The following is a 72,089-nucleotide window of genomic DNA, read 5'->3' as shown; positions in this document are numbered from 1 at the left end:
GCTGCACTACAGGCGCTCTGCACAACACACACATATCACAATTCCTCTCAAAAAAACATACATTGATGCCCTAAGAGGTATGTGCTTCCCTTCCTTGGCTGGCTGTTTCATGTGTTTCACTGCTTAATATCCATCATTCTTATCTGTTCTTCGTTCTGTAGACGCCTACCCGAATAGATCGTACTATGGTGGCCCCGAGCACACCTGCCGATACTGTGGCGCGGTTTTTTGGTTCCAGGAGCGTGTAAAAAGCGATTCATCTATAGCGCAACGAAGACTTGCATACAATCTCTATTGCAAGGGGGGAGATCAATTTGGAGCCTTACAAAAGGCCACCATCTGTGCTTGCTGACCTCTTGTCGTTTGATGGCGATGCGCGCTCGAAAAGATTTTTGAGGCTTATTCGCGCGTACAATTCACTCTTTGCCTTCACCACCTTTGGAGCCGCTATAGACAAAGCGATAAACAATGGTACTGCGCCTTATGTTTTCAAGATAAATGGAATAGTACATCATCGTATCGGCACCTTGCTTCCACGCCGTGGAGCGATGCCTAAATTTGCCCAATTGTATATTCATGATACAAACCATGAGACATAGAACATGCTAAACATGTTCGAGGTCGATGATGGTGTCGCTGAACAACCAGAACGTGAAATAACTATGGCTTTGTTGGCCATGTTAAATGACAATAACAAACTTGTCAAAGCGTTTCGATATGCAAGGGAGCGATTGGAACAAGCGGGTAACCAGAGGATAACACTCAGGCTATTAGGCTGTGATGCTAGACAAGATGTCCAATACAATCTTCCCTCCAGCGGCGAAGTAGCTGCCATCGTTGTCGGCGACTACACCGCCGATGAATACACATATGATGTCCTTGTGCATGATAGAAATTACGGGCTATGACGTGTCTCATGTTTGCATCCGTCCTACATGGCTTTGCAGTACCCTCTATTGTTTCCGTATGGTGAAAATGGTTACCATCTTGGCATTCGGTACTGCGATGATGAAGACAGTGTTGGGACCAAACGAAAATACGTAACAATGCTTGAATTTGTAAGAAGACATTTACATTACAGATTACACGAGTCAAACCCGTACACGTGTTATGGTAGGTTAAGTGCTCAGGTCATTGTCGACGCATATTCAACTATCGAGGGCTCCAGGCTACAATTAATAGCCGACCATCAAAAAGACCTGCGGTCTGAATCAGTACATGGGATAGCTCATCCATGCCGTTGACAGAGGGCTAATTAGTGCGGACGCTGTTGGCGGTAAAGTGATCGTGCCTGCGAGTTTCACTGGCAGTAGGCGATACCATGTTATGAATTACCAAGATGCGATGGCTATTGCAGAGTGTATGGCCCACCAGATCTTTTTTGACTTTCACATGCAACCCCAAATGGAGGGAAATTGCGGACGCGTTGCGCTTCGAACTGGGTCAGCAACCATGCGATCGTTCATACTTAGTTGTACGAGTCTTCCATATGAAAGTCGATGAGTTCATAGCTGATATAAGGCAGGGCGTGACATTCGGACCAGTTCTCGCGGTCTTGTATACTATTGAGTTCCAAAAACGAGGCTTGCCACATATACATTTTCTTGTGTGGTTGGCTGCTGGTGCAAAGGAGTTCGATGTTTCTGTTGTCGACAAATTTATATGCGCTGAGATTTCTGGATGTGAACACTGACCAGCTTGGTTATGCTTTAGTCGACGAATTCATGATACACGGGCCATGTGGTGAAAGCAACAGGAATTGCCCATGTATGAAAAACAACAAATGCTCAAAAAAATTTCTGAAAGATTTTCAAGATGAGACCACCATAGACGACTTTGGTTTTGCGCTCTACATGCGTAGAGACGATGACAGACATGTCGTCAAATGTGGCGTTCGACTAGACAATAGAAGTGTTGTACCGTACAACATGCATCTTCTAAAAAAATACAATGCACACAAACGTTGAATGGTGCAACAAGTCTAACATGATCAAGTATCTATTCAAATATGTTACAAAAGGAATTGATAGAGCAAAAGTATATTTTGAGTCCACTGCACAAACACAAAACCATTCGCCCGGTTCTCATCTTGCCCCGCCAAATGAGATCCAAGAATACATTAATGCAAGATACCTATCTACGTGCGAGGCTCTGGGGCGTGCATTTGAGTACGACATTCACTTTAGAGTGTCTTCTGTTGAACGATTGGTTGTACACCTTCCTAGCCTAAACCATGTGCGCTATGATCCTGGAACAAATTTAGAGGACCTAATATCCAGCCCTTTAGCGAAAAGTACGATGTTAACTGAATGGTTCGAGGCTAATTCGAGACATGAAGAGGCCAGACACCTCACATACCGCGATTTCCCCCAAAGAGTGGACATGGGATGCCTCAAACCAATTATGGAGGAAAAGGTCACGTTGCGCTAAGATTGGCCGTATGTGAAAGTTGCCTAGAGGGGGGGGTGAATAGGGCGAATCTGAAATTTACAAACTTCATCACAACTACAAGACGGGTTAGCGTTAGAAATAGAAACGAGTCCGAGAGAGAGGGCGTAAAACAAATCGCAAGCGAATAAAGAGTGTGACACGCGGATTTATTTTACCGAGGTTCGGTTCTTGCAAACCTACTCCCCGTTGAGGTGGTCACAAAGACCGGGTCTCTTTCAACCCTTTCTCTCTCAAACGGTCCCTCGGACCGAGTGAGCTTTTCTTCTCAATCACTTGGAACACAAAGTTCCTACAAGGATCACCACACGATTGGTGTCTCTTGTCTCAATTACAAGTGAGTTTGATCTCAAGAAAGAATGAGAAAGAAAGCAATCCAAGCGCAAGAGCTCAAAAGAACACAACAAATCTCTCTCACTTAACACTAAAGCTTTTGTGGAATTGGAAGAGGATTTGATCACTTGGGTGTGTCTAGAATTGAATGCTAGAGCTCTTGTAAGTGGTTGGAAGTTGGAAAACTTGGATGACTTGAATGTGGGGTGGTTGGGGGTATTTATAACCCCAACCACCAAACTAGCCGTTTGGTGGAGGCTGCTGTAGCATGGCGCATCGGACAGTCCGGTGCGCCACCGAACACTGTCCGGTGCGCCAGCCACGTCACCAGGCCGTTGGGTTCCGACCGTTGGAGCTCTGACGTGTGGACCCGCCTGGCTGTCCGGTGGTGCACCGGACAAGTCCTGTAGACTGTCCGGTGTGCCGCCCGCGCGTGCCCTGCTCCTCTGCGCGCGCTGGCGCGCATTCAATGCGTTGCAGACGACCGTTGGCGCGAAGTAGTCGTTGCTCCGCTGGCTCACCGGACAGTCCGGTATGCACCGGACATGTCTGGTGAATTATAGCGGAGCGAAAGTCCGAAGCTGGCGAGTTCAAAGTCGCTCTCCTCTGGGGCACCGGACACTGTCCGGTGTGCACCGAACATGTCCGGTGAATTATAGCGAAGCGCCTCTGAAAAATCCCGAAGGTGCGAAGTTGGGCGTCGAGTTCCCTGGTGCACCGGACACTGTCCGGTGGTGCACCAGACACTGTCCGGTGGCACACCGGACAGTCCGGTGCGCCAGACCAGGGCTGCCTTCGGTTATCCCTTGCTCTCTTTGTTGAACCCATTTCTCTGTCTTTTTATTGGCTAAGTGTGAACCTTTGGCACCTGTATAACTTATACACTAGAGCAAACTAGTTAGTCCAATTGTTTATGTTGGGCAATTCAACCACCAAAATCAATTAGGAAATAGGTGTAAGCCTAATTCCCATTCAATCTCCCCCTTTTTGGTGATTGATGCCAACACAAGCCAAAGCAAGTATAGAAGTGCATAATTGAACTAGCTTGCATAAAGTAAGTGCAAAGGTTACTTAGAATTGAGCCAATATAAATACTCATAAAATATGCATGGAATGTTTCTTTGATTTTTGTCATTTTGGACCACGCTTGCACCACTTGTTTTGTTTTTGCAAATTCTTTTGTAAATCCTTTTTAAAGTCCTTTTGCAAATAGTCAAAGGTAAATGAATAAGATTTTGCGAAGCATTTTCAAGATTTGAAATTTTCTCCCCCTGTTTCAAATGCTTTTTCCTTTGACTAAACAAAACTCCCCCTCAATAAATTCTCCTCTTAGTGTTCAAGAGGGTTTTAAGATATCACTTTTGAAAATACTAACTTCTTCCCTTTTTGAACACAATAAGATACCAATTTGAAATTGCCAATTGAAAATCATTAGTTTTAAAAATTCGGGTGGTGGTGCGGTCCTTTTGCTTTGGGCTCATGCTCTCTCCCCCTTTGGCATAAATCGCCAAAAACGGAGTCATTAGAGCCCTCTCCTAACTATTTTCTCCCCTTTGGAAAATTAAAACATGAGTGAAAATTATACCAAATCCGGAGAGTTGCTCGGAGTGACGGCGAAGGATGAGTGACGTAGTGGAAGCCTTTGTCTTCGCCGAAGACTCCAATTCCCTTTCAATATACCTATGACTTGGTTTGAAATTTACTTGAAAACACATTAGTCATAGCACATGAAAGAGACATGATCAAAGGTATATGAATGAGCTATGTGTGCAAATCAACAAAAGAAGTTCCTAGAATCAAGAATATTTAGCTCATGCCTAAGTTTGTTGAAAGTTTGTTCATCAAGTGGCTTGGTAAAGATATCGGCTAATTGATCCTTAGTGTTGATATATGCAATCTCGATATCTCCCTTTTGTTGGTGATCCCTTAAGAAGTGATACCGAATGGCTATGTGTTTAGTGCGGCTATGTTCAATGGGATTATCCGCCATGCGGATTGCACTCTCATTATCACATAGAAGAGGAACTTTGGTTAATTTGTAATCGTAGTCCCTAAGGGTTTGCCTCATCCAAAGTAGTTGCGCGCAACAATGGTCTGCGGCAATGTACTCAGCTTCGGCGGTAGAAAGAGCTACGGAATTTTGCTTCTTTGAAGCCCAAGACACCAAGGATCTTCCCAAGAACTGGCAAGTCCCCGATGTGCTCTTTCTATTAATTTTACACCCTGCCCAATCAGCATCCGAATAACCAATTAAGTCAAATGTGGATCCCCTAGGATACCAAAGCCCAAACTTAGAAGTATAAACTAAATATCTCAAGATTCGTTTTACGGCCGTAAGGTGAGCTTCCTTAGGGTCGGCTTGGAATCTTGCACACATGCATACGGAAAGCATAATGTCCGGTCGAGATGCACATAAATAGAGTAGTGAACCTATCATCGACCGGTATACCTTTTGATCCACGGACTTACCTTCCGTGTCGAGGTCGAGATGCCCATTGGTTCCCATGGGTGTCTTGATGGGCTTGGCATCCTTCATTCCAAACTTGCTTAGAATATCTTGAGTATATTTCGTTTGGCTGATGAAGGTTCCCTCTTGGAGTTGCTTCACTTGAAATCCCAAGAAGTACTTCAACTCCCCCATCATAGACATCTCGAATTTTTGTGTTATGATCCTACTAAATTCTTCACATGTAGACTCGTTAGTAGACCCAAATATAATATCATCAACATAAATTTGGCATACAAACAAGTCATTTTCAAGAGTTTTAGTGAATAAAGTAGGATCGGCCTTTCCAACTTTGAATCCATTAGTGATAAGGAAATATCTAAGGCATTCATACCATGCTCTTGGGGCTTGCTTGAGCCCATAAAGCGCCTTAGAGAGTTTATACACATGATTAGGATACTCACTATCTTCAAAGCCGGGAGGTTGCTCAACATAGACCTCTTCCTTGATCGATCCGTTGAGGAAGGCACTCTTCACGTCCATTTGATAAAGCTTGAAGCCATGGTAAGTAGCATAGGCCAATAATACGAATTGACTCAAACCTAGCTACGGGTGCATAGGTTTCACCAAAATCCAAACCTTCTACTTGGGAGTATCCCTTGGCCACAAGTCGGGCTTTGTTCCTTGTCACCACACCATGCTCGTCTTGCTTGTTGCGGAACACCCATTTGGTTCCTACAACATTTTGATTAGGACGTGGAACTAAATGTCATACCTCATTCCTAGTGAAGTTGTTGAGCTCCTCTTGTATCGCTACCACCCAATCCGAATCTTGAAGTGCTTCCTCTACCCTGTGTGGCTCAATAGAGGAAACAAACGAGTAATGCTCACAAAAATGTGCAACACGAGATCTAGTGGTTACCCCCTTATGGATGTCGCCGAGGATGGTGTCGACGGGGTGATCTCGTTGGATTGCTTGGTGGACTCTTGGGTGTGGCGGCCTTGGTTCTTCATCCTCCTTGTCTTGATCATTTGCATCTCCCCCTTGATCATTGTTGTCATCTTGAGGTGGCTCATTTGCTTGATCTTCTCCTTCATTAACTTGAGCCTCATCCTCATTTTGAGTTGGTGGAGATGCTTGCGTGGAGGAGGATGGTTGATCTTGTGCATTTGGAGGCTCTTCGGATTCCTTAGGACACACATCCCCAATGGACATGTTCCTTAGCGCGATGCACAGAGCCTCTTCACCACCTATTTCATCAAGATCAACTTGCTCTACTTGAGAGCCATTAGTCTCATCAAACACAACGTAACAAGAAACTTCAACTTGTCCAGTGGACTTGTTAAAGACTCTATATGCCCTTGTGTTTAAATCATATCCTAGTAAAAAGCCTTCTACAGTCTTAGAAGCAAATTTAGATTTTCTACCTCTTTTAATAAGAATAAAGCATTTGCTACCAAATACTCTAAAATATGAAATATTGGGCTTTTTACCGGTTAGGAGTTCATAAGATGTCTTCTTGAGGATTCGATGTAGATATAACCGGTTGATGGCGTAGCAGGCGGTGTTGACCGCCTCGGTCCAAAATCGATCCGAAGTCTTGTACTCATCAAGCATGGTTCTTGCCATGTCCAATAGAGTTCTATTCTTCCTCTCCACTACAACATTTTGTTGTGGGGTGTAGGGAGAAGAGAACTCATGCTTGATGCCCTCCTCCTCAAGGAAGCCTTCGATTTGTGAGTTCTTGAACTCCGTCCCGTTGTCGCTTCTAATTTTCTTGATCCTTAAGCCGAACTCATTTTGAGCCCTTCTCAAGAATCCCTTTAATGTCTCTTGGGTATGGGATTTTTCCTGTAAAAAGAATACCCAAGTGAAGCGAAAATAATCATCCACAATAACTAGACAGTACTTACTCCCGCCGATGCTTATGTAAGCAATCGGGCCGAATAGATCCATGTGTAGGAGCTCCAGTGGCCTGTCGGTCGTCATGATGTTCTTGTGTGGATGGTGAGCACCAACTTGCTTCCCTGCTTGGCATGCGCTACAAATCCTGTCTTTCTCAAAATGAACATTTGTTAATCCTAAAATGTGCTCTCCCTTTAGAAGCTTATGAAGATTCTTCATCCCAACATGGGCTAGTCGGCGGTGCCAGAGCCAACCCATGTTAGTCTTAGCAATTAAGCAAGTGTCGAGTTCAGCTCTATCAAAATCTACCAAGTATAGCTGACCCTCTAACACTCCCTTAAATGCTATTGAATCATCACTTCTTCTAAAGACAGTGACATCTATATCAGTAAAAAGACAGTTGTAGCCCATTTGACATAATTGAGAAACGGAAAGCAAATTGTAATCTAGGGAATCTACAAGAAAAACATTGGAAATTGAATGGTCAGGAGATATAGCAATTTTACCCAATCCTTTGACCAAACCTTGGTTTCCATCCCCGAATGTGATAGCTCGTTGGGGATCTTGGTTTTTCTCATAGGAGGAGAACATTTTCTTCTCCCTTGTCATGTGGTTTGTGCACCTGCTGTCGATGATCCAACTTGAGCCCCCGGATGCATAAACCTACAAAACAATTTTAGTTCTTGACTTTAGGTACTCAAATGGTTTTGGGTCCTTTGGCATTAGACACAAGAACTTTGGGTACCCAAACACAAGTCTTTGACCCCTTGTGCTTGCCCCCAACATACTTGGCAACTACCTTGCCAGATTTGTTAGTTAAAACATATGATGCATCAAAAGTTTTAAATGAAATGTCATGATCATTTGATGCACTAGGAGTTTTCTTCTTAGGCAACTTAGCACGGGTTGGTTGCCTAGAACTAGATGTCTCACCCTTATACATAAAAGCATGGTTAGGGCCAGAGTGAGACTTCCTAGAATGAATTCTCCTAATTTTGCTCTCAGGATAGCAGGCAGGGTACAAAATGTAACCCTCGTTATCCTGAGGCATGGGAGCCTTGCCCTTAACAAAGTTAGATAATTTCTTAGAAGGGGCATTAAGTTTGACATTGTCCCCATTTTGGAAGCCAATGCCATCCTTGATGCCAGAGCGTCTCCCACTATAAAGCATACTATGAGCAAATTTAAATTTTTCATTTTCAAGTTCATGCTCGGCAATTTTAGCATCTAATTTTGCTATATGACCATTTTGTTGTTTAATTAAAGCCATGTGATCATGAATAGCATTAATATCAACATCTCTACATCTAGTACAAATAGAAGTGTGCTCAACGGTAGATGTAGATGGTTTGCAAGATTTTAATTCTACAACCTTAGCATGCAATATATCATTTTTACTTCTAAGGTCGGAAATGGTAGCATTGCAAACATCAAAATCTTTAGCCTTAGCAAGCAATTTTTCATTTTCATCTCTAAGGCTAGCAAGAGAAATGTTCAATTCTTCAATCTTAGCAAGCAAATCATCATTATCATCTCTAGGATTGGGAATTGAAACATTACAAACATTTGAATCAACCTTAGCTAACAAATTAGCATTTTCATTTCTAAGGTTGTCAATAGTCTCATGGCAAGTGCTTAGCTCACTAGATAATTTTTTGCACTTTTCTACTTATAGAGCATAAGCATTTTTAACCTTAACATGCTTCTTGTTTTCTTTAATAAGGAAGTCCTCTTGGGAGTCCAAGAGATCATCCTTTTCATGGATAGCACTAATCAATTCATTTAATTTTTCCTTTTGTTGCATGTTTAGGTTGGCAAAAAGAGTACGCAAATTATCTTCCTCGTCACTAGCATTATCATCGCTAGGAGACTCATATCTAGTGGAGGATTTGGATTTAACCTTCTTCTTTTTGCCGTCCTTTGCCATGAGGCACTTGTGGCCGACGTTGGGGAAGAGAAGACCCTTGTTGATGGCGATGTTGGCAGCGTCCTCGTCGGAGGAGGAGTCGGAGGAGCTCTCGTCCGAGTCCCACTCGCGGCATACATGGGCGTCGCCACCCTTCTTCTTATAGTATTTCTTCTTCTCCTTTCTTCTCCCCTTCTTGTCGTCGCCCCTGTCACTGTCACTAGAAATAGGACATTTTGCTATAAAGTGACCGGGCTTACCACACTTGTAGCAAACCTTCTTGGAGTGGGGCTTGTAATCTTTCCCCCTCCTTTGCTTGAGGATTTGGCGGAAGCTCTTGATGACGAGTGTCATTTCCTCGTTGTCGAGCTTTGAGGCGTCGATTGGTTGTCTACTCGGTGTAGACTCCTCCTTCTTCTCCTCCATCGCCTTGAATGCGACCGGTTGTGCTTCGGATGTGGAGGGATCATCTAGCTCATTGATTTTCTTTGAGCCCTTGATCATATATTCAAAGCTCACAAAATTCCCGATTACTTCCTTGGGAGTCATTAGTGTATATCTAGGATTACCACGAATTAATTGAACTTGAGTAGGGTTAAGGAAAATAAGTGATCTAAGAATAACCTTAACCATCTCGTGGTCATCCCACTTTTTGCTCTCGAGGTTGAGCACTTGGTTCACCAAGGTTTTGAGCCGGTTGTACATGTCTTGTGGCTCTTCCCCTTTACGAAGCCGGAAGCGGCTGAGCTCCCCCTCGATCGTCTCCCGCTTGGTGATCTTGGTTAGCTCATCTCCCTCGTGCGCGGTCTTGAGCACGTCCCAAACTTCCTTGGCGCTCTTTAATCCTTGCACCTTGTTATACTCCTCTCGACTTAGAGAGGCGAGGAGTATAGTTGTGGCTTGGGAGTTGAAGTGCTCGATTTGCGCCACCTCGTCCTCATCGTAATCCTCATCCCCTACGGATGGTACCTGTACACCAAACTCAACAACATCCCATATACTTTTGTGGAGTGAGGTTAGATGAAATCGCATTAAATCACTCCACCTAGCATAGTCTTCACCATCAAATGTTGGTGGTTTGCCTAATGGGACGGAAAGTAAAGGCGTATGTTTAGGAATGCGAGGATAGCGTAGGGGGATCTTACTAAACTTCTTGCGCTCGTGGCGCTTAGAAGTGACGGACGGTGCGTCGGAGCCGGAGGTAGATGGCGATGAGGTGTCGGTCTCGTAGTAGACCACCTTCCTCATCTTCTTTTTCTTGTCCCCACTCCGATGCGACTTGTGGGAAGAGGGCTTCTTCTCCTTCCCTTTCCCTTTGTTGCGGGACTCTCCCGATGAAGCCTTCCCATGGCTTGTAGTGGGCTTGTCGCCGGTCTCCATCTCCTTCTTGGCATGTTCTCCCGACATCACTTCGAGCGGTTAAGCTTTAATGAAGCACCGGGCTCTGATACCAATTGAAAGTCGCCTAGAGGGGGGTGAATAGGGCGAATCTGAAATTTACAAACTTAATCACAACTACAAGCCGGGTTAGCGTTAGAAATAGAAACGAGTCCGAGAGAGAGGGCGTAAAACAAATCGCAAGCGAATAAAGAGTGTGACACACGGATTTGTTTTACCGAGGTTCGGTTCTTGCAAACATACTCCCCGTTGAGGTGGTCACAAAGACCGAGTCTCTTTCAACCCTTTCTCTCTCTCAAACGGTCCCTCGGACCGAGTGAGCTTTTCTTCTCAATCACTTGGAACACAAAGTTCCTACAAGGATCACCACACGATTGGTGTCTCTTGTCTCAATTACAAGTGAGTTTGATCTCAAGAAAGAATGAGAAAGAAAGCAATCCAAGCGCAAGAGCTCAAAAGAACACAACAAATCTCTCTCACTTAACACTAAAGCTTTTGTGGAATTGGGAGAGGATTTGATCACTTGGGTGTGTCTAGAATTGAATGCTAGAGCTCTTGTAAGTGGTTGGAAGTTGGAAAACTTGGATGACTTGAATGTGGGGTGGTTGGGGGTATTTATAACCCCAACCACCAAACTAGCTGTTTGGTGGAGGCTGCTGTCGCATGGCGCACCGGACAGTCCGGTGCACCACCGGACACTGTACGGTGCGCCAGCCACGTCACCAGGCCGTTGGGTTCCGACCGTTGGAGCTCTGACGTGTGGACCCGCCTGGCTGTCCGGTGGTGCACCGGACAAGTCCTGTAGACTGTCCGGTGTGCCACCCGTGCGTGCCCTGCTCCTCTGCGCGCGCTGGCGCGCATTCACTGCGTTGCAGACGACCGTTGGCGCGAAGTAGTCATTGCTCCGTTGGCTCACCGGACAGTCCGGTGAATTATAGCGGAGCGGAAGTCCGAAGCTGGCGAGTTCAGAGTCGCTCTCCTCTGGGCACCGGACACTGTCCAGTGAATTATAACGAAGCGCCTCTGAAAATTCCCGAAGGTGCGAAGTTGGGCGTCGAGTTCCCTGGTGCACGGGACACTGTCCGGTGGTGCACCAGACACTGTCCGGTGGCACACCGGACAATCTGGTGCGCCAGACCAGGGCTGCCTTCAGTTATCCCTTGCTCTCTTTGTTGAACTCATTTCTCGGTCTTTTTATTGGCTAAGTGTGAACCTTTGGCACCTGTATAACTTATACACTAGAGCAAACTAGTTAGTCCAATTGTTTGTGTTGGGCAATTCAACCACCAAAATCAATTAGGAAATAGGTGTAAGCCTAATTCCCTTTCAGTATGTACTACGTGCACCCTGCATCGGGAGAACTGTATTACCTGCACATGCTCCTGATGATTGTCAAGGGGGCCACAAACTATGCTGACGTCAGGACATTTAACGAACATATGTACTGTACGTTTCGTGCTGCATGTGAGGCTCGTGGTTTACTTGAAGGTGATAATGAATGGATCCTTTTGTTCGACGAGGCGATTGTGTCCGCATCTGCGTACCAACTTAGACAGTTGTTCGTCACTGTGGTTTTGTACTATTCCATTGGAAACATACGTGCACTGTTCGACAAATACTAGCATTACTTTACGGATGACATGTGCCGTAGACTTAGAGACGCGACTGGAAACCCCAACTACAAAGTCCCTGAAGAACAACTCATGTCCTTGCTTATACAAAACCTTATGGACGTTTTCGCGAACAGTGGCCGAAACATAAATGATTACGACCTACCAAGATTCGCTAATCATTGCCATTATATGGGTGAAAACAAATTGATTAACGACGAGATGGATCCTGATCCTTTGATGTTGTCCATGCATGCTTCAATGATGACCAATGGAAAGTGTACGACACTATAATTGGACGTGTTCACAGTAGATCACCTAGTTTCTTCTTTGTTTGCGACCATGGTGGCACAGGCAAAACATTCCTATGGACCACTTTAATTGCGAGTTTACGTTCCGAGAAGAAAATAGTGCTAGCTGTCGCATCGTCAGGCGTTGCGTCTCTTCTACTACCTAAAGGACGCACTGCACATTCAAGGTTTAAAATACCATTTTGACATAAACGATGCTAGCACATGTAACGTGAACCGGGGGACCATGCTTGCTGAGCTTATACAAATTGCCACTCTGATTATATGGGATGAAGCGCCAATGACACATCGTCGTTGCTTCGAGGCTCTAGATAGAACTATGCGAGATATTCTTTCTGAGCAAACACCTTCAAATGCAATCCTCCCATTTGGTGGCAAGATTGTTGTTCTTGGTGGCGATTTCCGTCAGATTTTACCTGTCGTACGAAAGGGCTCACGGTCTTCCATAGTTAATGCATCAATTACGAATTCGAAGTTGTGGCAGCACGTTGTCCTCCTTAAATTATGCATGAACATGCGCCTTCTTGGCCCCTCCTTGGAAGAAAACGATCGTAACGACCTCATATCTTTTGGTAAATTGGGTTCTATCTATAGGTGATGGTACACTTCCTGCCGAAAAAGGACTGGTGATCATGAACCCACATAGATCACAACTCCCGATGACTTGCTTGTCCAAACTAACAATGATAAAATAGCCGCGATTGTATTTGAAGTATACCCAGATTTCTTTATAAATTACGATAAACCAACATATCTAGCCTCGCGTGCCATTACGTGCCCAAACAATGCTAAAATCGATGATATTAATAACTACGTTGTTTCACTTGGGCCTGGGAAACCGTGCACTACCTTAGTTGTGACACTATATCAAAATCATCAGAAAGAATACCAGATTTTGATGTGCTCTATCCTACTGAATTCTTAAATTCGATTAATGCAAACAATTTGCTGTCCGCGCTTCACGGGTACGACACAAGTCACTTGCTGACGTGTGCATGTCCTATGCATTCATTCGCTACAAAAAGCTGCTCGAGACTCGACATGCTGTCGCACTGCTCCAGGTCATGGGCACATCCATCCAGCCGAGGACACGCTTGGGCCCCGCCTCCACCCTCCTCTCCTTCTTGTCCTCATTGGCCTGCTGCCCTACCCTTCTCCTCTTCCCACCACCCTCCCTCTCATCCACACGAGTTATTTGTGATTATGATCATCTCATCATGCGACTTTGCCTCTTTGGTATCCCGCAGCTCGTCATCGCCAGATTGGTATTGCCGTCGTGCACCACTCGTCGGATTGGGTTCGTTTTCATCTAATGGGCTACTAACAGCGCGCGTAGCTTTCAAACTTCATACGACTGACTAATTTGCCCTTCCCTTTTCGCCCAGTCTGTCTCCACTCTGAGCCTCGACTCAGTATTCTCGTCAACCAGACATTGAGTGTTGACGAGTTTGGCCGGTCGCAATGACGACGAGTCTCGTCGATCTCCAGCCATGGACGAAGACGTTGCGGTAGCGCCTGAGCACGAGGAGCGCGCGCGCCCGGAGCTCCAGCGCCGCCTTGGCCCATGACGACATCTCTAGGGCGGCTGTGACCAGGCCGAGCGCCGCCGCCGCCGCGTCGTCGGTGTCCTGCGCGGCCACAGCGAGAGCCGCCCGCGCCTCGCCGAGGGATCCCGACATACGGGGCACGAGGCAGATGCAGTGCTGGAACTCCAGGGAGGTGGACGCCACGCAAAGTACGCCATGAAGCCAGGGGCCACGACATGGTTCTCAGCCGGGAGCGACGACAATGGCGAATGGCGGTGCTGCGAGGATCTGAGACGGACGAAGAGGACTGAAGAGTAGAAGAGTCACACAACATAAAGATTAAGCATACCACAGACTTAAAAACGGCCTAAACCAAAACCTTACCAAACTGGCGAGTGGATTGTTACGAGAATGATAATTGGGCGAGGTCTCACTGCGGGGTACCAAGGTAGCGAAGCCGCATCACGAGAGTATTACAATCACAAATAACTCCATACACGCCCTCCTGCCCTCCCAGCGAGGTCCCTCCGTCCCTGTCGCCTTCGATTCCAATCGACTGTGCCTGACTCCAGTCTTGCCCTGCGCCAGCATGGCCTCACCCATGGTCGATTGCCTCCCCGATCCGGGCGAGCCCCGCCGACATCCCCACCATCGCGCCCTCGCTGACCTTCCCGCCACAGCGCCTCGTGTCATCGCTACCCGTCGTCAACACGTCCAGGTCGTCCTCCCCGCTTGACTATGCCCGCCCTCAGTCTCGCCTGCGTCCACCAACATGGCCTCACCCACGGTCGCCTCCCCGATCCGGGCGAGCCCCGTCGACAACCCCACCGTCGCGCCCTCACTGGCCTCCTGCCGCTGCGCCTTATGTTAGTGTCGCCCGTCGTCGACACGTCCGGGTCGTGCTCCTCGGCCTTCACCCACTCTGGGGATCAGCTCTCCACCCCCGACGCCTTGGTGGCCGGTGGGTGCCGCGCACAGTGCGCTTGCGTACGAATTTGACCATCGCTGGAATCGCATCACACCTCCTTTTTTCCTCTTCTGCCCTGGCGCATGTTTGATGTGGCATGATGTTTGGTCAGCGCTAGATGCTCGACATCCCCATCCGCGCGCTCGAGGCAGAGGCCAGGGACACCAAGATGAGCCCGACCGCGACCGCCTAGCCATCAGCTCCAAAGAAGAAGCCAGGGGACCGATGGACGTCAGTGTTCCGTCGTGGTGGCCCGCTAGATCCATATTCAGCAAGAAAGGTTTGTGATTCGTTTGGCCTTAGGATGACAAACAGTTTTTATTTTTCCAGAATCCCAGTGCATGGAATCCTCTCATTTATTTCGTCAGAACACTGTGGATTTATCCCTTTGCTACTTGCACTCGGTCTTCTTCATTTTCATTCTTCTAGAGCTGGCGGATGCTGTAACTCTGCAGCTTCCTGACTATCACAAAGTAATAGCTAAACCTGTAGCTTTCAATCTCATGTGTGCTTTTGGTTTGTTAGTGTATACGCATACTACTCTATATGAAACTATTTGTGGGCGTCCACATGTGCTTCACCGTGACCCGCCGTAGTGCCCCTGAGACCATCGACCGTGGCCCGTCACCTTCCTCCCTCCCCCCACCCCCCCACACCACCACCACACACACACACTCGCACCCGCCGCAGATATCTCGCCATGCCGGCCCAGGGCCGCAGCCCGTCACCTTCCTCCCCCCGCACCCGCCGTGACAGCCGCCTCCCCACGCCCGCTTACCCGACTGGCCGCACAAGATGCCCACAGTGGCCCCCATCGCGCCCACCCGCTCCCCCCATCCACCGCGACCTCAGCCGCCACGCCGACGCCATCCCCGTCCTCTAGCGCGTTGTCGCCGTCGTCACACCGCCAAAGGTGCCTGCCCCCTGCTACCGAGGTCGACGACCAGCAGCGGCAAGCTGCCGAGCTCGACGACACGCACGCCATGCTTGGCCATATGGACGAGTCCATCGCCTGCTACGAGAAGGGGCTCCAGATCCAGATGTCCGCGCTCGATGAGCGCAATCCCTGCCTCCCTGAGACCTGCAGGTAGGTGACAATGTCATCAAGGGCCCCTCCCCCTTTGTCGCTTCTCGATCTAGATCTCGCCTCTCCCTAAAGCACGGGTTGCACCTCCCCCCGTCACCCACTCCTTCCTTGGCTTCTCCCGGGAAACGACCTTCAGTCTTTACAGGTATGAGGTCTTATTGTGTGCCATCATTTTCTTTTGCTATTCATTCCCGAATCCCCACTGTGCCCTCCAGTGATGATGGGGTATGAGCTCTGAATAACAAACAAGGTAAATGTTTACTCTTTTGAGTAGCTGAATTTTGCTATGATGTAGTAAATTATACTAGTAAATTATACTTGTACTGAATATGAATATAAGAAAAAAATACTGCACTAATTATTTTTCTACGCTCTATATTGTAAAATAATAGGAATATAATAAAAAGCTGACATAAAAGCTAATTTACAACATCCCTTTATTTTACTATGTTTTATGATAAATACCTTGATTTTCCTTGTAAGTTGTATCTTTTAGTGATTTTCAAAGAAACTCCTATTTGCTTGGTGCTTTTTCTGTAAGCATATGTTGATTAAATCTTTGTGTATTCTTTCTGTACACTAATTTAACTTATCATTATTCTGTCATCCAGTATGTTGTCTTATTTGAATGGTTCATTTCCTTCTTTAGGTGATTGACAAGGTTTAGGAGGAAACTTCCAAAAGCCGGTCAAGTATGGAGTGCTTAACATCACTTTGGCAACTTATATTTTTTTACATGTTTGCTTTGTTTGTTAACAACATAATTTATGGGCTGACAATGTGATCATGTATTCTTTCTGGTAGTCTTCGTGTCACTGCTTGCAGTTGCAGGGGAGGGATCATGGCTTTCTTTTATTTTCCATGTGCAATGTTTAATTTAGGTGATGAACTCCAAAGCTTATCCCATTGTTTTCTAGCAAGAGCTAAGCAATACTGGATGGAGAACATTTATCTTTTTAATAACGAGTAAAAGCATAATGGCATGCTTGTGTTTAGTTCTCTGTTTGTTGACCAATCGCTATATTTAATCTTGATTTTTTTTATCTATAACTTGAATTTCAAAGATTCAATATTTTTTATTCAGACATTTTCTCTTCTCTAGATATTCTTTTATGCAAATAACGCGGTTACACTAGATCAGCCAACATTCTGGGAAATAAGCTATATGGTCAGAGTAAGAGGTTCAAGAGTTGATAGTTCAACAACTTTAACTGAGAGCAAATCTACAAGAAAAAGGAAACAAGCAACCTGGAACCTACAACTGCAGGAGCTTGCTTGAAAGTGAACAATCAAGGTTGTGTGTATATATTATGCCCGACATTTTTGAAGGATATTGCGAGGGCCATTGTATCTGCTGGAAAAATCATTTCAACTTGTCGAACATGGTATTAGGATACGAATTGGAGTGGTCAACAGAAATTCTGGACAGATATGTCAAATTTCAGAATCCACGATGGTCCTCCAAGAAATAAAGATGCTCTTGATCATCTATTGAGAAGTGGAATACTAATTTTTTGCTGCAGCGTGATGGATAAAGGTTTTTGCGTATTCTTGGGTTTTTTTCCTTTCCTTTTTGGCTACACACAACTCTTTTTAAATATACATTCAGTAGGTGGCAATGCCTCCTATTTCCCTAAAAATATAGCGCCAAAGAGTTCAAAATTGAATTCTCATAATCTGCTATTAGGAAAAGAGGTCAACTTCTATATTTTTTACATCAGGTAATTTGGCTATAATACAACGGCATGCTGAGGTCAACTTCTGTATTTTTTTCTGCAAGTAACTTGGCTATAATACAGCGGCATGCTCCATTCTGAAGCTGGTCAAGAAATAAATATAGCACTTGCAATATTTTCCAGTAGTCAAACCTCTCCATTACTTCAATTCTCGTTCTCATTTTTGACTATGTTCTTCATGTCAGTTCAACATAATAATTAAGAGGTCGCTTGCCCCTGAGACGGCTTCATGGTATTTTATTTGTTTTTTACAAAGTATTTTTTAAGCGCTAAACTTACAGTGCACTTTCTCTATTCGTTTTGGTGCTGCTTATAAGTCTTTTGTGTTTTAGATCCATCGAAGATGGCGCTTAATCTCGAGAGCTAGGGAGATGAAATGCCTTTTGTACATGATGGAAGGAAACAAATTACGTACATGTATATGTGGATCGAATTGACTGTTGCATTCTGCCTGTATTTAAGCAACGGTTTCCACCCAAAACGTCTATAATTTGGTCCTTCCTAGATGTGTCAAATGTGTTTACTGCACTGCGTTTGCTTTTGTGGCAGCGCCCTAATAGTTGTTTATAAAGTCTGATGTTAACAAACTATTGTCATGCTATGTAATATATAGTCTTAACATGTTGGTTTGTTGAGTGTTCGAATATCAGTTTTATATTATTATGTCAGGTGTTATTAGTGTTCAATTTTTTAAGTTCTTGTTGTACATCCTATCATTACATGAGACAATGTTGTGATGTTTACAATATTGTGTTATGTATGTTATATCATTTTGGTATTATAGTATAATTTAATTTGTATCAGTTTAGTTCTGTATTGGTTGTTGCCAAAAAAAATTATGAGATATTAAGGTCGATAATAATGTTCGTTTTTATATAATCGTTTTGCACTAATATTTTGTTAATTTTTTTGTATACCGTTGCAACGCACGGGCACCTAACTAGTATGAGACTATGAGTACATCAAGTGCATTCCCTTAGAACTCTTGTTGTGTAAAAAAATGTGTAACATGTCTTGGTACAGAGATTAATTTGGTTTGTGTTTTTTAGACTGCAATTATATCTGGGTTCTCAGCCTTGCCATGGTTAGTCAAGCCCCTCTATGATTTTATCAGGTTTCACCAAAATACTGAATAGCCTTCCTATCATCCCTTTCTTTCTGTATATGATATATGCATTTAATTGCAATGATGTACTGTTGCTATTTCCGTACACAGTTGATTCAGGTGGTTGATTATATGGTGGTTCAGAGAGCTCGAGGTGAATCACAGAGTACATATAGATCTCTCCACTCCAGTCACTATGTTGGGAATCCTCAGCCTTTGGAGGAATCATGAGTGCATACTTCAGTGGTTCTCCAGTCACTTATGGCGTAAGGTTGTGTTGCTAATAGACCTGATAACAGCTGATGAAGCTTCTTGGTGTGTTTATAGTTCACTGATCATGTGTTCCCATGAATGCAGATTTGTCTTTGGTGTTACAGCACTTTTGCCACTGTTCCGAGTAGCAGAGAAGGACAACTCTGGCAAACTGTGAAGAAAATAAAAGATTTTCACAAGCGGAATCTTCAGAATCTGAATAAAGGAGTTCGTGGGAATCAGGTTTTTGTTGCATCTTGCTCTTTTAATCAAGTTCTTATGTTTTATATTTTCTGTGACTTTTGTTGTTTCAGTGGGCACATTTGGTTGCTTTTTGTTAGCTACTGCTCTTCAAGTGATTAATAAACCTTATTCTATTGCTAGATTCCATGTACTGTAAAAGTGTAAATGCTGTTAGCCTGTTAGACTATTCTTCTATAGATCCATCTCCATAGGATACAAGTTGAGTTGTGAAATAATTGCTTGTGATCCATAGGCTTTATTCTGACTGAGACACATTTACAGCGCATGATCTGAGATTTTATGGTCAGAGGTTCACGCAGCCATGATTTTAGATTCCATACACTGTAAATGTTGTTAGACCATTATTCTATAGCTCTACCTGCATAGGATACAGGTTGAGTTTTGAAATAATTGCTTGTGATCCATAGCCTTTGTTCTGACTGAAACACCTTTAAGGCGCATGATCTGACATTTTATTGTCAAAGGCTTCCCGTTATTTTGTTACACTAACTGTAGACTTTCTAAGCAACTTCTACTTTGGAACCTGCAGTTGTACCAAAAACTGGTTCAGTTTTCGTATTCCAAGCATACTACTGGAAGTTCACACTGATCGGCGACAAACTCTCGCCCAAGGAGAAGTTGAAGGAGGATCAGCGTGAACACCCACTGAAAGAGAGATGGAGTTGAATGAGAAATCTGAAAAGAATACGCAAGAGGTAGATGAGAAGTTCCAAAACACAAACTTGTATCTCAAGAACTTAGAGATGGAGCTTCGGGGTATGCTACCATAGTACCATTCATGTCTCCACATCTTGCTTAGATTCCTGTCTGTGTGTATGTTCTAGGGTTGTTTGTTTTGGTCCCCCCCCCTTCACAAATTATCTTTACCTTTTTTCTGTTCTTTTCGGTAGAGTTACAAGTGCTTCATAAGCAATCAGATAGATCTGAAAGTTTTACTGTGCCAACACATGCACACACTGGTGGTGCCTGCATCTAGCTATTCAGATCAAAGCCTGACAGGTATCTCATAGTTCTATACTTCCATCCTTTTTTCTAAATAATTTTACATGGCAATCTGCACGCAGTTAGGAGCCATATTTCTTGTTCTGTAGAGACTAGACTCACTATTAAAAGATAATTAAATCTTTCGCAAGGAAAACCTGTTTGCTTGAGTTTTCATGAATTTTGCTAGGCAAAATATCATAAGATAAGAAGTATACTTTAATTTTTTTAGAAGATGATGCACTTCTGTGCCTGAACACTGAACGGACAGGTACCATAGGGCAAAGTGAAGAAGAAACAGAAGAGTTGAGCAAGATCACGCTAGAGAATAAGGATATTCAGCTTGATATCAATATAAGAGGTGAAGAACTTTTTACTGTTTTAGTGAATGATTTCTTGCTCTGATGCAATTTTGTGGCAACTCTTTCAATAGAAGAATCTTGGAGCTCTTCACAACAAGTGAACTTTTACACAGAAAGTACCAGCTCCAGTGAGGCTGTATGTTTATGAGATTGAGATCCTTTTTTTGCTCTGTCGATCCATAAGATTGAGATTTTTTTTGCTTGTATACGAGGGTAATTTAGCATTACAGTGGCTACCATTACAGTTCTGCTGTGGTAATTTTCTAATATGTTCTTTGTTGCTACTGAAAAATCAGTGTTTGATGGAGCCGACCCTATGGAGCTGCATGTTTATGATTTTAAAGGACCTGGTGTAACCTTATCAATGTACAATAGCGATGAGGTACAGTAGAACATCAATAGGACTTGTTGCTGATTGCTATCTTCTCTTGACTGGTATTCTAACTTCCTATCTCTATTTAGTTTATTAGGCCTTTTGCTAAGTCCTCCATGGATATGGCTCTTTCAAAAAAGTCGTCTCTTCATCTCAGCACCAAGAATACAATCATCAAGAAGTATGACGACAGGCATGGATCATCTATGTTTCTACAAGCTCGCGGTAATCCATGCAGTTTCAAGTATCCTTTGTACAACATGCAAGCTGTTGGTACTAATGTGCATTTACAGGTCACCTCAATACATATTTCGATTGTCTCACACTAATATGCATTTACAGGTCACATTTATTAGGCCTTTTGCTAAGTTCATGGATATGGCTCTTTCAAAAAAGTCGTCTCTTCATCTCAGCACCAAGAATACAATCATCAAGAAGTATGACGACATGCATGGATCATCTATGTTTCTACAAGCTCGCGGTAATCCATGCAGTTTCAAGTATCCTTTGTACAACATGCAAGCTGTTGATACTAATGTGCATTTACAGTCACCTCAATACATATTTCGATTGTCTCATACTAATATGCATTTAAAGGTCACAATTGGACCATGGTGCTCCATTTTGCTTACTGTGATATGTGCAGCGAAGCGATGGCGATGGTGGTTTTGATGTTCAGGACAGAATCAATGGCCGCACCTTCATTGTTTAAAAGGCGTCGCCTAGGCGTCGCCTAGGCGACGCCTAGGCGTCCAGGCGTCAATTGTTGCTAGGCGTCCGCGCCGCCCAGGGAAGATCGAGTATGGCGTCCGCCTAGGCGCGGTAGGCGTCCGCCTAGGCGTGGTAGGCGTCTGGGCGACGCCTTTCTCCCCCTGGGCGACGCCTAACCTAGGGTTTTTTTGGCGCTGGATTTTGGTGCCCGCCTGTAAATTGGCGCGCGTTCTCCTTTGCGTGCGGCTGGCGGCTGTTCCTGTGCGCGCGGCTATTCTCTCCCCTTTCTTCCTGTGCGCGCGACTCTTCCTCCCTGCGCGCGCCCTGCACGCGGCTGCTCCTCCCTGCGCGCGCCCTGCTCGCGACACGCCAAAGCTGCTCGCCGCTCGCGGCTGCTGCTCGCCTGCTCGCGGCTGCTGCTCGCTGGGCGCGCGGCTGGCCGGCTGCTCCCCTTCCCTGGCGCCCCTCACTGGTAGGTCCTCCCCTGCTTCCTCCTCCCCTGCTTTCTCTCAGGTGTCAACACCCAAAAATGATGTTCATCTTCCCCTGCTTTCACTGGTTTGGTTGCTTGTTATTTTGTAACAGCTGTTTGTAACAGCTACTAAGGCGTCGCCTAGGCGCCCGCCTAAGTCGCCTAGGCGGTCAGGCGGTGGCTGGGCGCCTAGTTCCGCCTAGCCGCCTTTTAAACCATGCGCACCTTATGTGATTGTGATAGCATAGTTGCTTGCGAGGTAATTACAAAGTTGCAGGCTGCCGCCTGGAGGCAGTGGGAGGCCCTGATGAGGTTTCTTCACCCTGTTTCTGACCCTGCTCATTTTGTTTGCAGTGCAAATTTCTCCTGAAGTTACTCTTAGCTCGAAATTGCAGTACTTATGTTCATCATATTCTAATAAGTGTGGGGCGCCCGAAGGGTGCATGATATTTAAGGTAGCCAATGCATCAAAGGGTTTCCAAGCAACTCCTATAAACTTAATGCACATTTCGCTAGACTTAAAGTGTGTAAAAATCATTTAAAAATACAAGGAAGGGGTTGCATGCATCGGGCTTGCCTGAAATAAACACTACATTAGTGTTTGTTAGATGACGTCCACTTGGCGATCATCTTTTGTTCCGATACTTAATGAAATGAGAAAGCGTCGGAATGTCATTTCTCTAATTCCATAATATTCAAAAATATTATAGATAGATACACATCAATATATAATAGAAAAAGTTAGGTTTTTTGATTTTGACTTTCTTAAACTTTAAAAAGAAAAATAAATATATAGTCAAGAAAGAAGATCTAGAATATATCCAAATTCAATATTTATATAAAATGTGCTCCGTCTGTCCATCTTCAGGTTCGTCCATCAGCATCACCTCGCGAGTGGCTCATGCTTTACAACATCTTGTGGTCGACTTGGTTCTGGTCCTCCGCATATCGTGATTAATTAACGTACCTAAATGAAATGCATAATGCACATGAATGAATATAAACAAGAATAACACACGCCTAATTATTGCTACACGATAACAAATTAAACACTTAGCGACAAGGCACATAATATACTTAAAAGCAAATACTAGATGTCAAGATATCATTTAAGTACATCAATTGCGTTCTTCCAGTTTGTCTAAATCTAGCTACAACATCATAGCAACAATAAACTATACGCACGTTGTACCCCCTAAGCTAAAGCTCAACACCTTAAGACTAATAAACTTAGACTTATTAGTTTTTTACATCTAAATTTAGAACAAAGATGGAGGCATCGTGGTTATTTTTGTAAATCCATATCTGGATTAATGTGCATAATACGCCAATTACATGAACATTACACTATTCTATAGTCTCGTAGGTAGAGTATTATTAAGGACTATAGACTTTTATAAGACCATAACCTTAAGCCCTAATGACTTAAAACATTAATGAACGAGGGCTGCTTAGAAGTTTTCAAATTTTACGAGAATAGACCTAATGACATCACTTGCTTCCCAATATTTAGGACAAGAATAAATATTTATTCAAGATTATTAATCTAAATGACCCATCTATGATATTTCATCAATCAAAAATCATAAAGCATCATGGATATCATAGCAGGGCATCGACTCTATTTTAATAAGTAAAAGCGTCATAACCCTGAAAAACCGTTGGCTAGGCGATAAAAATACTAAACCTATCCTTCACGCTGAGAACTGACAAATACTAAACGATACGATTAATTCAACACATATCACTCTTGTTAAAAATACGAGAATAATCGCAACTAATATATTTAATCGTTCTTCTTATCCACCAAAAAGCAGGAGTAGTGACAACTCACCAGCATCCAAGCGAAGCTAGTTGTGGAGATTCAGAGATGAAAATATGTAACAACCCCTAAATATACTCACATAACTAATGCAATCATATCCCGGATCAACCAGACAAGAGCTATCTTAAGGATGGATGCTATATTGGAGCAAAACCAAGGAAGGTATGACCGCTCCTGCTATGGACTAAACCGATGGCCTAAGCACTAGTTGAGAAGGGCTCCAGATTCTCAACACAATAGGACTCTTCAGTTTTCCTGAGAAGCCATTTGGTGAAGCATACTCATATGAAAAATTCTAATGTGAAGTTGAAACTCTAAAGTAAACAGAATATAATCTATGGAACCAGATTATGACCGGTTGCAAAACAATTGGTGATCTGGTGGAAGTCTTAGCTTTTATAAAGTTCATTTCTGTAGAGTTTGTTTAAAAGAATAAACTCTGATAGTCTGATTACAAAGTTGTCAAATACAATTATACAACATATACTATTATTTTTCAGTTGGCATGAGAACTATTAACATTCTTCTTGCTAAAGTTTGTGCACGTATTTTTTTAAAATAACACAACTAACAATAGTAGAGAACATATTTTTAAAATATTAAGCAACAGGCGTATGAGGCACTGAAGCTACAACATAATGAAAAATCCGTACCTCTGAAAGTGACTGAATATATGCAGAAAGAGGTTCGCCAGTACGAGAAATTATATTAACAAGCAACCCAGTGCAATCAACAAGAACAATCCTTTCCTTTAGAAGCTTCTGGTCATTCCATTTGAACCTTTCTCCCATCTCAAGACAAATGAAAACCTCAGTATACGCTCATTGATAATGTCAAACTCATCTTTCTTATTACTGCCATTTATCTTCGAGGAACAACCCCCACAGATCTTCCCCTAAGCAGCCAGTAGTAAAACCGCAGACTGGATAAGTTTTACATTCTCAATGTAGTTCCAGAGCTCTTCAAGTAGATTATTTGTTTTTTCAGCAAGAAGTCTAATTGTATCCATGAAGATCTTCTGTAAAACAACAAGTAACACAAATCTAAGTGTTATGTAGAATTTGTATGCAAGCAAGTAGTGTTGAATAACTTTAAATGTATTACTTCATCTTCTCCTATCAAAGTAATGATGGCTTAGAAACATTCTCCAAGGCAAGGGAAAAAACAGTTACTAATAACAATTTTTGTATATTTTATTGAAGAATCATAGTTTTTTGCTATAACAACATGCACTAACACATGAATACAGAAGATTAACAACGGTAAACTTTACTTTATCTAACAAGTGGAGATAAATGATGCTCAGCCTTTAGTATCACTAATTCAATATAACACCTGTCTTATATCTATGGCATGACTAAAATTACATTTTATGTCATGTGACATAAGAAGAGCTTCGTACATAGAAGAGAAGCGAAACGAACCATTTCAGGTAAACACAGCAGATGGATAAGCTTGTAGACATAATAATTTAAATTACGCTGATAGAAAGATTGTCCTCTAGATACTTATGCATGCAAGTATTCAAAACTATAACATGGAGCGGAAGTAGGTTCTCAATGACATCATTGCCAACTGTGTGTAAATCGAATGGTGCACCATGACGTAAAAGCAACTTGATCATGTCACAAAAGAATTTGTCAGCAGCTTTATGGATTGGGAAGTATCCATATGAGTTTATGCAGTTGGGATTAGCGTGCATTCCACAGAGCTTAGGTGTCTTGCCCTCTAATACAACTTTTACACATCGAAGAGAATTACTATTGACCATGAAGGTTAAGGTTTCTGAGGTGATGCTAAAAGTCCATGTCATTCCCTTGTTTGAACAGTCCTTCAATAATCGGAGGAAGCACCAGACACTATCATTTTGAAGGATGGGAACCAATTTTCCATATATGTCAATAAATACACCATTCACCCGCTAGATAGATGCATAACAGTTGAAAAAGGTGAAAGACATCAGTTATCCAACTATAAGAAAACATATCAAGGTAAATTTTTTTGAGGTGTGTATATGACAATAACAATAGCAGTAATGATAAGTACATGTAATCCAACATAAAACAAGAGAAGAGACAGAATATAAAAGGGTCTAAAGCGATAATGGTTGAGGCATGTGATCAACATGTTGCTAATCAAGGTTCATATATGACAATATTCAGTAGACTTAAGATACCTTAGAATATTATATGATTAAATGAAATGATTAATATAATAGAACAAATCATCAATCAAATTCTATTAACGAAGGTAACAGATACCTGTGGAACAGGGTCTGGGATGATTATGTCATTTGCCCTGTACTTGGCGATAGAAACAAAATCTAGCATAAACTGATAGAGAATGCCAAGAGTCAGCGCTATAGGAAGAAAATTGAAAGAGGAGTGTAATATCACATAGATGGATAGTTATCATACCTGCTTGACCTTTTTTTTGTAATTCTCAACTTCAAAAAAGGGAAAGTGAGTTGTGGACACTCAAATCTTACCGGAATTGATTCATCTTTACCATTAATATTATCTTCTTTGCAGGAAGCTACCTCTTTCCAGATAATGTAACGAGGAACCTTAAATTTTAATTCTATCCTTTCGTTTTTTTTCTAAAAAAGGTTTAATCTGGAATTACGATTTAAACACTTACTGCAAAGACATGCGACAGTCAAACATTGATCTAGGAGACCATGAGATAAATTGAGTCGTTATATGCTTACGGTATTGCCTTCGTTTCTGCCAACATGTTCCGTTTCCTAAATCCTAAAATCCATGGCACACACAAAACAAGATTAAGAATTTCGCACAAGTAAAAAAAACTATGCTATGGTAGAACTTATCTATGATGAGAGAAAATGTATGCTTACAATAAACTAGGATGAACTCTAACCGAGTAAATCGGGATTATCCGAACTCGAATTACTTGACTCGATTTTTTCGAGTACCGCTCATTTCAGGTACACTTTGGGACTTTGGGTAGAGGTTTTTAAAAACCGAAATTTGAAAAACCCGAATTATTCGACCCAAGTTTTTGGTAACCCGAATGTCCACTCCTACTCGACGCACTGTAGGCAGGGACCGACCGATTATACATGAGGCCAGATCTGTAACAAAACAATGAGTTAGCATGAACACACCATCGATTGGAGGTGCTCTCGGACACCACCGAGGAGGGGCTCGGCTCGGTGGGTGATCAAGCTCGGCTCGGTACACTCATTGTACGAGCTCAAGGATGAGGCTTGGCTCAGCTCGAAGTTGGCTCGCGAGCTGGCTCGGCTCGTGAGAAACGCTTTCGCAAATATAATTATGTATATATATACTAATTATTAATATTTAAATATGAAATATAGAATTATTATTTAATATTATAGTAATCTAAAATTTGAATTGTCATATATCCATTATTAAATACTAAGAAATTAACAGATAATCCATTATAATTTTGTAGATTAATTAATTCATCACAATTAATGTAGCTCATGAGCCCGAACTAGTCATCTCGGCTCGGCTCGCCTCACCAACAAGCTAAAAAGGAGGTTTGGCTCGCCTCACCAACAAGCTAAAAAGGAGGCTTGGCTCGATCGAGGCTCGCGAGTTGCTAGTGACATTAGGGGGTATTTGGTTTATATGGATTAAATTTTAGTCTCGCAATTTTATTATATTTTGGTCCCTAAATTGCTAAATACAGAAACTAAAATACTGTTTTAGTTTCCGTATTTGATAATTTAGAGACTAAAATAGAATAAAATAGAGATATTAAAATTAATTTTTAAAAACTAAACACAACCTTAGCTAAATAATAAATAATTAACTATCAATTAATTTACTAAAAATATTTAATTTTAGCCATTAACTATTATCTCTAATGTCACATTTTATATAACTTTTCTAACTAAGATTAGAATTCGAATGTCAAAATGTGGCATACTCCAGACATGCCCTAAAATAGCGATAGATGGTGACATTCCTCCGCTCTCACTTCGCCGTTCGTGCTGTCACCCTTCCTTGCTCGTGGCGCAATTGACGATCGCCTCCGCCACCCTACGCCAGGTGCCCCGGTCTTGTTAGCCTCGTCGACCCCTTCGCCTGGTCTTCGTCGTGCCCTTCGCTGGCTACGAACACCCATCAGGTGTGCGCACCCCCTCTCTTCCCTTCGTGCTGCGCGAGACCACGCTTCCAAACCCCAACTTTATTTGTTTGTGTATCTGTATTCGGATCTGTTCTAATTAAAAGGTATACATGTATTATGCTTACTAAATTCGATTTTGTTGCAAAAAGATTATTTGGGGTACTTGTGAACTCCCATGTCCTTGACCACTGGGTCCGCCCATGATTGTAAGCATATAACGACACAATTTATCTCAGGGTCTCCTGGATCAATGTTTGACTGTCGCGTGCCTTTGCAGTAAGTGTTTGAATCGTAATTCCAGATTAAACTTTTTTTAGAAAAAACGAAAGAATAAAATTAAAATTTAAGGTTCCTCATTACATTATCTGGAAGGAGGTAGCTTCCTGCAAAAAAGATAATATGAATGGTAAAGATAAATCAATTTCGGTAAGATTTGAGTGTCCACAACCCACTTTCTCTTTTTTGAAGTTGAGAATTACAAAAAAAAGGTCAAGAAGGTATGATAACTATCCATCTGTGTGATATTACACTTCTCTTTCAATTTTCTACCTGTAGCGCTGACTCTTGGCATTCTCTTTTAGTTTATGTTAGATTTTGTTTCTATCGCTAAGTATAGGGCAAATGACATAATAATCACAGATCCTGTTCCCCAAGTATCTGTTACCTTTGTTAACAGAATTTGATTGATGATTTGTTCTATTATATTAATCATTTCATTTAATCATGTAATATTCTAAATTAACTTAAGTCTACTGAATATTGTTATATATGAACCTTGATTAGCAACATGTTGATCACATGCCTCAACCATTATAGGCTTTAAACCCTTTTATATTTTGTCTCTTCTTTTGTTTCATGTTGGATTACATGTACTTATTATTACTGCTATTGTTATTGTCATATATGCACTTTCATAGATTTTACCTTGATGTGGTTTATTATAGTTGGATAACTGATGTCTTTCGACTTTTTCAACTGTTATGCATCCATCTAGCGGGTGAATGATGCATTTATTGACATATATGTAAAATTGATTCTCATCCTTTAAAAAGATAGTATCCGGTGCTTACTCCGATTATTCAAGGACTGTTCAGGCAAGGACATGGTATGAAGTTTTAGTATCACCTCAGAAATCTTAACCTTCATGGTCAATAATAATGCTCTACGATGTGTAAAAGTTGTATTGAAGGGCAAGCCACCTGAGCTCTGTGGAATGCACGCCAATCCTAACTGCATAAACCTGTATGAGTACTTCCCAATTCCATAAAACTGCTGACAAATTTTTTGTGACATGATCAAGTTGCTTTTACGTCATAGTGCATCAGTCGATGTAAACACAGTTGACAATACTGTCATTGAGAACCTACTTCCGCTCTATGTTGCAGTTAAAAAATACTTGCATGCATAAGTATCTGGATGACAATCTTTCTTTGAGCGTAATTTGAATTATTATGTCTACAAGCTTATTCATTTGCTGTGTTTACCTGAAATGGTTTGTTTCAGTTCTCTTTTATGTACGAAGATCTTTTTATGTCACATGACATAAAATGTAATTGTAGTCATGCTATAGATATGAGACAGACGTTATAATGGATTAGTGATACTAAGGACTGAACATCATTTATCTCCACTTGTTAGAGAAAGTAAAGTTTGGCGCTGTTAATCTTCTGTCTTCATGTGTTAGTGCATGTTGTTATAGCAAAAACAAGGATTTTTCAATAAAATATACAAAAACTGTTGCTAGTAACTGTTTTTTCCTTGGCTTTGAAAATGTTCCTAAGCCATAATTACTTTGATAGGAGAAAATGAAGTGATACATTTAAAGTTATTCAACACTAATTGTTTGCATACAAATTCTACATGACACTTAGATTTGTGTTACTTGTTGTTTTACAGAAAATATTTATGGATACAGTTAGACTTCTTACTGAAAAAATAAATAATCAACTTGAAGAGCTCTAGAACTACATTGAGAATGGAAAACTTATCCAATCTGCGGTTTTACTACTGGCTGATCAGGGAAAGATCTGTGGGGGCTGTTCCTCGAAGATAAATTACAGTAATAAGAAATATGGGTTTGACATTATTAATGAGCGTATACTGAGTTTTTCATTTGCCTTGAGATGGAAGAAAGGTTTAAATGGAATGACCAGAAGCTTCCGAAGGAAAGAATGACTCTTGTTGATTACACTGAGTTGCTTGTTAATATAATTTCTCGTACTGGCGAACCTCTTTCTGCATATATTCAGTCACATTCAGAGCTACAAATTTTTCGTTATGTTGTAGCTTCAGTGGCTCATACGCCTGTTACTTAATATTTTAAAAATATGTGCTCTACTATTCCTAGTTGTGTTATTTAAAAAAATACGTGCATAAACTTTAGCAAGAAGAATGTTAATAGTTCTCATGCCAACTGAAAAATAATATTATATGTTGTATTTGACAACTTTGTAATCAGACTATTAGAGTTTATTCTTTTAAACAAACTCTACAGAAATGAACTTTATAAAAGTTAAGACTTCCACCAGATCACCAATTGTTTTGCAGCCGGTCAGAATCGGGTTCTATAGATTATATTCTGTTTACTTTAGAGTTTCAATTTCATATTAGAATTTTTCATGAGTATGCTTCCCCAAATGACTTCTCAGGAAAACTGAAGATCCCTATTGTGTTGAGAATTTGGAGGCCTTCTCAACTAGTGCTTAGGCCATCGGTTTAGCCCATAGCAGGAGCGGTCATACCTTCCTTGGTTTTGCTTCAATATAGCATCTATCCTTAAGATAGCTCTTGTCTGGTTGATCCGAGATATGATTGCATTAGTTATGTGAGTATATATTAGGTGCTGTTACATATTTTCATCCCTAAATCTCCTCAACTAGCTTCTCAGAGGAAAGATTATGGAGGAAACTAAATATTCACAAAGAATTCCTTTAGGTAGTTGATATTGTTTGCTGGTCAGTGTTATCAACTCATCCAACTAATCACAATTAATCTGGGAACTAATCGTTCCTTGACCTCAATGAGGCTCTGCTACTTGATTTGGTTGAATGGTTGACCGAAAATCTTGTCGTCCAATTAGTCATTGTCTAATCATGATTAGTTGGTGTAACACTCTGTCTACACCTGGACCGACAATACTTACTCCTGGTAGCCCTTTAGGATCATAGAGCATCCCCAATCATTACAGACCAACACGATTCTTTTATGCGCACTTTGTCCCCACTCATGCGCACCGGGAAAAGGTCACCATCCCGAAATTGCTCTAGGTCAAGCACGCTTAACCTAGAGGTTGTTTTAAGACAAACTTCTGAAAAAAGATGCATTTTATTAGTATGAGTACTCTACTAGTTCTATTTAGCCTTGGACCAACATATCACATAATCCACCTGGGTCAGGATATCACAATCCTCCCCCCTTAGAAGACCGAAGTCGTCGTCGGTCAACTCCAAGCCAGGAACCTCCCATCTTGGCCACGTCTGTGTGTCTAGTGTCGTCAATATGCTATGCCATGTGCCCACTCCGGGCCCACATGCGCCATATGCCCGAACCCTTACCACACACGCCAGCGAGGGGTGGCTCTAATACCATTTGTAACACCCTGTCTAGTCCTGGACCGACATTACTTACTCCTTGTAGCCCTCTAGGATACTAGACCATCCCCACAGACCAACACGAGTTTTTTATGCCCATTTTGTCCTTACTCATGCGCACCGGGAAAAGATCACCCATACCGAAATTGCTCTAGGCCAAACACGTTTAACCTAGAGGTTCTTTTAAGACAGACTTCTGAAAAAGAAGATGCATCTTGTTAATATGAGTACTCTATTAATTCTATTTAGCCTTGGACCAGCATATCATATAATCCACCTGGGCCAGGATATCACAATCCTCCCCTCTTAGAAGACCGAAGTCGTCGTCGGTCAACCCCAAGCTAGGAACCCCCTCTCTTGGTCATGTATGTGTGTCTAGTGTCGTCATATGCTATGCCATGTGCCCACTCCGGGCCACATGCGCCATATGCCTGAACCCTTATCACACACGTCCGCGAGGGTTGGCTATGATATCATTTGTAACACCTCGTCCACTCCTGGACCGACATTACTTGTGGTAGCCCTCTAGGATTATAGACCATTGCCACAAACCAACATGAGTCTTTTATGCGCACTTTGTCCTCACTCATGCGCATCGGGGAAAACTTCCCGGTCGGTCATCCGTTCCAAAATTGCTCTAGGCCAAGCACACTTAACATAGAGGTTCTTTGTGACAGCACTCCCAAGTTATCAGGCCCACGTGCACCAATCCTTGCCTTAACAGCCTCAGATGGCTGTACACGTGTACATGATAACTTAACAAGGCTATCGAGTTCAACAACTTGAACTCATTATCCCAGAGATCTCCCACAAAACAGGTACATTACAGTAATCACCTTTGATACACACATACATTGGAGATAGAGCGAAAGACTTTACAAAACACATTCTACAATTCCAAATCTCAAGTTTTACATCATAGAAAGAGTTGTAATTATTACAAGTCCTGACAGTACTTAAAGTGCATAACTTATTACACAATGGAAAATGTGAAGCCTTTCCATAAGAAATACACCTAAGCATTAAAATCTTTAAGGCCTCCACACGAAGCAACTATCAAGAGCTAAAGATAGCAATAACCCTTCTTGCAACAACATAGGGAATAAAACCCTAAGTAGGCAATTACTCAGCAAGACTTACCCGACTAAAGAAAAAGACTTTCAAGAGTATGCTGGATTTGAGACTCAAGGTAAAGCTTATCAATTACCGAAGACCCTTTTTGGCAGAGAAACTTACTACCAGTTGATCCCTAAGCCAAGTTTTAATTCACAAATCAGGTATTTACCTGAACATAGATTTGCCTAATCTAGTTCAAGCACTTGGCCTGTATTAGCTGCATTTTATCCATACTCATATTTCACTTGCTAACTACGATGATGGTCATCGGGATGAGTCTCCATAACCGAGGAGCAACGACGATTCAAACCGATTATATCCAGTTGGAGATCTCTAACAACACGACATATGTAGCACTTAACCCTTTCATATGTCAACCGTTCCCACGGAGTCCTCCACTACATGAACAGGTCCGCGCCACCCGAGAGCACATTACCCTACCAGGCGTGCTACTATGCCAGGAGGGTATATGCTACTCCCGCCATCTCTTCACTCCCAGTGTGTGATTGTCTCTTCACGTATGGAATAGCCGGGTTCAAGCTTACCCTGCCCTACACCAGGGTATATTGCTAGTTGCAAAGTCTCAACCACATTAGGCCAGTAAACGGTACGGTCCTTAATCGACACAGACGGTCGACCTTGTCTGCTTAGCGTCTGGTCTCGATTTATTCAAACCATTTCCCCATTTTTGGTACCCGATAGGGGTACTCTTTTCGAACGATGAGCCCATCTAGGCCCTGATGGACTCACCATCATAAGTTTGCTATGATTTTTCAGAGGAAAATCCCACAACCAATGTTACACATCATTCTTTTGAAAAACAAACGATTTTTGAGTTTCTAAGCATGACTAAGCAGTAATCGTTCTTTTTATAAAACATGGATCAAGGAATAGTAATCAAATTACAAGGAATGGTAATGCATCGATTGTTTATCACACAACTCCTATCACCTAATGTATCATATAAGGTGATAAAGCATTTAAAACACAAGGGGCAAATGCACTGGGGCTTGCCTTTGTTGCAGAGAAGAGGTGCTATATCCCTCTACCCAACCATCATTTAGATAGCTCTATCCTCTTGATGAGCAGGCACTGGAGTAGACTCCCCTTCAGCTACCACTTCATCTTGAATATCCACTTCTTCTGGGAGCTCTACATGAAATGATATGTCCATGAATGCTTATGCTTATGTAGTTGCAGTTAGAATAGGAAACCCTAACCCTAACAAGGGGTTGGGAGATGGATATATAGCCTGAGTTAGATGGGCTGAGCCCATTACAATGGGGGCAAAACAGTAAATACACATGGGAAGTACCGAAACCCTAATAGGTACTTAACATATCCTGTACATATGTTGAGATTAGACCGGAAGTCTATCCTGCAGTCACAACTCCCCCTGCAGTCACAACTCTATCCTGTACATATGTTGAGATTAGACCGGAAGTCTAGGAATACATTGGACGGTAGCCCCTTGATGAAGATGTCGGCGAACTGCAGCGTTGTGGGGATGCTGAGGACCCGAACGTCGCCTGCTGCGACACGCTCCCGGACGAAGTGCAGGTCGATCTCCACATGCTTCGTGCGCTGATGCTGCACAAGATTAGTGGAGAAGTAGACAGCGCTGACGTTGTCGCAGTAGACTAGGGTGGCGCGCTGGAGGGGGCTGTAGAGCTCGTGGAGGTGCTGGCGCATCCAGGAAGCCTCTGCCACGCCGTTGGCCACAACGCGGTACTCAGCCTCGACGCTGGAGCGAGAGACGACAGGCTGCCGCTTGGCGACCCAAGAGACGAGGTTGGCGCCTAGGAACACGACATAGCCGGAGGTGGACCGACGCGTGTCGGGGCAGTCGGCCCATTCAGCGTCGGTGTAGACCACAAGATCTGACGTCGAGGATGGTCGGAGGAGGCCGTAGTCGAGTGAGCCCCGGAGGTAGCGCATAATCCGCTTGAGAGCGGTGAGGTGGGGCTCTCGTGGTGTGTGCATATGGAGGCACACCTGCTGAACCACGTAGGCGATGTCGGGCCGATAGAAGGTGAGGTACTGGAGTGCGCCTGTTAAGCTCCGGTAAGACGTTGCGTCGGCGACCGGGGGGACGTCATCTCAAACTCTCGCTGGAGGGCGATGATCGTGCGCTGTAGGAGGTCGGCGGTGAATGCCGTGAGCACAATGTCGTCGACGTAGAGGAGGTAGTCGATGTCCTCGCCCCGCCGGTAGATGAAGAGAGATGTGTCCGACTTGGCCTCGACGAAGTCGATGGAGGCCAAATAGGTGGTGAAGCGGCTGTACCAGGCCCACGACGCCTGCTTGAGGCCGTAGAGTGAGCGGTTTAGCCGACAGACCAGGTCCGGATTGGCGGCGAGGTCGGCGGTGAATGCCATGAGCACAACGTCGTCGACGTAGAGGAGGTAGTCGATGTCCTCGCCCCGCTGGTAGATGAAGAGAGATGTGTCCGACTTGGCCTCGACGAAGCCGATGGAGGCCAAATAGGTGGTGAAGCGGCTGTACCAGGCCCACGGCGCCGGCTTGAGGCCGTAGAGTGAGCGGTTTAGCCGACAGACTAGGTCCGGGTTGACGCCGTCGACGAAGCCGATGGGCTGGCTGCAGTAGACAGTCTCCGTCAGAGTGTTATGAAGGTTGGCGTTCTTGACGTCGAGCTGGTGGATCACCCAGTTTCGAGAGAGGGCGAGGGAGAGGACGGCGCAGACGATGGCGAACTTGACAACGGGGTTGAAGGTCTCATCGTAGTCCACGCCGGGGCGCTGGGTGAAGCCCTGAAGAACCCAGCGGGCCTTGTAGCGGTCGATGGAGTCATCCGAAGTCAGCTTGTGGCGAAAGAGCCACTTGCCAGTGACCACATTGGTGCCGTGAGGACGTGGCACCAAGTCCCAGGTGTGGTTGGCCAGCAGGGCCACATCTCCTCCATGGCCCGACGCAAGTGAGGGTCGGTGAGGGCGGTGCGGACAGAGGAGGGGACCGAAGAGGCGTCCGGTGGAGTAGCGGTCGTATCGGTGGCTAGGATCAGCCTGTCGACAGGCCGAAGGACACCGCCGACACGACGAGTTACCATGGGGTGAGTGTGCCCGGGGGCGCGGTGAATGGCGACCGGGTGGTACACCGACGGCTTAAGGGCCACAGGCATGGCCGACCCGCGGCAATGATAAACGACGGCTGGGTCCGTGGGCGCCGACGGAGGAGCGCTGCCGCGACGGTGATAGACGAGGGTAGGGTCAGCGAAGCGGTGTTCGCTCGTCGACAGGGCCGGAGTCGCCAGTTCCGCGCGTGGCGTAGGTGAGGTCGGCGGGGCTGCGCGTGGTGCAGGCAGATGTGCGAACGGGGGCGTCGAGGCCACATGGGGCATGGACGGGGTCGACAGAGCCGCGCGCGAGTGTGGTGAAGATGCGAGGTGCGAGCAAGGATGCGAGGCGTGGTGCCTGGGAAGGAGGGGGTACTCGGATCAGACTCAAGGAGGGAATCAAGATCGGTGGGTGGGGAGGAGCCAGCAAGGGGAAACACATTTTCGTCGAAAACGACGTGATGAGAGATGATGATGCGATGGGAGGAGAGGTCAAGACAGCGATACCCTTTGTGGTCACGGGAGTAGCCAAGGAAGAGGCAGCGAGTGGAGTGTGGAGACAGCTTGTAAGGAGCGGTAGCGGAAGTGTTGGGGTAGCAGGCACAACCGAATACACGCAGGTGGTTGTAGGAGGGGGCTGTGCCGTACAGGGTTTAGGAGGGGGCTCACCGCCTTCGAGGGGAGGAAGTTGAGGAGGTGGTGGCGGTGTGCAGGGCCTCGGCCCAGTAGCTGGCAGGGAGAGACGCCTGGAAGAGAAGACAATAGATCATGTTGGTGGTGGTGCGAATCATGCGCTCGGCCCGGCCGTTCTTGGCGGGTATAGGGGCAGGAGAGACGCAACTAAACGCCACTGGTGAGGAAGAATGACCGAGAGGCGTGTTTGTCGAATTCGCTAGCGTTGTCGCACTGCAAGGCACGGACCGTGCGACGGAACTGGGTGGAGACCCAGGCGAAGAAGTGAGTGAGGGTGGTAAAAGTGTCGGACTTCAACCGAAGAGGGAAAGTCCAAAGGAAATGAGAAAAATCGTCCAAAATCACCAAATAGTATTTATAGCTAGAAAGACTGAGTACAGGGGAGGTCCAGACATCACAATGAACTAGGCCAAAAGCATGCTCAACCCTAGACGAAGATGTAGTAAAAGGGAGACGAGTGTGTCGGCCAAGTGCCCAAGTTGACAAGCATGACAAAGGCCCTCAAAATGTCCCCTATTACAAGAAGAATCTAAAGTGCTGGAAAGCTTGGTCATGGCATCAGGTCCTGGGTGGCCGAGACGACGACTAGGGAGGGTAGGAATGAAAAAAACAAACCTAGCTCTGGTACCAAGTTAGAATAGGAAACCCTAACCCTAACAACGGGTTGAGAGATGGATATATAGCCTGAGTTAGATGGGCCGAGCCCATTACAATGGGGGCAAAACAGTAAATACACATGGGGAGTACCGAAACCCTAATAGGTACTCTAACAGTTGCAAAGAGGATAACATTAAGTACCTCTAATTACACCTTTCTACATGGTGCACACAAGAACTAACAAAAACTACAAGGGATCTAAATACTCCAACCACACAACCAAGGTATCCAACCATGCTAGGGAACCCTGCCTTTTTAATCCAATACTCCATTCATGACTTAAGCATGGATTCATCCCTCTTTCATTGAACCCTTACAAGCTACCACCACAAGCTTGAATAATTAAAGGATTAGAACATACTAGACTTTATTTAGGGCCCGTTTGGCACAGCTCCAGCTCCTGATTCTAAGCGAGAATCTGGAGGAGCCGTGCCAAACGGGTATTTTTTTAAACTGATTCTCGTGTGGAGCCGAAAGATCGGGAGTCATTTTTGTGAAGAAAGGTGGGATCTAAAAAAACCTGCTCCACCCTCCCTTAAAACAGCTCCTCAACCAACCAAATATGGACCTCTCCTTAAAGTTTGATCGAAATTACCCGCAATTGCCATTGGACAAAAACATAACGAGCCAATTTATGGATTAAACATTTGAGACCATTTTATGCACTACTATGATGGGAATATTTTATATGTTATTGTTTCATATTTTTTTCCTGTATATGCATCCTACTTATTGGTTTGTAATAAAGTTGAATTGCAAAGAGTAAAACATATAATTGCCACAGACCACCAACTCTCAGAAGACAAGAATCAGTTTACTTGCCAAACGGTTTTAAAAATGATTCTGATTTTCTAGGAGAATCAGGAGGATCAGCTCCTCACGAGGATCAGGATCTAGAGCTAAAGAAGCAGGAGCTGGAGCTTTGCCAAACGGGCCCTTAAAGACCCAGATCTCACTTGATAATTTGCCTCTTATTCCAAAGCACTTAATCCACTTTTATTAAGGATTTAACTTTTCTATTTTGGACCTTACAAAGCTTCCTGAGAAACTGGCTTCCAACAGCCCCAAATTTTTTACCATATGCTCAACTGACCAAAATAAAGGTACCCAAAAATTTTCATAATCTTTGGAACTAAACTTTTATTTCTAAAATCCAAATAGGCCTTCCAAGAGCACTTTTAAATCACTTAAAATTTAGTAACTGATTGAAAAATCCTAAAACCAACTTTACCATAGAGCTCTTGATTTTAGACACCCAATAAAATTTGTTCCATGATTTTTGGAGTTCTCTACAAATTTTGGCATAATTTACAAGTTCCCTGATAAAGAAAAAGTAAAGACGAGCACACTATTGGGCCCAAATCAGCCCACTCAGCCTGCGCAACAGGACAAGTCAGCCCACGGCTGACAACCCACGCTCGCGCTGGCGGCTTTGCGCAAAAGATCCTGCTGCCCAAACAAAAGCTCAGACCATCTCACTTAAGTCCCTCAGCTCTGGCGCTTTTACAAAAGCTCAGACCCGACACCGCCGCCCTACTACGGCGAACAGGCAACCACGACCGCGGCGCAGCTGACCTCTGGCGCCCCTCTTAAGTCACTCTAACATGTCCGTGGTTAGCACAAATCAGGTACACCGCTTTGTGATATTTTGGCCCTTGGGATGGTGATATCCTGGCCCAAGAATTAATAGAATTCATAGAGTATCCATACCAACTGTAAGCAATGGGACTCTTACTCTCATCGAGAGGATGACACTATGAGTTGGAGAGATTTTCTGTTTATTTTCTCAAACACTACACAATGCCATACCCGTCTAAGGGTTGAGATACATATTTATAGCCCAAGGGGCTGCAACATATGCTTTCTAGAGATGCGAATATGCTGTCCTACAAACTGCACTAACCACTAAGTGCTGTTGTACTCTAGTCAAAAGAAAACTGCAGCAAGCTGCTGTCCTCCAAAAGATGAAAAATGGAAAAGGATATGCCTGCAACACGTTGTCCTTGTAGTCAAAAGACTACTGATGTGCAACACGCTGTCCTTGCAGTCAAAAGACTGTTGTCACTGCTGTCCTACAACAGAGATGTTGTGTGGACTGTCCTCCACACCACAAAAATAGAGATGCTGTCCTCCACACGAATACCGCATGACTTGTTCCATCATTCTCCCCCTAAGTTTTGTGCGTCGCCTTGTGGGAAAGTTGAGCCATCCCGGACCTAAAACAAAGCTCAAGAAACTTGATCCTCCCAAGGGGATTGGCGAGCAGGTCCACAAGCTGATCCTTGGTGTTTATGTAGCGTGCCTTGATGCTCCCTTCTGCCAAACAGTCACGGATGAAGTGGTACCTCACCTTGATGTGCTTATTCCGTTCATGGAACATGGGGTTCTTGGCCAACACAAGGGCGGACTGGCTATCCACCCGGAGTTCCACTGCTCCAACTTCTCTCCCGAGGAGATCACCGAGCAGGCGAGCAAGTCAGAGCGCCTGAGTTGAAGCGATGGAGGCCGCTATGTACTCAGCCTCGCAACTGGACATGACCACCACATGCTGCTTGACCGACTACCAGTTGATGGGACACTTGCCGAGGAAGAAGATGATCCCGCTTGTGCTCTTGCTGGTGTCGATGTCGCCGGCGTGGTCGCTGTCGCTGTACCCGACAAGGTGTGCCTCCCTAGAGCACCTCGAGTAGTAGAGACCGTGGTCAAGAGTCTCCGCAACATAGCGGGCGATCCTTTTCACAGCCTGCTCGTTTCACAGCCTGCTCGTGCTCCATCGTCGGTCGCTGCAGGAATCGACTAACGTAGCCGACGGAGTATGCCAGATCCGGTCGTGTGTGGACGAGGTAGCGAAGGCTCCCCACAAGACGCCGGTACTGAGTAGCGTCCACCTCCTCCGTCGTGCTGTCACGGTTCAGCTTTAGCCTCCTCCATCGGAGTGAGGGCTGGGTTGCAATCAGTGAGCCCAGCCAGCTCAACAATGCGCTTGATGTAGGCCGTCTGGCGAAGTGTGATCCCAGAGTCACTCTGGTGCACTTCAATCCCCAGGTAGAAGGAGAGATGCCCCAGGTCACTCATCTGGAAGGTGACCTTCATCTCTTCCTTAAACGCCACCACCTCTTATATTCCCATCCTTGACAGAAAATTAACATAAGTTTAATTTTCCTTAAACCTGACAGAGAATTACTTTTATTCTAACTATTTTACTTTTATATTACAGTTACAATGGAATGCTAAGAGACAAATAGTTAAAGAACTGCTTTAACCTACCTTGATGGAGAGGGGAGAATGCATCGTGTTAGCAAGGGAGCACCAGAGCAGGTACTATTTTCCTTAAAACACATTGGGAACTCTAGATTTGTGACAATCGTTTCTGTTGTTAAATGTGGAAATTAAACAGATCCTTCATCTTGCCCACAACAAGTCAGATATTGAAAGAAGGGTCAGAGCTGTGATTGACAAATTTGCTGAGCGTGGTCTGTGAGCACTTGGTGTGGCTTACCAGGTTTATGATCCTTTGACGAGCACTATTGCTACACTCTTTGACTAGACGTCTATTGTACTTGACTGACAAAAATTCATGTACAGGAAGTGTCGGGGACCATAATTAAGGGTACCCCTAAGACTCCTAATCTCAGCTGGTAACCTCCATCAGCACAAAGCTGCAAAGGCCTGATGGGCGTGATTAAGCTCAAGGCTCAGTCCACTCAAGGGACACGTTCTCGCCTCGCCCGAGCCCAGCCTCGGGCAAAGGCAGCCTACCCCGGAGGATTCACGTCTCGCCCGAGGGCCCCCTCAAGCGACGGACACACCTTCGGCTCGCCCGAGGCCCAGTCTTCGCGGAGAAGCAACCTTGGCCAGATCGCCACGCCAACCGACCGTATCGCAGGAGCATTTAATGCAAGGATCGACTGACACATTATCCTGACGCGCGCTCCTCAGTCGACAGAGCCGAAGTGACCGCAGTCACTTCGCCGCTCCACTGACCGACCTGACAGGAAAACAGTGCCGCCTGCCCCGCTCCGACTGCTGTGGCACTCGACAGAGTGAGGCTGACAGCAGCTAAGTCCAGCCTCGGGCGCCATGGAAGCTCCGCCTCGCCCGACCCAGGGCTCGGACTCAGCCTCGGCCTCGGAAGACGGTCTCCGCCTCGCCCGACCCTAGGGCTCGGACTCAGCCTCGGCCTCGGAAGACGGACTCCGCCTCGCCCGACCCCAGGGCTCGGACTCAGCCTCGGCCTCGGAAGACGGTCTCCGCCTCGTCCGACCCAGGGCTCGGACTCAGCCTCGACCCCGGAAGACGAACTCCGCCTCGCCCGACCCCAGGGCTCGGACTCAGCCTCGACATCGGAAGACGAAATCCGCCTCGCCCGACCCCAGGGCCCAGACTCAACCTCGACCTCGGAGGAGCCTCCGCCTCGCCCGACCTCGGGCTCGGACCCGCCACGTCACAGGGAAGGCCTTCATTACCCTACCCCTAGCTATCTCAGGCTACGGGGAACAAGACCGGCGTCCCATCTGGCTCGCCCCGGTAAACAAGTAATGATGACACCCCGTGTGCTCCATGACGACGACGGCTCTCAGCCCCTTACGGAAGCAAGGAGACGTCAGCAAGGATCCGACAGCCCCGACAGCTGTACTTCCACAAGGCTCAAGCACTCCTATGACGGCCACGACATCACATGAACAGGGCACCAAAACCTCTCCGGCTGTCACGACGACATGTACTTAGGGCTTTAGCTCCTCTCTGCTAGACACGTTAGCACACTGCTACACCCCCCATTGTACACCTGGGCCCTCTCCTTACGCCTATAAAAGGAAGGTCCAGGGCTCTCGTACGAGAAGGTTGGCCGCGCGGGAGAACGAGCTGGCGGACAGTCTCTCTCTCTCCCTCTCTCCCTCTCTCACTCTCCCACGCGGACGCTTGTAACCCCCCTACTGCAAGCGCACCCGACCTGGGCGCAGGACAACACGAAGGCCGCGGGTTTCCCCTTTGCTGTTTCTCACCCCCCTTTGTGCTCCGTCTCGCGCCGACCCATCTGGGCTGGGACACGCGGCGACAATTTACTCGTCGGTCCAGGGACCCCCCGGAGTCGAAACGCCGACAGGAAGTGCCAGATGGTAGGAAAGAGAGTCCTGGAGGACCATGGCAGTTCATTGGGCTCTTGCCTCCTTTTGACCCCCCGCGCCATGATAGTGCAGAAACTATCAGAAGGGCACTCAATCTTGGTGTCAATGTCAAGATGATTACAGGTTTGCCATATTTATCACTGTCCACCTTTTGTTGATTGCTCTAAATCTGGAGTTTCATCCCATTCCTTGCTAGTTTGTTGGTAGTAATATGTTTGCAGATTTGGCTAGTGCTACTGAACCGCTGTACTGTAATACTGACTGACCTTTTTCCCGCCTCAGGTGATCAACTTGCTATTGGGAAAGAAACTGCACGTCGTTTGGGAATGGGTACTAATATGTACCCTTCCTCTGCTTTACTCAGACAGAATAAGGATGAGTCAATTGCTTCCTTGCCAATTGATGAATTGATCGAGAAGGCTGATGGCTTTGCTGGTGTCTTTCCAGGTACAACTATGCAGATTACCTGTTTTCTATTACTCTTGTTTGATAGGCTCAACAGTTCTTCAGCATCTATATGCAGTACTTATGTCTAATTTTTTATTATTATTGCTTGATAGAACACAAGTATGAGATCGTGAAAGGCTTGCAAGCAAGAAAACATATATGTGGCATGACTGGGGATGGTGTAAATGATGCCCCAGCTTTGAAGAAGGCTGATATTGGTATTGCAGTAGCAGACTCTACTGATGCAACTCGTAGTGCTTCTGACATTGTCCTAACTGAACCTGGCCTTAGTGTGATTATTAGTGCTGTGCTGACGAGTCGGGCAATTTTCCAAAGGATGAAGAATTACACGGTATGTCAATTCTGCAGTTCCATTTTAGTCTCTTAGCATTCCATTTCTGTGTCCAGTATTTTCAAAGTTTATTTTTGTTCGCAGATCTATGCTGTATCGATTACCATCCGTATTGTGGTATGTATGTACTTCTGCTTCATTTTTAGAAAATAATGCTCGGTTGACTGATTGGACAAATAATATATCTGACCCCTAGATACTTTGTTGTAACAGCTTGGTTTTATGCTTCTTGCGCTGATATGGAAGTTTGACTTCCCACCATTTATGGTCCTGATCATTGCCATCCTCAATGACGGTAAGCCTCGGTTTAGTTAGTCACAGTTCATGATGAGAGTAAAATATGTAGTTGATCTTTATTTTTTTTCGGTTCATATTGTTAGTGTAAGTAGCATATTAGGTTACCTAACAACATCAACCTCGCGACATGAGTAGGTACCATTATGACTATCTCGAAGGACAGAGTAAAACCATCTCCACAACCAGACAGTTGGAAGTTAGCTGAGATTTTTGCAACTGGAGTAGTTCTTGGTGGTTATTTGGCCATGATGACTGTCATTTTCTTCTGGGCTGCATACAAGACTGACTTTTTCCCGGTATGGACCAGTGGTTGGTTTAGCATTATTTTAAAGTTTCGTGGGATAGTTGCGGTGCGCTCATCCTTGTCATGGTTGCTAATTTGCAGCGGCTGTTCCACGTCGAAAGCCTCGAGAAGACCGCCCAGGATGACTTTCAGAAGTTCGCCTCTGCCGTGTACCTTCAAGTCAGCACGGTCAGTCAGGCCCTTATCTTCGTGACACGGTCGCGCAGCTGGTCGTTTGTGGAGCGTCCTGGGTTCTTGCTGGTCTTCGCTTTCTTGGTGGCTAAGCTGGTGAGTGATCCGATCCCAGCTCCACGCCTTACTGCATATGCCGTCTTTCCGTGTCTAGTTTCGCTCACATTTTTGTGGTGCTTGCAGATTGCCACTCTGATCGCTGTATATGCCAACTGGGCGTTCACTGCGATCAAGGGCATTGGATGGGGCTGGGCCGGTGTCATCTGGCTCTATAACATCGTCTTCTACTTCCCGCTGGACATCATCAAGTTCCTCATCCGCTATGCGCTGAGTGGGAGGGCATGGAACCTCGTCCTTGAGCAGAGGGTAAGAACAATTGTTGACTTCCGACGCTCAGTTTTCTGGCTGTCAAATGCTCGCTCATCTGTGCTTTGTTGCCTTGCAAACATGTGTAACCATCTGTTTTGCTGGCGTACACGTTCAGATTGCGTTCACTGCTTTGTTGCCTTGCAAACGTTTGTAACCATCTGTTTTGCTGGCGTACACGTTCAGATTGCGTTCACGAGCAAGAAGAATTTCGGCACGGAAGAAAGGGAGCGCAAGTGGGCGCATGCGCAGAGGACTCTCCATGGGCTCCAGCCGCCAGAAGCATCCATCTTCGAGAACAAGACGACATTCAATGAGCTGAACCAGCTCGCGGAAGAGGCCCGCAGGAGAGCCGAGATGGCGAGGTACATGCCATTTCAGATACCCCTTTCCACCCCATCTATAGCTCAAATGTAGTCAGTCTTCTTGAGCGTCTCCAGTCTCCGCTGACTTGTCCTGCTGTGCCCCCCTTGGTGATTTTGTTGCAGGTTGCGAGAAGTGAGCACCCTGAAGGGGAGGATGGAGTCAGTGGTGAAGCAGAAGGGTCTGGACATCTAGACCATCCAGCAGTCCTACACTGTGTGACTGACTGACTGACGACGACGGGGTTTATAGAGGTTTCTTCTTATACTATACAATCTGTACTAGGTAGCAATAAGGATCAAGGAAGGAACCCCTATATATTGGCTGCGGTTCGCAGGAAATGAATGATGGTAATATTTATGATGTCGGTGTGGTGCTTCTGTCGCCAACTCTCGACCATACTACCCTCAACTCACCCCCGGCACCACCGGCAGGCATTGATATTCAGAGATGAGGTATAGTAGTCTGTAGCCTCTAGTAGATGCTGATGAATTGATGATATAGTACATTTTTGCTTGCTTTCTTGCTTGTTTGTTGTTTTCCTTGGTTCTGCTCTGGGTGTTTTGATGCTTGCTGGCTTTGTGCTATTCCTGATTCCTCTAAATCTGAAGTGGTAGCAGCGATGGCATAATAGCTGCACAGGCATGTATATGCCATGAGCATGTGCAGTGTTTACCGTTGCGGCATGGGCAGCATCAGTGGCTCACATGCTTGAGACGGAGAGATGGTCCGTGTCATGGTATGGCTTGGCTTGCCACTCATTCGTTGGTCGGTCCGTGCCCAGTTGTTAAATGGCCTGGTGCTGGTGAACCCATGTGCAAGTCCTTTCTCTTGGTGGCTGTAAATTGTAATGGCCGCCCAGCATCGTTGCCTTGTTGGGTATCAGCATTGGAACGCGAGGACGATTCCTGCACAACGTGCTCGACTAGTTTTGGGCCTCTTTGGTACAGATTTTTTTCTTCTGAAAATCTTTTTTTTTTGAAAATGTGGATTCCTAGATAATGTAGCGTCACAATAATCTAGATATGATGAGACTTCCTAGATATGGATAGGGGTGGTAATGAGTTTTCTTCTAAGAGAGGATGAACGCTATTTTACGTGCAGACGGTTACAGTTACTTTCAATTTTAAGCCGGGAGAAAAGTTACTGAGGGTTGATTAGCAAGCTGTGAGTTACTGTAGGTGGTTTTGTTCACCATCAGTCTGATTGGATACCTGCACACGAGCGCGCAGGCTCCCGCGAGGGTGGCTGTGTGGATACACTAGTTTTGGGCGTTTCTGTGGATGCAAGTGAAATGACTTATGTTGCATCTGTTCATACAGACTACGTCTCTCGCGTACATGTTACCAAATAGAAGCTCACATAAAGTCAATGCACACGATGATACAGAATAAGATGATGCGGGCAACCAATCAAGCAGCATGTGACTGATGGTTGATCGAGCGTTTTTCTTTGATCTAAGAGCAACTCTAACAGATTGCTAAAAATTTGTTGCCAAAAACGTCATTTTGAGGGATGTTATAAATTTTTTTTCCTAAAAACATTCAAACCCACAGCAGACTGCTAAAACATTGATCTTTAAATTTTTCAAACAACCAAACGTGGGCCTACGTAACCATAATCGGGCCTGTTTTGCAGCCCAAAAGCATTTGCTGCTCTTTTATTTTCTTGGCATGCACCTCCAGCAGATGTGCATGCGCCGCCATCGTCCATCATCTTGGAGGAGATACAACCCAATGCATTCATAGGTAATTGATTGTAGAAAAACTAGACAACCATAATTGAAGTACATTATCGCATATCATTCATTTCCTTGGTCAGTCTTCATTGATCATGCATGTCCGTAGGTTTGTTTTTTATTTTTGCCGAGTCTTTGAACGACCTGTTAGTCAGATCACAATGAGTCGACGAAGTCTGCCAATGCAATTGGTGCTGGATTCATCTTCAGATGATGACGACGACGAATTCTTTCTCTCTAGTACTCATATGACCATGAATGCGGATGAGTCAGATAACGAAACAAAACAACGTGGTTCTATAAAGGGGCACCGAGTACTTCAATGAGATAGGCAAGCGGGATATCAGAGGTTGTATCAAGATTATTTTTCAGACAATCCTACGTATGGACATTATTATTTTAGACGATGGTATGTCACTCTATTGATTTTATTTTTATGATACTTTAAAAATATTAATAGTACATATATGTGTTTTTATTTCACATGCAGGTTTTGAATGAGACGTTCATTATTTGTACGTATTTGGAAAGTCGTAGAACAACATGATCAATACTTTGTTCAGAAAAGGAACGCAGCTGGCACTCTAGCCCTTTCTAGTCTGCAAAAAATTACTGCAGCATTTCGAATGTTATCTTATGGGGTAGTTGCTGATGCTACTATTGATTCACCCCTAGAAGTATTCACAAACATGAAATGCAGTTCTCTTCTTCAAGTTTGATGATGAAGATGTTTAGTACTACATCCTGATGAAGATGTTCTGCATGCACATGTACTATATTGGTCCCCTTTCAGATAGCATCATAAACCAGGAAACAAAATAAAGTAGTACATATGTAGTGAAAGGAATCAATAACTCATCACAAATAAAGTGGACGCCAGGCATATCAGCACATAAAAGGTCGATTCCAAGAGCACGCACAGTAGAGGCGCCTCTGGCTTTAGTACCTAGGTCGAAGAACTCCCTGCCGCCGAACAAGGATGAATCTAACGGATCTGCGACGACTCTTGCCCGTCTAGGCACACACGGACGGAAAGCTACTCCACCTACACGCAAGGTACCCCCGCCGTCGAGGTCGAGTTCACCGCTGCCGGTCACATGCATTTGGGGGAATCTGCCACCTACGGAGTTCGCCGGCTCATTCGAATTAGCAGATCCAGCAGGCTGCATATCCAACTGCCAATACTCGTCGTCGCCTCGGCCTCCTCCTCCACCGCCGCTCAATCCTCCCCCACTGGTACCACCTCCGCCACTCAAGCCGGACGACATGGACGTTTCCCGCACCCACGTGCAGCTCTAACACAACCTTGCGCGGGCAACTTTTCGCGGGAGTCTGATTTCGCGCGCGCACGGTCGATAGGGGAGGAATCGCCGAGGCGAAAAAATGCGGGGAGGAGGAGCTCATATTCGGGATGAGATGGTTTTGGGGGGGAAAATGAAGAGACTGTTGGAGGGCAGAAAACGTGAAGTTTTGCCAAAAAATATTTTTCGTGGTGTTTTAAGTGATCTATAGGAGTTGCTCTAACATAGTAACGGGTACCCAATGTATGCCAGTGGAATAATTCCTCAGATGCATTACAGTTTGAGATCTTGGGAATCCAAGATTTGCCGTCACCTGTATTGGTGATTTGGTGGTACATCTAGGACTGACGGATTTCCCCCCCAACGACACATCTAAACACTGTCACTAGCATTGTTTATTTTGCTAGCTGTAGCAATGCCATTGTCCCGAGCAGAGCAGTGCCCTCAATTTGGCACAGTGTGCACAATAATCGGACTCCTAACCTAGCGCACACCATCCGGCCACACGACAGCGGCCGACACGGACTCATTGGCAGCTGGCAGGGCGCTGGAGACCGTCACGGTGAACGACAGCCTCTGGAGGAGCCTGCTGAACACCAGCCTCTTGGGCACGACGGTGACTCTGATGAGACCTTGGCGGTGTACACGGAGCCCGGCGCGCGGGAAGCCGACGGTGAAGTTCTTGCCCGGCTTGGTGTGGTGCGCCATCGTCGGGTAGTTGAGGCTGGCGGCGACGCCCCTTCCTGCCGCTGCTGCAGGCCGTGGCGTTGGAACTGGTGAGGCAGTGACGGCCCGGAGCTGCGTGGAGTTGTACCCTTCCGTGCACAGCATGCGGACGTAGTCGGCCTCGCGCGCGTCGTAGACGAGGCCGGGGTCGCGCGCCCGTGACGGGTTCAGCTGCCTAGCGCCGTAGGCGAGCTCGCCGCCGCCCGAGTTGCGCGACGGGTCCATGGGCGTAGCTTAATTCGTTCGTCGTAGGCAGGTGTCAGTTCCGCTATAACGGGGTGGGCGGTGACTAGTACGTGTGTGGCTTAATTACCTGTTGTGACGAGGGCTGACTGACATGATCATCGTCGGCGACCAGTCGGGGTGGAACCGTGGAAGGACTTGGACGTACGCCGCGGCGCCGGTGGCGTGGGGCACGCCATGGACGTGCCTGATACGATGTTGTACGCCGCGAACCTGCTGTCTTTGAGGTTCCCAGACACCGGCGACAACGGCGTCCATGCTGCCAGGATGTCGATCCCCTGCTACGACAGGTCGGGCTGCACATTAATTCCAGGGAATGTAAACAAAGCACAACACATATACATGCCATCAATGTTGTCTTTTTTTATTTGCTTGTATATTAACAACCTTGAGAATCCCTGGGCTGATCAAATTTGGCTCTCTGGATGAGAAGGAGGCGACGGTGGGCGCCTTGGAGTCCAAGGCCGTTTCGGTACTGCGTATCGTATCGTGCTGACAGGGTGGCTGCAGAAGCACAACAGACAGCAAGCACTGCTCAGCAAAGGCCAGTCGGATTTGTTTCCTACTGCTTGTGCGACATGATTTCACACCGTGTTTTGTCGACATAGGCCACGATTTTGGCGAATCGGTCGTAGCTCAGCGCAAGAAGGGGCAGTAGGAAGGCGACGATGACTGCACCGACGGCACCGGCGAGGAGAGTGTCCGTGCCGTCGCCTCCGCTCGTGCAGTGCCAGAAGTGGCTCCGACGACCTGGAGTTCATAGGGATGACCGACGACGGCGGGGAATTCATCTTTGACACACTCCACACGGACTCAGACTTAGATCTGAGTCCCTCCAGAAGCGACGATGAAGAACCCATTGACGGTGAAGGGGACGAAGGCTGCCCGGCCATCGTGGCTCCACCGGTGGTCCCGACGAGGTGGGGCGCCACACATGGTAGGAGTTAGAGGGATCGTCGGATGTAACACCTCTGGTGAAGAGCCTGTAGTAGATGCCCAACCGGAGTGGATGCGTTTCTTTCTTTTAAAACCCTCGAACAGTTGTAAATAAAGCATGCCTTTTGAAAAATGGTCTCGACATCGAACACGGTAAACAGGGGAGGGACCTCGGTTGAACCCCGGTTCTCTCTCCCTATTTCCTCCTTTTCTCGTTTCCCTTTGGTGACTTTCAGAACAGGAAGCGTACCATGATCCAATTGAGATGGGACGAACGAACAACAGACTCGACAGAAGTAACTAGCAGGAATTCCCATTGCAAAACCAACTATGTTACTTTTTCTCTTCTATAATCAAATGCTTCGAGTCTTTCCTACCCTTCATTCGAAGAGTCTTACGCGAAACACTACACCACACCGCTCTTTCTTCTTCGGGATACCCTAGACGGGAAGGGGGCCTCAGGACAAACCTCAGGGAAATCATTGAGCAGGGTGAATTCACCCCTGTCTTAGCTAGAAGTGGACCTATGGGGAGGGCAATGCGAACGGAGGGACCTGCCGGGGAGGCTAGTCGTGATTGTGAACAACTATGCCTCGAAGGCTACGATAATGGTCGCTAGTGGAACCGAGGGACATGAAAACTTGCGACATATGTTATTTTTAGATGGAATGTATTATGCTTTTGGGACTAGTGCCACATATGATTTCTTTTTAGAGTTGTCCTTCATTTATATGAAACCACAAGTTAATACTATTGGTTAGCGTGTTCATTGTATTAATGCATACTCTAACAGGATCTCAGTTATATGAACCACAAGTTAATATTGTCGGTTAGAGTTGTCCTTCATTTATATGAAACCACAAGTTAATACTATTCCTTATTGCATAAATCATGAAAACATCCACAGGTAGCATGACCAGGTTACATACAAACAACCACCTTCCTACAACTAATTAACAAGTGGAGTGGCTAAGTAACCTTACCACAATACTTGGGCAAACGCGACTAGCTGCTTGGAGTCCTTAGGCGAAGGCGAGGAAGATCTCCATTGGCGGTAGGGAGTGGCGGCGGTGTCTATGAACAGGTGAAGCAGAGGTTCTCTGGAGGCGGCAACATGGAGAGGTGAAGCACGAGGTTCTCTAGCCATATATATAGGGCACATATCAGTATAAAATCTTTCTCCACACTGGTTCTAAAGTTCTTTTTAAGTACCAGTTGGTAAATTAAACCAGTACTAAATCCTTTACATTAGTACTGGTTGCAGCTACCAACCGGTACTAAAGCTTCTTGTGCTCGAACCAAAAGATTAGACCATTATTAGGACTTACTTGTATTAAATGTTTGTACATGTTCCTAGAAAACAAGTAACAAAGCTAATGGACGGAAGCCCTCGTCTCCTGTAGTGCTCGGCTATCGTCCAAACAACTGTTGGGGGAACAGGGGCGGACCAAGGCCCATGTCCGCTTGGGCCACAACCCAGAGTGTAGGCCCAAATTTTTTATAGAACCTCTTCAGCTCACGCAGCCCAGTTAGGGGTTATTAAGCCTCCTCACGCCCTCATGAAGCCCACACATAGTCATGGGAAGCACGGACCAGGGAGCACGCTGACGCCTAAGAAGGGGGTGAATTAGGACTTCTAAAAAATATCTCTAAACTAGGCCACAAATAAATCCATAGAACAAAACCTATGCAAATAAGTAATCTAGAATGTGCAAACTAGGTTTTGTATAAGTGTTGCTATCTCTACTGCAAAAGGAGTTTTGCAACCTAAGTTCCAATCCTAAATATTCTAACAAGCAAGGAGAGATTGAATGATAAGTACTTAATGTAAATGCGGAAGGTAAAGAGTAAAGGTAGAGATGCAAACTCCTGTGGACGATGCCGGTATTTTTACTGAGGTATCTAGAACCACGCAAGGTCCCGGCTAATCCTCGTTGGTGCCCCTACGTAATGGGTAGCCCACGCGAGGGCCAAGCACCATGGACGAGTAACTCTGTAGAGAGCTGCGGGCCTTCTCCATGCGCAAGTGATGCTCCACTTCCGACTCCTCTCGGATGCTTCCGTCGTCTCCACTATCGAGCTTCCGGCCGAAACACCGTGGGCCTCGTTCCCTACGGTACATGGTGGCAGACGTGTCACAAACGCGGTTGACACGGTCTCGCAAGACTCTCGCCCCACTCGATACAATTACAATGGTTCGCACAAGAGCCAAGGGGTTTTTTCTAAAGTCACTCAACTAACTAGGAACAACTTAGAGCAAGCGCATAAGTGTTCTTACTAACCTAAGCACTTCACAAAGCACCTACGCTAATCACCGAGTGATTCTATTAAGCACTTGGGTGTATGAGCACTTGAAATGTTTATAACAAGTGTTGGTATGTTGCTTGGGCTCTCACACATTCAAATGGCCGGTTGGGTGAAGTATATTAAGGCACTAACTCAAATATAGCCGTTCGAGAAAAGCTCCTGCTCTGTGCGTCTGAAAGGATCACGATGCCCAAGAGGGGGGGGGGGTGAATTGGGCTTTTCAAAAAATTCAACAACAATTAAACCCTAAGTAAATATTTAAACTCTAAGGTAGAGCCCAACATCACCCAACTACTAGCAATAAGAGAAAACTACTAGAAAGATAACAATCCTAAAACATTACTTCAACTACTTGCTAAACAATTGAACAAAGTAAATGCTTGAATTAAGTGCAGAATGTAAAGCAAGGTTGAGAAGACTCCTCCAATTTTTTGCCGAGGAATTGAAGAGTCGGCACTCTTCCCTAGTCCTCGCTGGAGCACCCGCGCAAGGGTATCACTCCCCCTTGGTCCTCGCAAGAAACAAGTGCTCACTATGAGGTGATCCTTGGCCACTCCGGCGCGGTGGATCCCTCACGACCGTTGACAATCTTGAGCCAGGTCACCAACAAATCCTCCAAGGTGATCACCGTGCTTCAAACGCCACCAAGCCGTCTAGGTGATGCCGATCACCAAGAGTAACAAGTCATAGACTTTCACTTGATCAAGAGAATCCTAATGCATGTGGTATGTGCTCTAGGTGGCTCTCACTTGCACTAATGAGATCCTGATGCGGGATTAAGATTTTCTAATCACCTCACTATGCTTTGTGGTGCTTGCAATGCTCTAGCAATGTATGGTCATCAATGTGGGCATCAAGACACTCAATATGGTATGTGGAGGGGGTATAAATAGCCCCACCCATCAAACTAGCCGTTACCAGGCTGTTCTGCGCATGGGCGCACCGGTCAATCCGGTGCGCCACTGGTGCGCCAACGGTCGACTCTAATGGCTAGTTCTGACAGCTAGCCGTTAGGCTGATGGCACACCAGACAGTCCGGTGTGGCGGCTAAAAATCTTTTTCTCAACTCGTTGCTCTCGGGTTTTCTCGGGGACAGAGGCGCTGCCCCCGGGGCTGGCTGGCCCCACCGTCGAAGGGTGCACCGGACAGTCCGGTGCCCCGAAGACAGAAACCCTAACTTCTTTTTCCTTTTGTTTTTCGAAACAATTTTCGTTCTAACTCGTGAGTGTGTTATAGAGTGACACCTAGTACTAGAGTGTGAATATGCACCAACACTACACTAGAATTCTCTTGGTCAAAATTACTCATCCACAACCCCTCTTTATAGTATGGCTAAAATAAAATAGAAGACATAATTCTATACCAAGTGTCCGCAACTCCTGACACTTGGAATATGAAGACCTTCATCTTTTGATTCGTCGTTTCAGCCGTCGCTTCAAGTTCTCATCTCAGTGATTGTTTTCACCGTTGTAGTACAACTTCCTGTAATACAATCTAACTTACCATTTGCTCTGCAAAACACACGTTAGTCACATATAATATTACGTTGTCATTAATTACTAAAACCAACCAGGGGCCTAGATGCTTTCAATCTCCCCCTTTTTGGTGGTTGATGACAACCCTACAAGAGTGTGAGAATAGTTTGTTTGTTTTTCTGTCAAAAGAGAAGATGGTTAGTTATGCTCAATAATTTTGACAGAAAGGGGTGTGTAAAAGAATAGTAAGTATAGGCGCATAAACAACGTAAGTTTCTTGTTCATATAAGAATGAAATGAAATCCATGAACAAGAACTGAACGACTGGTGATAACATCTTAGGTGAAAACATAATACACACACAGTCAATAACAAGCATCGAGAGCATATCATAGAGTTTATGAGTTAAGTGTCATATAAAAGTGGAGCTAGTACAGAGAGTATCAAGCAAATATATTACATCAAAATATCAAAAGGCACTCTCAACTAACTCCCTAACTCCCCTAGCTCTCACACTCATATGTCTCCCCCTTTGGCATCAAAGACCAAAAGGGTTACCCGAACCTACAAACCAGAAGAGGAAGAAGGCGAGAGCGCATCCGATCGCTATCGAGGTAGAAGCGCAAACGCAAGCTGAGGATCAGAGTTAGTCTCGGATCCAGGATCTATAGTAGAAGCTGGAGCTGGTACTAACTCTGATGAAGGCTGCGATGCAGGATCCTTCGGAGCTGGTGCAGTCACGGACACCACCATAGCAGCAGTGGTAACAGCAGGCGCTGGTGGCACTGGTGACTGAGCGCTGATGGGTCCGACGACCGGTGACGAGAAGTCCAAAGTGACCGGCCTGAGCGGAGAAGAAGGACCAAACGAGGAAAGTGGGGGTCCTACCGGAAGAGTTGGTACGACAGCAACCTGAAGAGCTAGAGGAGGAGATTGTACTGGAGGGAGCTGAACATCGGTGTGCTGAAGGATATGCGTGATGAACGCCCGATGCTCGGCCCTGTCTGCCAAGAGCTGCTACTGAAGAGTGTCATGATGGTCCTAGATAGTCTGAAACATGGAGAGCATACGTTCAGACATCTGCTGCTAGATGGCTGCCTGTCAAGCCTGTTCTGCTGCCAGATGAGCCCACTGATGCGTAAGTGACTGAAGAATAGCGGCTAGAGCAGGGTCAATAGCTGGTGGGATAGCAGGAGCAGCACTGGAACTACCTGCCTCGTGATAATGTGAGCGAGGTGGCACAAGAGGCGGTGGCGGGATCCCTAGGCCCTCATCATCATCTGAAGAAGAATCAGCAACGACACCCTGGGTCTCAAACTGTCTGAAAATCTCATCCTCAGGCCAGATATCTGACACTAGATCTGGCATTGGTACTGGATCCTTAGGGGTTGGACGATAGAAACCGAACTAAAGGCGAGAGCCTCGAGGGTGCCCTGGAACTAAGATGGCCTGATCAGCTGCGCAAAGATGTGACAGAGATAATGAGCATATGGCAGATGATGACGAGCACAGAGACCATCCAATACTATGTCCTTGATCTCACAAATAAGGAAGTCAACCACGTCGAACTCTAAATGTGAGACCAAGGCTACAAGTAGCCATAGCTGAATATGAGTGGTTGCCTCTCTGTATCACATCCTGGGTAGTAGTGTACGTCTCATCAGCTCATATAGGAACTTCGCTGCAGTAGTGGAGTCGGTAGGAGATCGTCGCGACCCATCTGTGAAAGGCGGTCTGAACAGGCTACGACGTGAGCTGTGGCGGGTGCAACTCCGCCGTGAGGGCGACGAGGAGGATCTGAAGTGCCATAGCACAAACTATGGAGCCTAGTCGACGACTCTGGAAATCCAAGGAGCTGGCGGATCTGACTGGTATGCAAAGTGACATCCTCTCGCTCAAAACGGAATCTCATCCAGTGATGGTCAGGGTCAATCCACACGGTGGCATAGAACACTCTGATCCACTCCTCAATATACTTGCCACTCGCGGTCAAGAGTGAAAGCAGTCCTGGCAGATAAGTAAGGTGCCCCTCAGAGTCGGCACCAACGGCTAACAGAAAAGCAGGTAGATCCAGAAGCCGGTGCGCTCACAAAGCAATCTGAGCTGTCAGCTGTGCCCTGAAGAAGGACTCCTGAGTCCTGGTACTGAAGAGAGGTGCAACCGCAGGGTCCCTCTGAGCTGACAACCAAGATTCACGAGTACGTGTCTGAACCGACGTACCTGGGCTGCAGTAGCATGCTGAAGGTCGAGTAGACGTGGATCGGCAGCCAGTGGTCGCACCTCAGTCTCGTCATGCTCCCTAAAGCGAGGTGGTGGAATGGGCGGAGCGGAAATGGGAGCGGGAGGGGGAGCAGTGGAAGCTGGAGTGGTGGAGGTGGTGGGTACAGCGGAAGTAGTGGATGGCTCTAGAGCAGCAGGAGCTGGTGAAGTGGGAGGTGGAGTAGAGACAGTGGCGGAAGGTGTGGAGGGAGCAGTGGAGCAAGGCCGAGATGCGAGGCGACGAACTCGATAGGCTATCTGATCTGAGGAGATCTGGAGCTGTCCTCCTTGCTCATCCTGCTCTGCTGCTACTGCCGCTGCAAGTGCTGCACGAGCGGCTCTGTCCATACGACGCTTCTTTCTGCCCTCCTACTGCTCGAGGTAAACTGTCTTCCCTTTGACCTGCCTGAAGGGGCGAGGAGGGTCCTCGTTGGCTCCTCCCCCTGACGATGAGACGTTCTTCATCCGCACCATCCTGACCTGACTGCTGCACGATAGAGTGAAAGGATAAGCAGGAGTAGAGAGCAGCCGATAGGATCTCAAATGAAGTGATAGCTACCTGGAATTCTCGAGAGAGAGAAGATCCAGATAGGATAGGAGACGACACACCGACATGTGAGGTCACTGAAATGACAGAAGAGGTGAGCACGCATTAGTCACATAGTCATAAGTATATGAAATGTGAACAAATACATACACAGAGAGTTAAGACACAAAACTAGGTGATTTAGAGAAAAAGGGGTCAAATGGCTTGATAACGACGAATTGTGCCATAGGAGGTTTGAAATTTGAAAAGAGGCATGAAATGACGTGGAATTGAGTCGATACTTCACAGATAGGTATATATGATTAAATATGAGTGAAGTGTGTGCTTGGTTTGAAGGAGAGAACGACATTTTGGCACTTGGCTCAGAAACAATTGCTATAAATGAGAAACAGTGGTGTATTTAGTGTCTGGGATATCGGATAGGCGTGGATTTTGGCGAGGGAGTTACTGGAGGTGTCATGTGGGTGCTGAAAAAACTGGGATCGATTTGAGCAATTTTGAGTGGTTTGGGCATTTCACCGAACACGTGACGTGCGAGGTTTTGGGTTTTGAGTGAAATGGCTATTTGGGGGTTTAAAACCTCCCAAAAAGGAGATGGACACCTGCAGGAGGATTCAAGAGAGGACAAGACAAGCACCCATGCAATTGATTCACAGGGAATTGCACAAAATCTGGATTTGGCACAAAAGGTGGAAAGCACCCATGCATAGAGCTCCACTGGTAGAACAGAGAGGGGAGAATGGATTTGCTTACCAGAGAGAGGAGAGGAAGGAGCACTGGGTGGAGGAGACCCTTCGATCAAGCACCCCACCGGTGATCGCCGGCGGCGAGGTGGGGAGAGGAGATCACCAGAGATGAGCAGAGGCAGAGAGAGCAGCGAGTGAAATGAGAGCCTGGGCGCTGCTCGGGCGGAGAAGGCTTTTTAAAAATGGGTCATGGGCACACCGGATAGTGTACAATGCCTGTCCGGTGCACACCAGACAACGCATAGTAGCTGTTCGGTGAACCACTGGACAGAGCAGCACAGAACTGGATCTACGCGCGCCCAACCGGTGCACCGGACATTGCACTGTGCAGTTTCCTGTGCACACCAAACTGTCCGTTGATCCAGACAGAGGGAATTTTGAATATTTTTAAGAAATTTTGAACCAAACCAAATCCCAACTTATAAGCACACAAAAGAACACTTGGTGGGACAGGTATTGGTACCCTCACATATTCTCTCATATTTTTTAAAATACTTTGCCATAGGCTAGATAGTTTTTAGAGAAAATAGTCAAATGGTGATATTTGCATTTGGTTTGACACTAGAGGTTTCATGAACAAATTGAGTTGTGAATACTCCCCCTAAATGCAGTACCACATGCATATCTCAAAAACCAACAATTGCATAGTGAATAAAATTTTAAGTACCAAAGAAGCTTAAATGCTAGGACTTGTCAAGTTTGAGCCCGAGTTAAGCCTTTTCACTTGCTTTGTCGGCGGTTATCTTAACTAGGTTAGACAAGCCCTAGATGCAATACAAGAAATTTAAACATGCAATGCAAGTTTGACATCACCATTTTGAGATTAAGTAAAATTTCTGAGATCAAGAATATTTAGCGCATTCCTCAACATACAAAAGCGGGTTCTATCTGGAGGCTTTGTGAAAATGTCAGCTAATTGATCTTCTGATCTCACTCCTTCTAAAATAATATCTCCTTTAGCATCATGATCTCTAAGGAAGTGATGATGGATATCAATGTGCTTGGTGCGAGAGTGTTGTACAAGATTATTAGCAATTTTAACATCACTCTCATTGTCACACAACAAAGGTACCCTTTCTAAGACTAGACCATAGTCTAGAAGAGTTTGTTTCATATAAAGAATTTGTGTGCAACAAGCACCCGTGGCAACGTATTCCGCTTCGGCGGTTGACAAGGCAACACTATTTTGCTTTTGGGAGGTCCATGAAACTAGTGATCTCCCAAGCAAGTGGCATCCTCCGGATGTACTTTTTCTATCAATTTTGCAACCGACATAATCTGAGTCGGAATAGCCAATTAAGTCAAAAGTAGCTCCTTTGGGATACCAAAGGCCAACACATGAGGTGTGCTTAAAATACATAAGAATTCTTTTAACAGCGTGAAGATGAGCTTTCTTAGGATTTGCTTGAAATCGAGCACACATACAAACACTAAACATTATTTCGGGCCTAGATGCGGTAAGATACAATAAACTACCAATCATGGAACGGTAGAGAGTTTGATCAACTGGGTTACCTCCCTCATCTAGGTCGATATGTCCATTAGTAGGCATGGGTGTCTTGATTGGTTTGCACTTCTTCATTTTGAATCTTTTCAACAAGTCTTTGGTGTACTTCTCTTGTGAGAGGAAGTTCCCATCTTTCATTTGCTTGACTTGAAAGCCGAGGAAGTAGGTTAGCTCACCAATCATTGACATCTCAAACTCCTTCGACATCAACTCACCAAATTCCTTACAATGATAACCATTTGTCGAGCCAAAGATTATATCATCAACATAAACTTGACAAATGAAAATATCACCGTTATGTTTCTTTGTGAGTAGAGTTGTGTCGACGGTCCCGATGTTGAAGCCCTTCTCGATGAGGAAGTCGTGAAGACGCTCATACCAAGCCCTTAGAGCTTGCTTTAGCTCATATAGCGCCTTGGACAACCTGTAAGAATGATTAGGATATCTAGGGTCTTCAAACCCGGGTGGTTGCTCGACATATACAAGTTCATTTATGAAGCCATTTAAAAATGCACCTTTTACATCCATTTGATAAAGCTTTATGTCATAGCAAGATGCAAATGCAAGTAGGATACAGATGGCTTCAAGTCGAGCAATCGGTGCAAAGGTCTCTCCAAAATCTAAGCCTTCAACTTGAGAGAAGCCCTTTGCAACGAGTCTTGTCTTGTTCCGTACAATCACACCTTGATCATCTTGTTTGTTTCGAAACTCCCATTTTGTTCCAATGACCCTTGCATATTGTGGAGGCTTTTCTAGGGTCTAAATTTGGTTGCGGGTGAAGTTGTTTAATTCTTCATGCATGACATTCACCCAGTCCGAATCTTCTAGCGCCTCATCTATACATGTAGGCTCAACACAAGAAACAAAAGAGTGATGTTTAATAAATGAAGCCTGTTTATGAGAACGAGTGATAACCCTTTGTGAAGGACTCCCAATGATTAGATCTTGTGGGTGTGCTTGAAGTAGTGATGAGTTCCTCTTGTCAACCACTTGGGAAGAAGATCTTGGAGCATCAACATCTTCAACTAGTACCCTTGCTTGTTCTTGAGATACAAATGTATCTTCATTTGCATGCCTCTCATCTTTTTCATCATCATGTGGTACATTTGATGAAGAAGGCCTGTCAATATTTTGCACCTCTTCTTCATCTTCTTTTGGTTTGATGGCTCCAATTGGCAAGTTCTTCGTAGCTTCCCTAAGTGGCTCATCACCTACATTATCAAGATTTTCAAGTGCTCCTTGAGAGCCATTAGTCTCATCAAACTCCACATCATATGTTTCTTCTACCACACCAGTAGCATGATTGACTACTCGATATGCTTTGGATTTTGATGAAAAACCAAGTAAGAAACCAATATCACAACGTCTTTGAAACTTACCTAGGTGATGGTGTTTCTTGTAGATGTAACATTTGCATCCAAACACCCGAAAGAAGGAGACGTCTGGCTTTTTCCCATTTAGCAGTTCATAGGGAGTCTTCTCAAGTAGCCGATGAGGAAATAGCCTGTTTGATGCGTAGCATGCAGTGTTGACAGCTTCAGCCCAAAACCTCTCCGGTGTGTTATACTCATCAATAATTGTTCTTGCAAGAGTGATCAAGGTCCTATTCTTTCTTTCAACAACTCCATTATGTTGAGGTGTGTATGTTGCAGAAACTTCATGCTTGATCTCAATTTCATCACAATACTCATGAATGTTGGTGTTGTCAAATTATTTTCCATTGTCACTCATTATCTTCTTGATTTTGCAATCAAATTCATTTTGAGCCTTCTTGGTAAACTTCTTGAATATAGATGCAACCTTAGACTTATCATGAAGAAAGAACACTCAAGTGTATCTTGAAAAGTCATCAACAATAACCAGACAATAGAGGTTGGCACCAGCACTAGCATAAGTTGTTGGTCCAAATAGATCCATATGAAGCAACTCTAGTGGCCTTGATGTTGACATAAAATATTTTTTGTAGGATGTGTGTTAGCAACTTGCTTTCCAGCTTGACATGCACTACAAGGCTTGTCCTTTTCAAATACAACATCCTTTAGTCCTCTAACCATGTCTTTCTTTAGTACTTTTTTGAGTGTGCTCATTCCAACATGTGCAAGCTTTCTATGCCATATCCATCCAAGTGATGCTTTGATAAAGAGGCAAGTCCTTAAGTTTGCATTTTCAGAAGTGAAATCCACTAAGTATAGATTGTTGTATCTAAATCCTTTGAACACCATTGACTCATCATCCATTTTTGACACAACAACCTCTGTAGGAGTGAATAAGCATTGAAGGCCAAGATCACAAATTTGACCCACTGATAGCAAGTTGAAGCTTAATGGTGCAACCAAGAGAACATTTGAAATTGAAACATCATTTGAGATAGCCACCTTGCCAACCTTGAACCTTTCCCTTTGAATTATCCCCAAAAGTGATTTTGTCTTGTTCATCAACATTTTTATCAAGTGAGGTGAACATCCGTGGGTTGCCAGTCATATGTTGAGTGCATCCACTGTCAATAACCCAATGGCTCCCACCGGTCTTGTAGTTCACCTACATGAACAAATAAATCAAGCTTCAATTTTGAGGGCCCTATTTTGCATAGGACCAGTAACTTTCTTAATCAAGGACTTTGCAACCCAAATTTGTCTAGGTCTACTCTTGCTTGGTGGACCTAGGAATGTAACTTTGACTTTTCCATTTGCTACTTTTCTTAGAACATAATGAGTGTTGAAAGCAAATGGCCTTGAGTGTTTTGGCAAGGGAGTTGGTGGTTTGGCTTTGCAGTTGTGGGCAAAGTGTCCTTCTTTTCCACACTCAAAGCATTTGATAGGCTTAGGAGTCTGTTTTGCCTTGTATTGACTTGTTGCTTTCTTTTGCACAAAAGAATTGTATCCAATACCACTCTTGTTATTTTTCATGATAGTGTTCATGAGCAATTCATTTTGAAGGTATTGACCTTTGTTGAACTTTTGCACACTTGTGGCAAGAAGTTTATTTTCATTCTTAAGTTTCTTGACCTCATTTTAAGCCTTTCATTGTCCACTGCCAACTCATTGTTAATGTCATTGCTTTCTATAACAACTTTTCCTCTAGTGGTTGCCTCTGCCAAGTATCTCTTCAATTTCTGGTTCTCTAGTGTCAGGACTTCAACTTTTTCAGTCAATTCATCATTAAGACTAGATTGATCAACTTGTCTCAAATCATCACATGAGGTTGCTACATCAATCTTGACAGCATGGTTAATAGCCTCATGTGTATTACAAGATAAAAGCCCATTTGCAACAAGAAGATTATCATAGTCAATTTTAATTTTTGTATAATCTTCCTTAATTTTGACAAGTCTATCTTTCAACTCTCTATTTGCTTCATTTAATTTTTCACACTTATCTTTGGTATCTTTTAGGGAGGATTTGAGCTCATTTGGAGTGGATGACATAGTTTTGTTTTCTTCTTTCATTTCTTCACTAGCTTTTGCAACTATGTCATACTTGGCAGTTAAAAATTCATTTTCATTCTTTAACTTATCACATTTAGCTTTTGACTTCCTAATGATTTGAGTGTATTCTTTAAGTAAGTCAGCTAATTCATCATAGGAAGGAGAAGCATACTCATCATCACTATCACTATTACTATCATTAATAATATCATTCTCAATTTGTACCTTCCGTTCACCTTTAGCCATGAGGCATAGGTGAGAAGTGGATGAGGGTGATGGTGGTGGTGAAGAGAAATCCCCAGCGATAGCGGAAACTTTTTCATCATTCTCTTCTTCACTTGAAGAAGACCCGTTTGAGGACTCAATGTCAGTGAGCCAGTCACCAACAATTTATGCCTTTCCATTTTTCTTCTTATGGAATCTTTTGTGCTTCCCATCCTTTCTCTTGAAGAATTTCTTTTCCTTTTTCTCATCATCGCTGTCATCATCTTTCTTGCCCTTGAACTTGTTCTTCTTGGGCTTGTTGCATTGATGAGCAAGATGACCGAGTTCTCCACAATTATAACAGTCCATCTCAGAGATAGACTTTCTTTGTAACACCCCGAGATCCACAAACACCCTAGAATGCTACTAAACTACACATCTAACATTCATATATAAAATTTCGACAGTGTCTCCTTTGAAAATTGCATAAACGGGGAAGCAACAAAGTATAAATAGATATCATGATAAGAAAACATAATAGACATTAATAATCTGCTAGCAATGGGAAGACGACCATAACGACATGAACTGAATTAACCAGTGCGCACGACTAGTTAAAACAAACATCCTTTGACAAGAAGTTTCTAATTAAATCATGACTGCGCCTGGGCAGCGTTATTATGAGAGTGAAGGTGTATGTGCTGCTACTTCCCACTCCCCTTGATGAGCAACAAGCACCTGCATTGAGTAATGCAAGAGTGAGATGAAACATCTTAGCAAGCTAATTGTTTTGACGAGATATTTAAACCACATTGAATTAATCAACATTTTAAAAGAATCACAATCAAGATCAGAAATACTTGTAGATATAGAACTCAGTAGTCACAATATAACCAATACCATCTCATTTCCTCGAACAACCACAATAGGTTGTATAACACTTCCCTGCATCAACAATACCTGCAAATATCACTTCGATGTATGCATAGGAATGCAATGTGTAGGTCCTCTATCTTCATACCTCTGAGGGTATAAAACCACATCATCTGCAAATATCACTTCAATGTATGCATATGAATGCAATGCATATGTCCTCTGCCTTCATACCTCTAAGGGTATGAAGCCGCATCGTACCCCTCCTCGGGCAACGTACGATGCTAAGTTGTACCGGTACGGTCGGACCATAGGTCACGACAAAACTTCAGATGCAAATGAGTCATGCAATGTATATGGCATGCTGCATTTATCAATAAATTTCACTTCCTTTAGATACAATACAAACCTCAAATAATACTTTATCTGCCTTCAGATACAATGCAATCCTCAAATAATACTTCGTATGCCTTTAGATACAATGCAAACCTCAAATAAGACTTCATCTGCCTTCAGGGGTGTGAATTAATCTCATGGGTCATACTTGAACCATAATAATCATCAATATATGATAGAGCATAAACATAATACAATCAAGTAAAACATCATCATAGAGTTCAATTATGAAAGAATCCAATAATTCTGCATATTAGAGTGTAGGTGATAGAAATAACAGGTCAAAACGATAGCAACCACCACTACATTCACTTGCCTTCATCGAAGAAGAAAAATGTACTAGGCATGATCTGGAGTGTAGCCACCTGCTAGCGGGCATAAAACTTAGTACAAATATTTCACAAACATTTGCCAACAATCAACAAAACACTCCTACACTTGAAACCAAGACCTAGTGGAAAGACTCCCACCCTGAACCACATGCTATACAGCAGCAGCGCTGTTTGTTAATTTTGTATCTTTAAAATTAAAACATTGGTGATATCAAACAAATACTCTAAGAGTATCTACACAAAACAATCTACAACTTCGGTATTCAATGGATAATTAAATTCTGCCAACAATAAATTCTAAAACATCTGACAAGATAACTGACTGAATCTGTTTTAGACAGCAGCCTAGTTAACTTCAAAATTCGATATCTCTCAAACTACTAAACCAAAAATTATGAAATTTTGCTGGCAGTAATAACTTTTATCCCTATACAAAAGTCTCCATAGTTGGAAGAGCCAATTCGGCCATTTACTAGATGAAACCCACCGGTAAACAGACCCACTCATTTTTGTCACGCAAACAGAAACAGCCACAGTAAAACAAACATAACTGGAGTTTTACAAATCATATGAATGCACTCTTTAACAATCTGGAAAGCTTATGAAATTATCTACAACTTCTTTTACCAACCCACAATTTAATTCTGTTGATAAAATTGCCTAACTCTTAAGAGAACAGATTCTGCACAGAATTATGAGACTGAAAAACTGCTATAATCAAACTGTCATAACTTTCTGTTCTGATGTCCGATTGAGGTGTTCTTCGCGGCCACGGAAAGATCTACAAATTATCTACGACTCATATATAGACTTTTTATTTTTTTGAGGCCACTAAGATCACGGAAAACTGGTATGAACAGAAACTGTCGAATATGCCATTCTGCAGAAATTAAATTCGAAATCAAAACCTAACCCCACACCTAATCCAACCTCTAATCCTTCAATCCACATGATCCACAACCTCCAAAAGCACATAATTATAGGGAGAAACAAGGATCCCATCCTTACCTAGGGTTTCCCCAAGAAAATCTGCAAGAGATGGGGGTAGAACATCTCCTTGATCCTCTCTTCCTCTTCAATCCATCTTGCTCCTCCTCTTCTCGATCCTTGCTGCGTGGGGGGAGATCTAGAGGGAGGAGGAAGTAGTGGAGGGTGGCTGCAAGGGGAAGGGGGAGGGGCGGCCAAGGGTGGGGAAAAGGGGGGGGGGGGTTGGCGGCCAAGAAAAGGGAAAAATAGGGGGGCGACCACTAGGGTTTTGTGGGAGAAAGAAACGACGCCTCAGATGTCTCTTGACTTTGCATCCAACGGCCCACAACTCTTTCCCCACATCCACGCACCGAAGATCAACCTTTGACAACATTTTTTAGGATATTACACTCTACCCCCCTTAAAAAGAATTCGTCCTCGAATTCGACCACTCCAAGCAAAACACCCAAGGTACCCCATATAGCACCACTATTCAAAACATGGGTCCATTATTGGTCTTAATTAACACAAGAACTTCTACCTTGGACTAATTGTCTAAGGAAACTACACAACCTGACATCAAGCATGAACCAACATGTAATGAAGCTCAAACCAAGTCATAGATGCAATCAACACTACGATTTCACAACATCGAATTTGGATGCAACCATACATCAACATCAATGTCTTAAAATGTCACTCTTTTATGAAGGGGTAATATGCACTAAGCATAACCTTTACCAACTTCAACAATTCATTTTAATTCATTGGTGAAACATCCACACCAGATGAATGTATAAGAAGATCAAACACCTCACCTCACAGCACCACGAAACAAGTAGTTCTATTGAAACAAAACTCCTAATCTTCCTAAACCTTGTTCTTGCCATAATGAAAAGATAATCATGTAATCTAACATACTTTGCACCCCACCAAAAGGGAGAAAATCTACAGAACTAATGGAGCAATAAAGCCGACAAGAAGCCAATAAAATCTTGTGCGGCACAGTTCATCGAAGAAATGTCAAAAACTCTACATAGAGCACTGACAGCCCAACAACAACACAATACTTGCTTAACCCATGTCACTATACTTCATTCAGCATCTCAACTAAGAAAAATATCCAACTACTAAAGTTAACCTACACATAATATGAGTCTTCATCTATTGTAGTTCAGAAACTTACATTTCATTCTATCATATCATGCACTCAGAGTACCAGACATAAAGGGCCAATACTAACCCCGTAATCCTTCACACATTTGGCAAACATCCCAAGCTGATGTAAAAACCACATCATTTAGGAATAGGTGAATAACCACACACAACTAACTTTAGGCTAGGCAATGACTTCATTCAAACCAATAGATAAGTGGTCCAACAATGGCTCCACAAACATGCATCGGGAAGAGAACCATCAAATCCTCAACGTATTAATACATAATCAATGGATCAAGAAAAATCAAAGATTTATTCTACAATTATCATGACTAACATGAAACCACTTTAAACCACATCTAGGCTTTGTGGCTACTAAAACACACGATAGAAGAGAGACATGTAAGCCATTCTGGCTATGTAAAGACTTCCCCCAAAATCCATATACAAGTACCAATATTCATTTCTTTCAGAACTGGTTTCTCAACATAAACAATCATTCTTTGCAAAGATAGTTGGAGCTATCCACCAACTGCTCAACAACTTAAATTCAAATTGATGATTACCTTGTACCCCAAAACACGCAATTCACAGTCCTCTTAGAAACATCCTCAGTCAAGCATATATAACAATATTATTGTAATAAAACTCAACCATGAAAAACATAGTGAAAACAACATAGGCATACTTGTATATTACAAGCATAATAACAACTTCATTCTCACAAATGACCAGCGATATCTACCGCATTAATAAAACAATATCAAAATTTCAGAAATAAATTATATCAAGCATTAAGCCATAAACAACTTACCACATCACCGTAAAGGAATCGGGAGGGGTGAAATTATTGTCATATGCACTTCAAAGTCACTAATATATATCAAAGATACTTGAACCCATACCCTTCCTATATGTGCAAGTGTGTCAAATTTATCTTCAAATTGCCAAGAATCTAAAGCCTAAGCTTTGATACCAACTGTAACACCCCGAGATCCACAAACACCCCAGAATGCTACTAAACTACACATCTAACATTCATATATAAAATTTCGACAGTGTCTCCTTTGAAAATTGCATAAACGGGGAAGCAACAAAGTATAAATAGATATCATGATAAGAAAACATAATAGACATTAATAATCTGCTAGCAATGGGAAGACGACCATAACGACATGAACTGAATTAACCAGTGCGCACGACTAGTTAAAACAAACATCCTTTGACAAGAAGTTTCTAATTAAATCATGACTGCGCCTGGGCAGTGTTATTATGAGAGTGAAGGTGTATGTGCTGCTACTTCCCACTCCCCTTGATGAGCAACAAGCACCTGCATTGAGTAATGCAAGAGTGAGATGAAACATCTCAGCAAGCTAATTGTTTTGACGAGATATTTAAACCACATTGAATTAATCAACATTTTAAAAGAATCACAATCAAGATTAGAAATACTTGTAGATATAGAACTCAGTAGTCACAATATAACCAATACCATCTCATTTCCTCGAACAACCACAATAGGTTGTATAACACTTCCCTGCATCAACAATACCTGCAAATATCACTTCGATGTATGCATAGGAATGCAATGTGTAGGTCCTCTATCTTCATACCTCTGAGGGTATAAAACCACATCATCTGCAAATATCACTTCAATGTATGCATATGAATGCAATGCATATGTCCTCTGCCTTCATACCTCTAAGGGTATGAAGCCGCATCGTACCCCTCCTCGGGCAACGTACGATGCTAAGTTGTACCGGTACGGTCGGACCATAGGTCACGACAAAACTTCAGATGCAAATGAGTCATGCAATGTATATGGCATGCTGCATTTATCAATAAATTTCACTTCCTTTAGATACAATACAAACCTCAAATAATATTTTATCTGCCTTCATTTACAATGCAATCCTCAAATAATACTTCGTATGCCTTTAGATACAATGCAAACCTCAAATAAGACTTCATCTGCCTTCAGGGGTGTGAATTAATCTCATGGGTCATACTTGAACCATAATAATCATCAATATATGATAGAGCATCAACATAATACAATCAAGTAAAACATCATCATAGAGTTCAATTATGAAAGAATCCAATAATTCTGCATATTAGAGTGTAGGTGATAGAAATAACAGGTCAAAACGATAGCAACCACCGCTACATTCACTTGCCTTCATCGAAGAAGAAAAATGTACTAGGCATGATCTGGAGTGTAGCCACCTGCTAGCGGGCATAAAACTTAGTACAAATATTTCACAAACATTTGCCAACAATCAACAAAACACTCCTACACTTGAAACCAAGACCTAGTGGAAAGACTCCCACCCTGAACCACATGCTATACAGCAGCAGCGCTGTTTGTTAATTTTGTATCTTTAAAATTAAAACATTGGTGATATCAAACAAATACTCTAAGAGTATCTACACAAAACAATCTACAACTTCGGTATTCAATGGATAATTAAATTCTGCCAACAATAAATTCTAAAACATCTGACAAGATAACTGACTGAATCTGTTTTAGACAGCAGCCTAGTTAACTTCAAAATTCGATATCTCTCAAACCACTGAACCAAAAATTATGAACTTTTGCTGGCCGTAAGAACTTTTATCCCTATACAAAAGTCTCCATAGTTGGAAGAGCCAATTCGGCCATTTACTAGATGAAACCCACCAGTGAACAGACCCACTCATTTTTGTCACGCAAACAGAAACAGCCACAGTAAAACAAACATAACTGGAGTTTTATAAATCATATGAATGCACTCTTTAACAATCTGGAAAGCTTATGAAATTATCTACAACTTCTTTTACCAACCCACAATTTAATTCTGTTGATAAAATTGCCTAACTCTTAAGAGAACAGATTCTGCACAGAATTATGAGACTGAAAAACTGCTATAATCAAACTATCATAACTTTCTGTTCTGATGTCCGATTGAGGTGTTCTTCACGGCCACGGAAAGATCTACAAATTATCTACGACTCATATATAGACTTTTTATTTTTTTGAGGCCATTAAGATCACGGAAAACTGGTATGAACAGAAACTGTCGAATCTGCCATTCTGCAGAAATTAAATTCGAAATCAAAACCTAACCCCACACCTAATCCAACCTCTAATCCTTCAATCCACATGATCCACAACCTCCAAAAGCACATAATTATAGGGAGAAACAAGGATCCCATCCTTACCTAGGGTTTCCCCAAGAAAATCTGCAAGAGATGGGGGTAGAACATCTCCTTGATCCTCTCTTCCTCTTCAATCCATCTTGCTCCTCCTCTTCTCGATCCTTGCTGCGTGGGGGGAGATCTAGAGGGAGGAGGAAGTAGTGGAGGGTGGCTGCAAGGGGAAGGGGGAGGGGCGGCCAAGGGTGGGGAAAAGGGGGGGTTGGCGGCCAAGAAAAGGGAAAAATAGGGGGGCGACCACTAGGGTTTTGTGGGAGAAAGAAACGACGCCTCAGATGTCTCTTGACTTTGCATCCAACGGCCCACAACTCTTTCCCCACATCCACGCACCGAAGATCAACCTTTGGCAACATTTTTTTAGGATATTACATTCTTTTACTGGAGAAGAACTTCTTCTTTCTTGAATCAAACTTGATGCCTTTTCTATTGAGTTTCTTCAACATTTTGGTGGCCTTCCTCACCATCAAAGCAATGTTAGCATCAAGATCATCATCCCTTGAGGATTCCTCCTCAATTTGCATTTTAGCATTCCCTTTCTTTTCTTGGTTGGCTTTGAGAGCCAAGTCTTTTCTCTTGGAAGAAGACCCATCCTTGTCATTTATGTGCATGTACATTTTATGAGCATTGATCTTTCCCAATATTTGTGTTGGAGTAGTGAAAGGGAATTAGGCTTACACCTTTTTCCTAATTGATTTTGGTGGTTGAATTGCCCAACACAAATAATTGGACTAACTAGTTTGCTCTAGTCTATAAGTTTTTACAGGTGCCAAAGGTTCACAATAAACCAATAAAAAGACCAAGAAGGGGTTCAAACAAAGAGAGCAAAAGACAACCCAAAGGCACCCTGGTCTGGTGCACCGGACTGTCCGGTGTGCCACCGGACAGTGTCCGGTGCACCAGGGCACTCGAGGCTGAACTCGCTACCTTCGGGAAAATGGGAGGCCGCTCCGCTATAATTCACCGGACTGTCTGGTGCCACACCGGACTGTCTGGTGTGCCAGCGGAGCAACGACTACTTCGCGCGCAACGGTCGACTGCAACACATTTAATGCGTGCCTGCGTGCGCAGAGGGCAGAGCACGCACAGTTGGCGCACCGGACAGTCTACAGGACCTGTCCGGTGCACCACCGGACAGCCCAAAGGCCCCACCTGTCAGAGCTCCAACAGTCAGAACCCAACGGCTGGCTGACGTGGCTGGCGCACCGGACTGTCCGGTGCGCCATGCAACAGCAGCCTTCCAACGACCACGTTTTGGTGGTTGGGGCTATAAATACCCCAACACCCCACATTCAATGTCATCCAAGTTTTCCACCTTCAACACATTACAAGAGCTATATCATTCAATTCTAGACACTCCAAAGAGATCAAATCCTCTCCCAAGTCCAAAGACAACTCCAATCAATAGTGACTAGTGAGAGAGTGATATTTGTGTTCATTTGAGCTCTTGCGCTTGGATTGCTTCTTTTCTTTCTCATTCTTCTTGTGATCAAACTCAATTGTAACCAAGGCAAGAGACACCAATTGTGTGGTGGTCCTTGCGGGAACTTTGTGTTCCGTTCGATTGAGAAGAGAAGCTCACTCGGTCTAAGTGACCGTTTGAGAGAGGGAAAGGGTTGAAAGAGACCCGGTCTTTGTGACCACCTCAACGGGAAGTAGGTTTGTAAGAACCAAACCTCGGTAAAACAAATCATCGTGTCTCGCTCTTTATTTGCTCACGATTTGTTTTGCGCCCTCTCTCTCAGACTCGTTTATATTTCTAACGCTAACCCGGCTTGTAGTTGTGCTTAAGTTTATAAATTTCAGATTTGTCCTATTCACCCCCCTCTAGGCGACTTTCAATTGGTATCGGGGCCCGGTGCTTCATTAGAGCTTAACCGCTCGAAGTGATGTCGGGAGCATCCGCCAAGAGGGAGTTCGGGACCGGCGAGAAGCCCGCCACAAGCCATGAGAAGGCTCCATCCGGGGAGTCCGCCAACAAGGTGAAGGGATCCCCTTCACACAACAAGTCGCGTCGGAGCGGTGACAAGAAGAAGAAGATGAGGAAGGTGGTCTACTACGAGACCGACTCTTCGTCGCCATCCACCTCCGGCTCCGACACGCCGTCGGTAACTTCTAAGTGTCATGAGCGCAAGAAGTTTAGTAAGATTCCCCTACGCTACCCTCGCATTTCCAAACGTACTCCATTACTTTCTGTCCCATTAGACAAACCACCTATATTTGATGGTGAAGATTATAATATGTGGAGTGATAAAATGAGGCATCATCTAACCTCACTCCACACTAGCATTTGGGATGTTGTTGAGATTGGAGTACAGGTACCATTACCAGGGGATGAAGACTATGATTCAGACGAGGTCGCCCAAATCCGGCACTTCAACTCCCAAGCCACCACTATACTCCTCGCCTCTCTAAGTCGAGAGGAGTATAACAAGGTGCAAGGGTTAAAAAGCGCCAAGGAGATTTGGGACGTACTCAAGACCGCGCACGAAGGAGATGAGGTGACCAAAATCACCAAGCGGGAGACGATCGAGGGGGAGCTCGGTCACTTCCGGCTTCGCCAAGAGGAAGAGCCACAAGACATGTACAACCGCTTGAAGACCTTGGTGAACCAAGTGCGCAACCTCGGGAGCACCAAATGGGATGACCATGAGATGGTCAAGGTTATTCTAAGATCCCTCGTTTTTCTTAATCCTACTCAAGTTCAATTAATTCATGGTAATCCTAGATATACACTAATGACTCCCGAGGAAGTAATAGGAAACTTTGTGAGCTTTGAGTTGATGATCAAAGGCTCAAAGAAAATCATCGAGCTAGATGGCCCCTCTACGTCCGAAGCATAACCGGTCGCATTCAAGGCAACAGAGGAGAAAAAGGAGGAGTCTACATCAAGTAGACAACCCATCGACGCCTCTAAGCTCGACAACGAGGAAATGGCGCTCATCATCAAGAGCTTCCACCAAATCCTCAAGCAAAGGAGGGGGAAGGATTACAAGCCCTGCTCCAAGAAAGTGTGCTACAAATGTGGTAAGCCCGGTCATTTTATTGCTAAATGTCCATTATCTA

General features: G+C 44.4%; 1 protein-coding gene and 1 pseudogene across 43 annotated transcripts; one reads left to right on the top strand and one right to left on the bottom strand.

Annotated features, from left to right (window-relative positions):
- The first annotated feature begins 15,356 nt into the window (after window positions 1-15,356).
- LOC103632998 (plasma membrane ATPase 2) lies at window positions 15,357-47,200 on the top strand. Of its 43 annotated transcripts, XR_004851531.1 has the most exons (24): window positions 15,387-19,050; window positions 19,137-19,274; window positions 19,825-20,051; window positions 20,186-20,294; window positions 20,548-20,637; window positions 20,935-21,020; window positions 21,101-21,236; window positions 21,354-21,492; window positions 40,485-40,585; window positions 40,665-40,769; window positions 42,372-42,516; window positions 42,676-42,840; window positions 42,954-43,192; window positions 43,277-43,309; window positions 43,406-43,487; window positions 43,625-43,785; window positions 43,875-44,060; window positions 44,148-44,330; window positions 44,517-44,695; window positions 44,819-44,947; window positions 45,031-45,148; window positions 46,332-46,441; window positions 46,587-46,840; window positions 46,922-47,200. XR_004851531.1 is itself a non-coding variant. In XM_020541001.2 (21 exons), exons 12-21 carry the CDS (start codon window positions 42,507-42,509, stop codon window positions 44,886-44,888), a joined length of 1,308 nt encoding a protein of 435 aa, XP_020396590.1. In that variant the 5' UTR covers window positions 15,387-18,788; window positions 18,891-19,050; window positions 19,137-19,274; window positions 19,825-20,051; window positions 20,186-20,294; window positions 20,548-20,637; window positions 20,935-21,020; window positions 21,101-21,236; window positions 21,354-21,492; window positions 40,485-40,585; window positions 40,665-40,769; window positions 40,853-42,506; the 3' UTR covers window positions 44,889-45,243. The 43 variants fall into 43 exon arrangements, 20 of the variants coding, with proteins under 20 accessions (XP_020396577.1, XP_020396573.1, XP_020396590.1 ...); XR_002263459.2 differs by lacking the exons at window positions 40,485-40,585; window positions 40,665-40,769; window positions 42,372-42,516 and adding an exon at window positions 20,710-20,774 and having other exon boundaries at window positions 15,431-15,938; window positions 16,588-19,050; window positions 46,922-47,157; XR_004851529.1 differs by lacking the exons at window positions 40,485-40,585; window positions 40,665-40,769; window positions 42,372-42,516; window positions 46,332-46,441 and adding an exon at window positions 20,710-20,774.
- Window positions 47,201-48,215: 1,015 nt separating this feature from the next.
- On the bottom strand, window positions 48,216-49,891 carry LOC109941171 (subtilisin-like protease SBT4.3; annotated as a pseudogene).
- Between the last annotated feature and the right edge of the window lie 22,198 nt (window positions 49,892-72,089).

The sequence above is a fragment of the Zea mays genome, chromosome 7 (assembly GCF_902167145.1).
Source record: "Zea mays cultivar B73 chromosome 7, Zm-B73-REFERENCE-NAM-5.0, whole genome shotgun sequence".
In the NCBI taxonomy this organism is placed as follows: Eukaryota; Viridiplantae; Streptophyta; class Magnoliopsida; order Poales; family Poaceae; genus Zea; species Zea mays.
The sequence above is the reverse complement of the archived record's forward strand: the minus strand, read 5'-3'. Positions and strand labels throughout refer to the sequence as shown.

Excerpts from the sequence above, each read along its gene's own strand:
- LOC103632998 (XM_020540983.2), top strand. The coding sequence starts at position 20,243 with ATGCACACACTGGTGGTGCCTGCATCTAGCTATTCAGATCAAAGCCTG. Across the intron at positions 44,061-44,147 it reads CTTTCTTGGTGGCTAAGCTG|ATTGCCACTCTGATCGCTGT; the intron begins GTGAGTGATCCG and ends TGGTGCTTGCAG. Across the intron at positions 44,331-44,516 it reads ACCTCGTCCTTGAGCAGAGG|ATTGCGTTCACGAGCAAGAA; the intron begins GTAAGAACAATT and ends GTACACGTTCAG.